Genomic DNA, 72,089 nt, shown 5'->3' on the forward strand with positions numbered 1-72,089 from the left:
AACCTGGTGATAACCCCTGACTAAATCAATTTTCGAAAAAAAAACCTTCCCAGCTAATCGAGCCGAGAAATCCTGTATGTATGGTATAGGGTAGCGGTCAGGGGTCGTGGCGTCATTCAGTCGTCGATAGTCCCCGCAAGGTCGCCACCCCCCCCCGTTTTCGGAACCAAGTGGAGGGGTGAGGCCCAAGGACTGCTGGACCTACGCACAATCCCCAAGCGTTCCATGGAGTCAAACTCCGCTTTAGCCACAGCCTGCTTCTGCTGGTCCAACCGCCTTGTCCGGGCGTGGACCGGCAGACCCGTAGTGGCGGTATAATGTTCCACCCCATGCTTGACGGCTGCCGAAGAGAACGTGGGCGTGGTGAGGTCCGGGAATTCTACCAGGAGGCGCTGAAACACATCCGCAGATGACAGGGCGCTAGACAACTTGGACGTCCCGGTGCTGCTGGGAGAACCCGGAAGCGTTGCGAATGTCTCCGCATTCACCAGCCGTCTGTTCCTGACATCGACCAGCAGGCTGTTAGCACACAGAAAATCTGCGCCCAACAACGGAGTAGACACAGACGCTAGCACAAACACCCACTGGAAATGTTGTCCGTCAAAACACAGGTCCACTGCTCGTCTGCCAAAAGTGGGGATAGTGCTGCCGTTGGCTGCCTCCAGAGGTAGTCCACGACCCCCAGTCTGTACGTCCAAAGCAGACGCAGGGAGAACGCTAACCTGCGCGCCTGTGTCGCATAGAAATCGTCGATCAGAAACAGAGTCCATAACAAAAAGCAAACTGCTAGCCTGGCCGACACTCAACGCAGCTAATGAGCGTCGGCTCTGCCGTTTCCTGACACGAAAGAGCAAGGTGGACGGCACTTCTTAGCGCGTGGGCCAAACCTGGCATGATAGTAGCAGAGGCCCGCTGTAAGTCGTTGCCGTTGGGCAGCGGCGATGACATCCTCCCGGATAGCCTGCACATCAGCAGCGCCAACCACCCTTACTGCAGGACCGGGCAGCCGGCTGGAGTTTAAAACTTTATCAGCTTCCCTGGCCAGAGCCCTGTGGTTTTTCAACGGGGAACCTGCCAGAGCTGCACGCACTTGACTGAGCATCTGCTGCATAAATAATTCCCGGAATATGAAGCAAGGTTGGTGGTTACCCAAAAGTGTCAGCATATGGTCCATTAATTCCGAAGGTTTAGAATCACCCAAACCAGGCAGTGTAAGGAGCTTGCGAGCACGCTCAGGTTCTGACAGCTCGAAAGTCTCCAAAAAAAGCTGTTTGAGAGACAAGTACTTATCCTCTTCCGGAGGATCCTGGAGTAGGCTTAATACCCGCGATGCTGTCGAACTATTCAAAGCAGCAACCACGTAGTAGTATTTCGTGTCCTCCTGCGTTATGCCTCTCAACGCGAACTGAGCCTCCGCTTGAGCGAACCACACGGCGGCATGTTCCTGCCAGAACTCCGGGAGCTTGAGAGCGACGGCGTGCATCTTTCACAGAGAAAAGAACAACTTTGGAATCGTCCGAAGAAGCGTCAGGGTCACCAATGTGGAGTTTGCAGAGAAAAACGACTGGCTTGGTTTTCAAGTATGCAAAAACAACTTTATTCGAGCAGATCGCTCAGGAAAACATACAATCAGACTGCCACATCAGGAAGCTCTCCCTCCCAGCTGACACGTCACCTGTCAGGTGAGTCTGAGAACGTGGGCGTGTTGCCACAGGGGATTCTGCCTCTCTCCCCCCAGTGCTCACTACAACTATATCATTCTACAGTCAAGTATCTGGGATTAAATAATGAATAAATATACAAACTTACCATTGGTTTTACACATAGAGATGTCCCTTTTGAGACTGAGTGGTCATATATTGTCTAGGACAATCCGTTTGGGAAATATACTCACGTGTGAATACTGGGTACCTTCCAAAATAGCTGTGTGTAATACCACACCTGTTGTTTACGGCGTCGTTGCCCCTTTTTAGTACAGTCTGGCTTGATTGACAATTCATTTATTCAGTAGGTGAGAGTATAAGCTTTCTAACGATGTATAACATGTCTAATTTTGCTTTTGGAATGGCGTTTTATAGGTCAGCATAACCGGAAATTATCTTATCATTGCATTCAATTACGCATTCACGTGGTAGCAGTAAAACAAAGACGCTGCTAACGAAACGTCAAATTCTTGTCAACGATTTTTCTTGGAAAATACTATTATTATTGAGGACTTCTGAGCATAGCTAAGCCATATGTTTGCTGATAGACCTAGCTGACATAGTTTTCTGGTGTAAGACAGGAGCGGATAGAACTATATCATTGATTTCCTGTCTCTGTCTCCATCTACTGAAAACAGATACGATTTCATCATTGCTATGTAAGTATTACTGCTCAAAATACTTCGGTTATATGCGTTATTTTTGAAATTGAGTGTCTTTTAATAGGTTAGTGGTATTATATAATGTGGATATTTCACACTGTAATGTAAGCGTTAGTTTACAGGCTAGTGTAATACTTTTTATGAAGCATGCAGCAGTGATGAGGTGAGAGTTGGAGCATTGCCAAAAAAATGGTGGACGGTTGAAAATAGTTTGCATGTCGTCGTCCCATCCCCATACAAGAAAACATACGAGAGTACAAAGTATAGAAATACATACAAGAGTTAATTACACATTTAGGTACTGTACTGCATTGTGTGACAATATTTTGCATTATTTTTTAACCTGATAGCAATGTTCCATCTTAAAACTTCATAAGGGGTCATTTATATGCTTTATAATGGACAAAAAGCATTTAATTTAATTTAGGAGAGATTTTGGATGTTTCTGGACCCCTAGATATTTTAGACCACTGTACTGACTGAAAGCTTGTAATTCCGACTTGAAAATGATGCAACAGTGATTTTCTTGAGTCAAAACAGTTGATTTGTAGCGAAATACGTGAATATGTTGTGATTCACAGCAATGCATAATTTAGGCATTTTGGATAAATTTGGAGACGCTGGGTACACTGCTTAGTTTTTGCTTCATACATCTATACTAGTTCTACATATCCACCCTTAGATTTTATGAACTTGTGGTCAAGAAGTTTTTGATCCAGCACATGTATAGTTTAACCTGCTGTATATATGCAATCTCTCAGTATTTCATTGCAAATTAATTTTTGATTTTTTGTCTAGACAATTGAATTTGTGGCACTTTATTTCTTCCAAAATTATGAATATAAACGAATCTGCGTTAGTATTGTAAATTGTACAAATGTCTTGCTTCATTTAAACCATTTTTCAAGTCTCTGTGATGTTCACATCTGGAGTTATAAAGCTTTAAATAGGGTACCCCCTAAATGGGCAAGGATTGGCAAGATTTGGCATGTGCGCTAAGGGGTTAAGGACGACATGGATGACAGATTTAATCTCCCTCTCCCACACCCCACCGAAATGGGGGGCCAGAGGGGGATTGAACTTGAAAGCAATGCATTGCTCTGCCAGCTGTTCCTGGAGGGTTGGTTCGAGGGCCTCAAAGGCTTCCTGGAGTTTTCTTTCACCTCAGCATAAGTTTGTGCCTCTGTCACACAGGATATCATAGGGCTTGCCTCTTCTTGCTTTGAAGCGACGAAGGGCTAACAGGAAGGAGTCGGTATCCATGCTAGGGGGCAGGTCGAGGTGGACGCACCTGGTGGTAAGGCATTTGAACACTATGCCCCATTGCTTCTCATGCCGCCTTCCTAGCTTAACTGTGTACGGGCCAAAGCAGTCTACCCCGGTAGACCAGAAGGGTGGTCGGTTGAGTCTGAACCATGCGGAAGGTAGGTCAGCCATCTTCGGGACCACAGGCTTGCTGCGCCACTTCTGACATTCCAGACACTGTCGCTGATACTTCTTGACTGCTTGTCGATCACAGAGAATCCAGTAGGTCCTCCCGAACTCTGAAGACTCAGTCAAGACCCGAGTGCAGTAGGCGATCATCATAATCCTGCACTATGAGCTGCGTGATTGGATGATCTGGTGCCAGGGCAGTGGGATGAATTGTGTCTTCACTCAGATCTTCAGCCCTCCGAAGTCGACCTCTGACCGTCATAATACCCAATGTCTGGTCATATTCAGGGGAATGTGGACTCAGACGGCTGCCAGGGCATACAGGGTTGCCATTTTGTAATGTTTTGATTTCATCGGGGACACTCACAGATGGAGCTCTTCTCAGGAGGGCGACCTCTGTGTCTAGATGTCTGGAGGCAGACATAGGTGGCGCTGCCACCCCATGAAGGGACTGATATGTGGCTGACAGTAGCTCAGACTATATGGTGTACTGACTAGGATCAGGAGAGGTGACAGTGACTACAAGCTGGCCACAGAATGTAGCCTTCTGTAGCTCGTCGAAATCTTCTGTTCTCAGCGAAGGGTTGACTGGTCAGTGATCAGGAGGCTGGTGCTGGTAAACCGGTCCTTGGCTCCAGCGGTTCGGCTGAGACAGATCAAGCAGGGTCTTCCCCCGAGTAATATCATCAGCAGCGTTCTGATGAGTGTCGATGTACCTCCAGTTTACAGCACCCATTAGCTCTTGTATCTCGGCGATTCTTGTCCCTACAAATACCTTGTACTGGTAGGACTCTGACTTGATCCATCCCAGCACAGTAGTGGAGTCTGACCACATGGTAGTTTGCCTGATCTTAATAGTTAGCTCAGTGTGAAGCACCTTTGCCAGTTGTGCCCCGGTCAGCCCAGTGCAGAGCTCTAAGCCCCCTCCTTTATCTTCAAGTGTCGGAATCGGCGCAGGCTGGTGTGTAACACCTGGGCATAGCAATGTTGTGTAGGTGAGGGAGCTCACTCTCCCATGCCTGCCATACTGGGAGAAGTTAATCTGCGGTGGGCTCATCCCATCCTCTTTCCTTTCTCCGAAGTGCTTGGACCAGGACTTTAGCTCGCGTTGTGTAAGGATTAATGCACCCGAGCGGGTCGTTTTGACTTGCGAGCACTCGGTACACGTTCCTCATTGTGGCCTCAGTGGATGTCACTGGACGGAGCTTATAGCCTTGTGTGTCAGTGGGGCAGTGCCACTGTAGGCCCAGTGTTGACTCCGGGTGTGCCTTGTCTGCTGTAAGCAACAGCTCGCATCACTCTGACCTTGCTTCTGTGGGGAGATGGGAGATCACCTCTGATGCGTTGCTTATCCTGTCATATCTCAAAGCCCCCAGTAGCGAGGAGTGCCCTCATCTTGTCTATGAGCTGCTTCACTTGTTGCTGGGACAGGAGAGATTTGTCAACATAAAAGGTGGTGAGGACAGACTGCAGTACATCCACATTGCTGGTGCTATTCTCTCTGACGTGATGTTTGAGGGCGTTTACAGCACAGCATGGGCTGAAGACTGTGCTGAAAGGCAGCACACGCCAGTTGTAGATGTCCGGGCTACGATCTCGGATCATGTCTCGCCAAAAGAAGTGGAGGAGAGGCTAGTCATCTGGGAGGAGCCTGATCTGGTGGAACATAACACGTATGTCTCAGCTCATGGCGATGGCGTGTTCTCTGAATCTGAGGAGAACACCTAGCAGTGGTGGACCACCTAGCAGCATAGGCCCAGGAAGCAGGTTATCATTCAGGGAATGCTGCTGATGGCTATACGAGAAGTTGAACACTACTCTGGCCTTATCATTGTGGTGCACGACCTGGTGTGGGATATACCCTGACTCACTTGATTGGCTGGCCTCTTCGCTGGTTATCTTCACCGCATAGCCAGCTTCCTCTAGCTTGTGTCTCCCGGTTGCACACACTGGATAGCTCGGGGTTGTTAGCTAGGCGGCGCTCCGTGGGTCTCAGAAGGGGCATAACCACTGTGGGTGCAGCCTGAAGGCTTGGAGCCAGCTTATTGTGAAGCAGTGGAGTGGCATAACGGGAAATTCCATCCACTGTGAGGCAAACTGTCCCTTTCTCCAGCATGTCTATGGCTTCCTGATCCAGCTCGGAACGTGTCGCCTCCTCCTCATGTCTGTATGGCAGTGTGTCGAGTTTCCACAATCTCTCGATGTGCTAGTACAAACCAAGACTGGATGAGACCAATGATGTGTTCAGACAGGAGTTCTCGCTTGTCAGATGATGGAGGAAGTTTGTGGGTCCCTGTATAGCCCAACCCAGCCATGTGCACACTGCTACGGGGCCGCCTGAGGGTCCCACATGTATAGGGTAAATGGGAGTTATCAGGTGGGCATGGTCGGATCCTATGAGGAGCATAGGCTGCACTTGGTTGAATGTTTGCAACGGGGCCTCTCTGAGATGACCATACCTCTTCTTCAGCTACTCCATTGGACATGACTGCTCAGCCAGGTTTAACCTGTCGGTTGTGAAGGCGCGCCGAATGTGGTGTTTCACCTGTGGGCTTAGAAGAGCAGAGACTTCAAATGACACAGCTGCACCTCTGAGCTTTACCACATCCTGTCTGATGGTCCTCAGTATCAAGAGTTCTTCATCTCTCTTTAGGCCAAGGTGCTAGGTAGCTGCTGGGAGCAGTATGGTTCGTTCGGAACTGTCGTCCAGCACTGCGTGTGTCTTCAGGGTCCGTCTTGCATTACGAAGTTGAACTGGGATGACCTTGAGCATAACCCGGCCTGTGTGGATGGCCTGGTCCATATACACCATGTTTGAGGTGCTTACGGTAAGGACATTGGCTGTGAGTGCCACATCATGCAGCACAACAAGGTGCAGCCCATTACAGGTCGAACAGGGCTTCTTGAGTGTACAACTCTCTTGCTGGTGGCTATATCTCCAGCACTTTTTCTTCTCCTTTATACATGCTGCCCTCTCAGTACTGCTGAGCTTGGAAAATTTGACACAGGCACTGAGGTAATGTTCCTGATTGGAAGAGTAAGGACAGAAGGGCTTGAAACGCTCTCGCTTTGTGGATGAGGGGTGACCTGTGCTGGAGTCAGTGGGGGGCAGTCAGAGGCCCAGGGTGGTTTCCTGACCTCTTGATCTCTGCTGGAGGGCTTGCATGGCACTAGTGTATGGAGTTGGATCGTTCACATACTTCTTGGCCACCTGGTAGGCGCTGGGCAGCTTTAGGTGGTCTAAGAGTACCTGGTACTTATGTCCTCTGTGAGGTGTCTGTGGAGGCCTAGTAGGCTGTCAAGTCCCTTCTTCAGCATAATGAAGTCACTCTCCTTTCCCATGCTAAATGAGGTGAGCTTGGGTTTAGTTATGCCAAAGGATGTGACGATGGCCATTTCCATGAGGTTGGGTACTGTTGGGTCTACTGGAGGCCAGTTGGGCTCAGGAGGGAACCTGGGTAGGAGGGTACTGACCATAGGGAGGCACTGGGTAGGCTGTGGCCTGCCGTGTGAGAAGTTTCTGTAGCAGCGGCTGAGGCAGGGGGACAGGAATTCTTTGCAGCTCTGGTGGAGCTGGGACGTGCTGGGCATGTGAACCTGGGTCTGAACCCTGCTGTGGTACATACACGTGTGTACTGGGTAGGTGGTGCTGGAAACTGACTGGGCTGTGGCTCAGAGGCAGAAGCTGGTGCACGTTGGGCAGGCGGAGCTCAGTCTGGAATAGGGTGTGGCTCAGACGCTGGAGTTTGTGAGCGCTGGGCAGGCGGAGCTGAATCCAGACTGGGCTGTGGCCCAGACGTGAGGGCTTGCTCTGACAAGGTAGACTGACCTGGGTCTGAAACCTGCTCTGACACTGGCTCACTTGGAATGTGCTGAACTATCCTGTTAAGTTGCTCTTGCGATGCTACGATGGTTCTTCCCATTGGGCTGTGCATTGGGGTATGTGACTCTAACTGAGGGAGACTTGAGTATTGTGGAGGATCCTGGGGAAAGTAGGAGTTGTTAAAGTATGGGTAACCTGCATGACTGTGTGGGTAGGGCACCCGTCTGGCACTCTCCATGGTGTTCTGCAGCTCCTTCATCTGCCTGTTCATGTCTCTGAGGCATAACTGCATCTGTTGCCATTGCTCATACTCAAGTTCCCTATACTTGGGCAGGGGTAGAATACTCTTTGCTAGCTTCCTCGTCTGGCAGTAGTTCAGTTTCGTGAATGCTGCACTCTGCCGGAAGTGTAGTTGGCACAGACTATTTAACTGGGTAGTTGAAGTCCTCAAGATATCCCGGGGGCTGCCGAAGCCGACTAGGGTGGGGAGTCTGTGGTGGCTGTCCGTCATAGAAGTTATTGGAGGTTGCCATAGCGCAGCGTGGGTACATCCGGCTCTAAGGACCACTTGTGGTAGATGATGTGCGTGCGTGATGACTGGTGGTACCCTAACTGGCCTAATTTGTCGCTCAGAACAAATGCAGCCAACTCCAGACTTCCTTTCAGATGTTTAATAATAAAATTGTGATAAGGCGTGATATCTGTAAATACACAGATGAAGGCAATATAGTAAGAATGACAATTGCATTGATATAATAAAAATAGAATATTACATCACTCGCAAATGTGCATTAGGGTTCATAAAAACATAGGACTGTAAAATAAATATACAGGAAGATAGATACACACGGCGCTATCGGTAAACTCAACAAGTATCTCCACTTATGATGAGGAATGTAACCTACCATGGAACCTAAGTATAATACACCAGAACACAAATATCAACGGTTATAACACGAGGCACACTCGGAAGTGAATAGCATCACGCATTCGACACGTGGCTGCAAGATACTAGCACAAAGAAACGTTTATCTAGTTGCAACAAAAACTGCAATTATACTACTATTGACGGTAATATAATTTCCCGGAACACTTACAATTTCATCGACGCACACCATAACACAATGAATTGTGCAGGCTAAACTTGCAAGGAGGAACATCTGCTCTCACAAGTTTGCTAGCTACGAAATGAACAAATTGGTGCATGTGCAGTGAGACAGTAGGTTAGTGGAGATACGTCACGCAGTGTGTGCACAGCAGGGGATTATACACACATTGCTTTACAATTTAAACAGCTCGGTAGAGCACGCCTTGACTATGGCTAGTCTTCCTGGGGTCCTCAGACATTTTATCTCTCTTGGGCTTAACTTGGTTAGAGTGAGCCTTTTACTTTGTAGTTGGAGAGCACCTATGGTGGTAGGTTAAATAGCTGCTAAAGCCATTTGACACCAGCTGGGTCACAGAGGATTAGTGTGGGGCCAGTGTGTAAGGTCTAGTCTAGTCAAGGGTAGTGAGTGGGAGGAGGGGCAGGTGACGTGGGGCCAGGTGCGGGAAGTGACTGATGTCAGTGAAGATGGTGTAAAGGGAACATATGGGCAGCACTCTGCTCAGAAAGGGACTTAAGGAGGAGATTAGTGTTTGTCCGCTCACTCATAAAAATGAATGGGACCCACACTAACGTGTGGGTCTATTTGCTGGAGGTGACTCAGACATTAGCAGGACCCCTGCAGTGCCTTAAGGAGGTTAAATCTGTTCACCTGTATGGCAATGAACATTTATTTATAAATAATTCTGGAACAGCAATACTGCTCTTGTTTGTGGTGGTCTTGTAGAACTTCTGTGTCAGGAGAGATTTAATGTTAATGTAATGGACACCCTTTTCCAGAGTGACCTACACACTATTCAGTTATATTGAAGTGTATATTACCAAAGCAATTCAGATTAACTAGCCTGGTCACGGGCCCAATGACAGCACACAACCTGGGATTTGAACAAGCAACCTCTTAGTAACAAGTCTGTGACCTTAATACATTACACTGTACAGTTGAGATTTGTTTGTATTCTCTCATGATTTCTGTACCTCTATTGGGGATTCATCCATTTTTCATAAAGCCATGACTGAATCTGCTTCCTGTTTACTTGCTTTGTTTGCATGTCATAAATTATATGATGTATGCATGCAAATACCTTGTGCATAATAGACATTCTGAGCTCTGACAGTCAGACTAGACTTTTACTAAACATTGGATACTTACGTCAAAATGCCAGGTCTGTTTGCTTGTAGTTACCTGCATAGAACTTTTGTCGTCCCTGTAGTTGACTACCTTTAGAATGTTCGTGATAATGCTACTTGGGCGTAACTAAAAATGATAGTCTTCTCTTTTTCAATTATGCTTTGTTAATGTTACATATAAGTTACTTGCTGTTCCCTGTATGACTACTTCCTAGGTTCAACTTGTTATGGTTCCTGTGTATGTGCAATTTATTAGCAAATGAAAGTTTACAAAATGATGCTCTCAATCTGAAGTATAATATATCCTCTACTTGAATTCTGTGTTCAGAATTCATTTCATATTCATGAGTTAAAATGGATTGCTGGAATTTTCTGTTATTCTGTGTGCCTTGTTTGCCTGGAATATTGTGAGTGATGTAAACAAATGACATTTAGATTGAATGTCTTCTCATAGGATTTGATGGTTCTGGGAGAGATGTCCGTAACCTGTGTTGACTTGAGGAGCTAAGTCTATTTTCCATGTCTTGCTCCAGTTTCTTTACAGCATATTAAAATAGCTCAGCTAATCAGACCAGGAAACTGGACTGTGCAATTCAACTGATTTGCTGCTTTTGAGCAAGATAACATCTGACTCCTCTTCTCCTCTCCTTCCATCCTTTCCATCCCCACCAAGAACTCAAGAATGTGGGCATAGTGTTGTTTTCCCAGACCCTGCATGCTGGTAGGGGGGGTCCTGAAACAGGAATGGTGCAAATGATGGGCCTGACAGGGAAATGTAATGGTTCAAATTTATATACACAGTGAGCACAATATTAGATTTGTAATCGAACAATTCACATGTGGTTAAAGTGCATATTCTTAGCTTTTATTTAAGGGTATAAAAAGTACTGTAGAAATTCCAGTACTTTTTATAAATAGTCCCACCCCCCCATTTCAGGGCATCATAATATTTGGGACAAATGGTGTCACTGGTGTTTTTGTTTTTGATATATATATATATATATATATATATATATATATATATGTATCCATCCATCCATTATCTATACCCGCTTATCCTGGGTTGTGGGGATATATATACACAGAACATTATAGGATGTTAATTGCTTAATTGTATTATGACGTATACCTGTATGGAAGCATCTGCATTTTGTTATGTTTCTCCATCCATTTATCAAAAAAGTCACAATTGCTCCAATTGAGCCGATTTAAGAAAACTGGAAATAATTTCCACACCTCTTGAAAGGAAATTGTTCAGTTCCTAAAAAATGGTGGGAAAATGTTACTTATGAAAGCCATAAGTTGCTTCAAGTATTAGTATTTGATACCCATCATATGGAGCATGTATAAGTCATTAATTACCAAACTATGTTCACTCATTCTGAAACAGCCATGGACTCAATCCACAGATCCTTAATGCTAATTTATAGGTCAAAAAAGTTATTTTAACTTCATAATTTCCTTCATAAATGCATATACTGTACATCTATTTTTGTCATTAGGTTACTTTCTTTTGTTTACAAAACGTGTATATGTACTGTTTATGAAAATTCATCCTGATCTAGGGGTCATCTGTGTTCACAAGGGGGGTTTGGTGATGCTGTAACTCTTCCTGGGCTTTGTGGAGGCCTGAAGCCATCAATAGTTCAGATAAGACAGAGAGATGCATGGGAGAAGCAGGGGAACTCAGGAAAAAGGGGATCTCAGAATTCCGCAAATCAGACTTGTGGTTTATACCTCCAGAAAGATAGCACTGCTTCTCTTTATGTGCACACGCCTTAGTAAACCATGGATTACCGATTGAATCCTGTGTTTGGCTGGGTCTCTTCTCTTCTCATTCACTGAAGCTCCTAGGGTGGGTGGAAATCTCAATATTACTAATATTTGGATACATTGGTATTAATGACCATTGTAAGAGGCTTTTACATTAACCCAGGTTCTGCGGTAAATGGCTCCCTTGGAGATGAACAACTGACTGTGCAGGGTACTGCTGTTCTGGGACAATATGGGCAAAGCTCAGTCGTGTTATTCAATCAGAGGCTCAGACCAGATTGAGGCATTCAGCCTTTTGCTTATCACACCATTCATAAGTCATCTCTGAAATAGTTGATTAGTGGTAAGGATTATGCTGGCCAAGTGGTGTCTAAATGCAGATTCCTGGAAATGCGCATTTGTGACTTTGTAGGCTTTTAAGTGCTTTCCCTCTTTTGCTTACGGTCTGTTTAAATTGCTTTGGCTGTTCCACGGTCTCCAGTTGCTATATTTCATCTCCCTGGCACATGTCTCTCTTCTCCTTGTGGAATTATTTGTAAAATATCTGTGGTGATTCCAGGAAATCGGGTTATTCATGAACAGGGTTTTGATTGTATATTTGTTTGGCAGGCATACAGGGCACCTAGAAACTGATGGAGGCAGTAGCCAAATCTCACTACATTGACCTGCCGAAAAAGTCATTGGGTACATGGATATCATTAGATGCATTAATTCTCTTTACAAAATTCTCTTCCACTTTATTGTAATTGCATCAGTTATCATAATCAGATCAACATGTAACCAGTATGTGTGCCATTTATCGTTTTAAATGTTTTTTCTTGTTTTATTACATAGATAAGTGGGTTCAGTGGGTTGACTTTATCCCTGAACATTACTGTAATCAGAGGGGATGCAAGATAGACAAACAGACAGAGAAGTTACTAACTGGGTGAACAACAGGCTAAAGCAGTAAAATGTTCAGTGGCTAAAACAACAATAAAAATAGTAAATTAAGTTAACATAAATGTTTTAAAAATCTCATAAATAAAGTGTATTAAGCCTTTAGTCTTAAGACTCATGCCATAACTTGCAATGTTCATCTTCTTTTCATCTCGGAGAGTATTGTGGAAGGGGCCTGTGAATGATTTGTATTAATATTTAATATTTACTCATAAAGTCAGGCAATAGTTCTTGTGCATGATAGATATCATTATTAGTAAAGTTGTTCCATATTCATATAGATTGAAAGATTTCCATATGTTAATTTCAGCACCTGTGCACCCTCTTATCTAGCTGCCTAAAAGGCTTAGCAAATAGGATTAGAGAGTAAGGGGGAAAAAATCTGGCGAAATGCCATCTGTCTATCTTCATCAGAAGCTAGTGCACCATGTCAACTATGCTCTCTTTAGCAACATTGCATCCTACCTAAGATGCATAAGAAATATTTTTTTTAAGTGTTTGCTAAATGCAAAGCAATGCAAACACCTGTAGGGAGAGATAATAAAGAACTGAACGCTTCCAGGAATTCATTTTCAAGTCATCTGCTCTAGAAACTGGGATTTAAAATGCTGGACATCACGTGGAAACATTGTTTGTTCATTTTTACCTTCGTTTTCATGATGGTAAATTCTGACATAAGAACAGGTACGTAACTATACATAGGCCTATGTGTCTTTGGTCATATCTATTTGTGTATTGATATGCAAGAGTACATTTTATTTTTTTCAGTTGCAACACCTGGGATATTACCAGATGGTTTATCTTCCCAAATTGGACTGGATGATACTCAAGAGACAGTTAGGTTTTTGTTGAGTCAGTCAGTTTTGCAAAAAGGCATTCAGATGGCACACTACCAGTCACAGAATGAAGAGAAAGGCGGGATTTCCCGGAGAAAACGCAATGTGTTGTTTCCCAGTGGAGTTAAACTTTGTGCGCAAGAAACTGTGGAGCAAGCTATTGCAAATCACCTGGATTACTTTCACCTGCGAGGTGAGTGATTGTTCAAGCGCATGCTGATATTTTCCTACTGATATCCATATATTGAGTTTGTTTGTTGACAAAGTGCTCCTTACCCTCATGGACCAAAGAATGTTTATTTATCAAAATTACAGAAATGTCCATGAACAGCTTTTCAACTTTTTGAGAAAATGTGTGAGGCCAGGCTCAGTTTGTGAATTCTTAAACTTCTTGGTTTCTGAGCCCACATTTAAGCAGCTAGCACTTGAAATATTATATATTGTTAGACATTTTAGTCAGTGTGTGTGATTAGTGACTGGTAAGTATGTTTTACTGTTCGTTATGAGATGGCTATCTTTTTCAAATGTTTTGCTGCCATTTTTGGAAACGAAATCACTGAGATCACAGTGTAGATATTATGTACAGTACCCCCATGTGAGAAAGGACAAATAGGCTTACTTGAACCATGCTCTCTACCTTTTTGGACTATTCATACTACTGAAGCTGCTGCAGCTGCCAACAACTCAATACAATCAGGGATGTCAGACTCCAGCCCAGGAATTCTGCAGTATTTACTGGTTTTGAGGGTGTTCCAGCACTTGTGTGTTTAATTTACGTTACTGATTGGCTTAGGAGTCCATACAACCTATTTCCAAGGTCTATATTGGCTACGGATTTAAAGGAAACCATAAAATCCTGTAGACACTGAGGCTCTCCAGGCTATAATCAAAATGTTTTAAAAATTATTTTAAATAATGTGTTTTTTCAACTGTTGCTTTTTCATTTCCATCTTCGTGGTCATTGGAGAAATATTCCTGAGCCATGGTTGTTTAGCCCTGTATATTTCACATAAATGTGTATTAAACCTGCTGGAGAAATGTGACAACAACTTACAAATATCAATCACAAAGACACAAAGCCCTTTAACCCTCTGGGGATGTGTGCTTTCGCAAAAGACAACTGAATTAAGAAGCTGCTATGTCACAGTCAGTCTCCAATGCCAGTGGGGCCTTTTTTCTCTAAATGGGTGGGGTAGGGAGAAGAGAATCGGCCATTTAAAAAAAAAAAAAAAAAAGGCGCATTAATGGACTTAACAGAATGCTGGCAGCTCAGAGTTAGGTCCCGCAAGCAGAGGTGAGGCAGGAATGAAGCATCTCCTGTCAGGCAGAAGGAGCAGGTATTTCAGAAGCACATGTGCTTCTGCCTAGAAAGTGCTTGGACTCAAATAGTAGAGCGCTGTCATCAATGTGAACTCCACTCACTGGCCTGGAACTGGCATCTCCTCCACACTGGTCAGATGTGCAGAGCTGTCAGGCTAGATGAAATAGTGCTTCCTGACACCTGATATTCTTTCACTGTTGGACCTGGGATGCTTTTCAATTCACAGAGATATTTTCTATTGTGTCCTTTTTTATGGTATTGCCAAAAATACTTTTTGAAACTTATTACAAGCCATTAAAATACTTAATTATTGTCCAAAACAATGATTTAATGAGGAAACAAGGACACATATTTTACATAAGAAATAGGAGCCAGAGAAGCCTGTTAATTGCTAATCACAGATCTCCACTTTCTTATTCAATGAAATGGGCTGCTGTTATGTCCTTGTTGAATTATCAGCATTATTAGATTCTTAGGGCATGGAAATTTAGTGCTGACAGCAATGCGTCTATATTTAAAGCAGAAAAGGTTACATTTTTGTATTATTACCCAACAAATTTGTATATATACTGTAAGTCAACCAAGAACCCAGCATCTTATTTCTGGATCCCTATTTCTAATTTGTGGAAAGTAATCAACAATATAGCAGTACCACTTTTACTTCTATTACTTCGGGTCCTAGTGGTGCTACTACTTCTTCTGCTGCTACTACTACTGCTACTATTATTACTATTATAACTACTACTACTAGTACTACTACTAAAACTACTTGTACTACAACTAGCAGTATTACTCCTACTACTACTACTACTACTACTGCTATTACTACTGTCTTATTATTTTTAATGTGCAACTTTTGAATCAAAACTTTTTGGCTTGAAAGTGCAAGCTTCAGTTACACATGGAAAACATTTTCATGCTTTAGCATTCAATCCTGAAATACACAAAGGCTGTGAGTGATGAAGAAAATCCTGACTACAATCTGCCTCTCTGGGGGGGACATCATCTCTACTGACTGTGTTCCAGTGTACTGTGTGGGCCTGACTCAGTTTAAAAACTGTTTTATGGCAGGTTTCCTGTCCTATAGTTGTAAAAAGGTTTGTGCAGGAACCGTCTGTGAAGGGTAAAGTAAGAAAGCAGACAGTGTGCCAGAGTGTTTCAAGTGATTGGATGGGGTGTTAAGGGTGCAGCACTGCCCTTCTTTGACTGTGCTCTGTGTGTGACTGTGCTCAAGTGTGCCAGGAGACAGTGTGGGAGGCCTTCAAGATCTTCTGGGACCGTCTGCCAGAGCGTAACGAGTACCAGGACTGGATGACCATGTGCCGAGAGGGCAGAGCCAGCACCCTCGATATAGGCACCAATTTTAGCCAGTCCTCAGAACACATGGCCCTGGTGCACAGGGTAAGTGGATGCATGGTACAGATGGAAAGTTGAACTGAAAGTATAAAACAGTTGAAAGGAAGAATTAATGCGGACCAAACACAAATGAAGCCGTTGAATATAGAGACTATAGTGTCTCAATGTGGCATATCATTGCCCAAATCTCTATTGATGCTAAATGTCAACCCTTGTGCATCCTCAAAAACATGTATCATGTATATTAGAATTTTCTTGTCATGATTGCCCATGACATGGCTTGACATGACCATTTGCAGTATGGTTCTAGCAGTTTAGATTGACATAAATGATGAAATGATCATGGGGCAATGCGTTTGACAGTTCTTTTAATGCAGATCAATTCTATGTTTTGATTGATCCATAGTGGTGACCCATACAGGCTAATAAGGGGATAGATCACCACAGGAATGAGCAAGGAAACTATAACTTGTGGTGCATGGCCTCCTAATAAAAGGACACGGTCTGCATGGAGTATACTACAGATGCACCTATTCTGTGATTTTATAACACAATTCAAATGTAGCTGTTTGTAAATATTCATGTGTGTGTGTGTGCGTGCCAGTATTCTTGGCCAGATGTTATTCAAAATCACCTCTTTCCCTGTTTTTAGAGGATGCCACTGTCTGGGTCAAATAGGTAAGACTGTCCGTTTCCAGGTCTTTTTAATAGAAGACACAGAAGAAAATTGAAACTTAAATTCAACTGAAAACAAGTTATTTACATACTTCGAGATCAAAATCAATTATGCAAACTGAATAAAGCTGGACATGGACTAAATAATGAATTACAGAGAACATGTGAAGCAGCCTGGATAAAGATAGCAAACCATAATTTATCAAGAGTGTAACATGTTTGTATTTTGTCTGCAAATAGATTTGTGTGATATTTATTTGTACATGTACATTGATCGAGCACTACAGAGACAATCATGAATGCTAATGTTGTTGTTGATGTGAATGTTAATGTTGGCAATTCAGCAAATTTATGTGTCACTCATAAATCATGTGCCTATGCCATGTGCCTATTTACAGTTATTGACATTACCTGTTTATTTAGTCATTATGAAGAATGAAGACGCTACAGTATGTACTACTTATGTATTACTACTTCATTTCTGTCAGTGAGGCTTCAACTAGCAGTTGCATAGCTTCCACAAGGCAAGCTTGATTGTCTCTGTGCCCTCATTATAGACACTCCTGGAACTTGTCCTGAGGTTCGTTCACCCCCGCATGTGAAAGGGCTTGGCAACACCTAACCCCCACCGCTATGTGCGGATAGAGGCTGTTTACGCTACAAGGCGCTTATAAACAGTCCATTTACCATCCATTTACCATTAAATGGTAAATGGACTGCATTTTATATAGCGCTTTTATCCGAAGCGCTTTACAATTGATGCCTCTCATTCACCCATTCACCCACACACACTCACACACCAACGGTGAAAGGCCATGATGCAAGGTACCAATCAGCTCGTTGGGAGCAATTAGGGGTTAGGTGTCTTGCTTAGGGACACTTCGACATGGCCAAGGCGGGGGATCGAACTGGCAGCCCTCCGATTGCCAGACAATCACTCTTACCTCCTGAGCTATGTCGCCCCATGAAATTAAATGCTTTTTTTTTTTTTTTGTTTATACATTTGTGTCCTTAATGGCTGCTATAAAATCATTTCAGTGTTGCCGGTTGAATCTGCCATGTGTTTAAAATGTTCTGTATTAAATCAGCTCAGCTTGATAGAGCAGATTTGATTATAATAGAGTAGGGGAGAGCTGGGCCAAGTCTAGCATGGGGTAAAATGTGACACAGACTTTATAGGTAGATGAATCGAGCTTGAATGACATATTTCAGGTTAAACGCGCAGAATTACCACCTCTTTGTCTCCAATGAACAGCGGGAGAGTTAAGTAAATATTTTGGGAGATATTGCCAAAAGTTAATGTATGTCCCCGAAATTTCATTGTGGTTTGTAATCATAGCCAAGGGATGAGATAGATTAATCATTTTTTGTACAAACAATCTCTAGTTGTATTTTCAGAATTGAGCCAAATACGAAAAAACCGTTTTTTCCCTGCTCTCCCCTACATTTGATCCTTCTTGGACACATTTGTTAAATTAACACTGGAAACCTTTACTGTGTATTAAAACGAAATTCATTAATTGCTGCTAAAAGATTGCTGCAACTTCTGATGCCAGGAAGATGCTCTATTCGGAATTATAGCAGTGTGCCAGTGAAATAATGTCATTTCATCAATCCCTCAAAGAACCCTGAAATAGAGTGCTTGTTTTATTCAGTCTCCAGACAACAGCTGCTCCTTCAGAGCCTGATGCTGCCACCACCCAGAAAGGTCTGTGTTTGTTATTCACCAGTGGTCGTTTACACATATCTCCCTCTTCTGTGACGCAGTAGCGTTCTTTTGTGGCAGCTCTCTTACTTCATGATTGTGTATGTATGATGCTGTATGATGCTTTGGCCACAGTAGCAGTTACCTGTGTGATATGTTACCTGTACACCACAGCAGCAGTTTTTGTGTATACCTGTGTGTACCTGTACTTTTGTGATCCTGAATGCTTGTGTGTATGTTGCATTGTGAAACCTGGTGAGAGATTTCTCTCACATGCCTATTCTACTCTCCTCCTGGTGTTTCTCGGTTTTCTTTGCGCCACGTGAGATTTGCTCTGCCTCGCCACATGTGACGCTCAGAATAGCCCATAATCCCCATTAGTGACACCACTACGCTTAGGGCTGCTTCAGCACCCACAGGAGCAGTCGTAAATCTGACCCAATGGACTGGTTTCTACTTTGGGGTCTAAAGTCTGGACAACTGGGCCTGATGCTACTACAGGTGGCCCAGAAAGCAGAAATTATGTGTATATATGCACAGACAATATATTGTTAAGTGTTGGAGCATGTTGATCATATGTTTTATTTCTCTGGAGTCCTCAGTCCTCTCTCATCACCTAATTTCATTAACAATTACTTTCCAGCAAAGAGAATAAAAAAACAAACACATGAACATAGTAACATTTGTTTTCCATCTTAATTACTGAACTCATCCCATTCCTGTGACATTCACAATGATATTTAAGCTAAATAAAAGCAGACAATTAAAGTAAATCAATCTGGTTAACAAGCAATCAAACAAGCAAACAAACAAAAAAAAGACAACGCAGGTCCAGCGTATGTGTTCCTCATTCCCAAAATTCTGCCCCTCTATCTTGGTTGGCTTTTGTAGAAAAGATTCTGTGGCCTGAAACATTCACTGTGGGGCTCACCCCAGAGGCCACCCAGGAAGTCAGCATTGGGGAGGAAGCCACTACGCCAGTCATTCAGGAAGTCACCTTGGGAGAGGTGCATGAAGTCACTTTGGCGGTTGCTCCGCAAACCATGGCTGCGAGGACAGTGGCTGGTCAGGACACTGCAGGCAAGGTGGAGGAAGACACTGTCAGCAAGACAGAAAGGGCATTCTCTAAGGTGAGAGGCTATACTGTGTAAGGATATAGGCGTTATGATCCAAAACCATGATCCCTGTGGCTCTCTAGGTTTAAGTTTTCACCTTAAAATCAGCAGCCAGTTCAGAGCTAAGAAACCAGGTGTGGTTAACTGTAATCAATTGTTTAAATGAGTCAATTAAGCATGGTGTAACAATGAAAACCAGCACACTCTCCAGGACCAGGGCTGTAGACCCAGGTTTTGGTCAAAACACCAAGGTTATTGGTTCAGTTCCTAGGTAAGGTACTGTTGTTGTGTCCATGAACAAGACACTTAACGTGAATCGCTTCCATAACTATCCAGCTTTATAGATGCGCAATGTGATTAAAGTGTCAAGATGTGTAAAAATAGAAGCTATGCAATTCAACCTGAATGAAGGTGTGTGCTGGGAAAGTAAACACCCCTGTCGTTAGAAAGCATCAGCCAATGCCAATGTCCCAGTGCAGTGATGGGAACACTGTGCTTAAGAAGATGCTGCCTTCAGATTAAATATTAAATGCAAATCCTTTCAAATTCTGCTCATGAACAGTCCAATGTCACTCCTTGCAAAGATGGGCCTGGTGTCCTGGCCCATTGCTTGGTGTAATTTAATTAGCTTTACAGCTCATGCTCTCTCCATTTCACCTGATGTGTGGTATGCATTATGACACAAAATGGCTGGTACAAATGGTGATTTGTGCCCCTGGAAAATCCTTCTGTATTTGAAGTCATTTTCTCGCATATTGTGGTTTGAAAATTATACTGGCTATTTATTATACACAGCAAAAAATGAGTGATGTGAGATAAGGCTGATATGACAATTAATGCTGTACTTAGCAGAGTGTAGATCCATTTGCATATGCGTAATACATGATGATTCTGACATGGAGTCTGTTCATACTGATACATGCTTTGACTGTGCTTTCAGATTACTAATGAAATCGAATTGGACATCTTGACAAGGCCAACCTGGTCACTGAGGGAACAGATGGTGGAGCTGAGCATTCAGTTAAAGGGTGAAGTTTACAGTGATGCCTTGAAAGACCCATTCAGTTTCTACTACCAGCGTCTGGCACAGCAGTTCATTGAGAAGGTGTGGGACACATTTTCTCTTTTATGTTACTTTTTAATCTCCTACCCATCCTCCTCCTCTTTCTCCAACTTGTGTTCCTCTCTGACTCCCCAGGAATACACTGCAATATAGTGTAGACTTTATACAGTAGTGCATTTCAGAGCAACAAAAAATTTGTTTTACAATATCTGAAAGTGGAAAGAATGTGTATGTTTTCCCATACATTATGACGAGCTGCAATATCTTGACTCTGAAGAGTCTGCCCTCCTTTTTTAGTTTTTGATTTTTATTCAGATGGGTAGAAAGCAGAGAAGGCAACAGATTGACAAGGAGGGGACTTGGATATGGCTCAAGAGTTGGCCACCCTTTGGACTGCACCAGTCGATATTGATGTTGCCTGTTCATATATTGCAGTATATTCCATTTCCAGAAGTATCTCTTCCTCCTCCTTCTCTTTCTCCTGTTCCCCTTCCTATATCCCTCTTCCTGTTCTTCATGTTTTCAGAACTGGACTTGACTGGCCCAAACTGGAATTATGCAACATGTTCATATCTCGGAGGACGTTGGACAGTGAGGAGGGAAACTTGCTGTTTTTGGCAGGACTTCAGAAAACACTGATGTTTTATCTACTTTTTGAGGAGATCATTGTCTTGCGCCAACGCAGTTTTCTGGTCTGTAGGAGGCTCTGTGCTATGTGCTGTGGAGCACACAAAGAAAAGATCGGACTGGAAAACCCAAAGGGCACAAAGAGAGAGCAATGAGTCACTCACACTGGCCCTGGTGAAATCTGGGGGAACAATCACACTGGAAAACTTTTTTTTTTGCTTCGGGGGAACAAAATGTACCTCCCCCACTGCTGGCAATGGGCGCTGCACATCTTGTGCTCTGCTCTGGCAAGCGTCTGTATTCAGGTTTATGTCAGAGTGGAGCACATCTGGAGGACTCATGAGATGGGGGTGTGGGGAAGGGGCACACAGCAAAAGGATCAGCTGCATCCCAGCAGGAAGAACAGGATTAGGGAGGGGCAGACTCCACCCTCTCTGTTTGGGACCTGACGAGGGAGACCGTGGTGTAAAAATGTATTTCTGCACTAATTTCTGACCCACCTCAAGGTGCCATCCCTCATTTTGCAGTAAAAGGGTTGTATGGCCATTGTGATGTAGACTCCAGATGAATAATGCTGTTCATGCTCTCTTTGGGTCCAATGGGGGACATGGGAAGGCTTCAGATCTGCAGGCTGTGCCTCTGATCTCCAGTTCTGAGGCAGGGAATTCTTATTCTTATTTACTGATAACTAGCTCTCTGTCCAATATGTCCACGTCCTATAGCTAATAGGGCCGTTGTGCTGTTATGTACACTTCATTGAAAGAATATCATTGATGAAAAGTAAAATGGATGAGGAATGCTGTTTAAATCTCAAACCCTGTCTGTTCTATTTCCCCACTAATGCAGATTGAAGACGCTTTTGAAAGACTGCCAGGCTTCAAGAATGTTGCTGTACTTGAATTCAGGTGAGCTGCGACCAAGCACCTTCGCTGTATTGGAATAAAATTAATGTAAAATACATGATATACATATATTCTTGATAAAAATCATTCTTATTCTTGTTTTATTTTTTAATTCTTGCAGACCCCAGAGGGATGCTAAAGGGTGAGTATTTTACTGCACTTCCCTTAGGATAAGATGTATCCTTATCTTTCTCTCTAAGTTTAAATAAAATAAAATAGGCACAACAGAGGGAATCACTGTTTGCAGAAATATAAACTTTATGTGATGATAATCTGGTAAGAAGTAGAATCAAGTATCAGTAATTACACTTCAGCCTGAAAAATTAATCTAAAAAGATAGCGTTCATCTAAGAAGATTTATCTAAAAATTCATCTGTAATGTATTTGTACATCATTAATTCATGATAACAACTACACTAGTTAATGCCAGTTCGTATTGGGATTTAAAAAATGTGTTCATGTATTTGTTAATGGTTAACTAATTATCAGTTTGTCCTTTGTTTTGATGATGTATAAATAATCATATAACTAATACTTTAGTTAATGTATTTTTTAACTACTAACTAGATTTCATGCTTAATGCATTTGTACATCATTAATTCATGTTAACAACTACATTAGTTAATGCAAATTCATATTGTAAAGTGTTACCATATCAACTGACAGTGCACCACTGAACATACAGTTTTCATTTGCCAGCCATAATCACAGCACTTCTGTCTCAGAGGCTGTTCCTCCTCCACACTTGTCCACAGTGCTTTTGCAGTCTCTTTTCACGGTTATCATGTTCTGAGGGAAGCGTGATCTCAAGTGCCCCTGCTGTACACTCACCCACGGGGGGCAGGGCCATGGCCTCCCCTGGTCCTCCCCTGTTAATGGTTTTACAGTGGTCAGTCACCCCTGCAAATGGGATGAATGCCCTGCTAGCCGAGTGGCCAGCAGCTGCCCTGAGGCAGGATTATCAGCAGGGATTTATGACTAGATCAACCATCCATACCTGCCATGCAGTGTTCTGTCTTACCTCATGTCCCTGTTTCCTAGCCATATATTTGTTGCCATATATGTCCTCAGACATTGAATATTGCATTTTAATGTACAGTAATTGTAATAAATTTAATGTTATAATGTTTTTATTAAAAAATATGAATTACGTTATGATGTAAATTTCAACTAACAGTTTCTAATTTCCCAAATAATTCAGTGTTATGTCTTGATGTCGTTGATAAATGCTGGAAATGTTGCCAGAGCAGTGTTCCATTGTCACAAAACATGGACAAGTCAAGGATGTTAACATATTGACTTTCCATATATGGAAAATATGTTTTTGTTAAGGGAGGCAAACCTTTACCATGGCTCAGTTGACATTCGCTGGCTGAGGGCGGCCCCTGAAACCACCTGCAGCATTGACGGTCGGAGCCATAATTCAGCTGAAGCTTCTTAATGCGTACTTGACCACTGCGGTTTTGCCAGGAGAATTAGGGCTAAACCTGAGGGAGAGAACTGTGCTGACAGATGGGTCGAGAAAATTGATTTACTCATATACTCACCAGATTATCCTGCAACTCACTGACACTGTTTTTTTTTTTTTGGGAAATGAAAAGTATCCAGGTCAATCACCGCCTGGGTGACACATTCTCATCAATTACTTAAGGTTTATTAGGGCCATTATTTGGTTAGGAGGTTAAATCACATTTATTGCCACCAGCTGTCATAGGTCTTTGACAGTTAGTGTGACGGTTTCCAATTGTGTCAGCTGAATTACCAGTGGACACCTAAATCCCAGATCAGTATACTCTAAGCTCTACAAACACACCCCCCCCCCCCCCCCCTTCCCACCCCCTTGCCTGTATGGTCTCACAGAGACAGTGCTGTGGTGGTCCACTATGTTGTGACCCTTGAAGTGGATGGGGGAATCAGCAAAGAGACCCTGGACTACATCAACCTGCAGTCCAACCTGGTGGGGAATTCATACCATGAGGTGGACGAACGGCCCACTGTGGTCTACACCATCACTGACTTCCGTAACTACATCACTGAAGCTCTGCACAAGGAGAACTTTATTGGCAACACCACACTGGCCGTGGACCCGAACACTCTACAGCTGGAGAATGGTACGGTATAGCATGGCCAACAGCCATTGTTTTGCTGGCTCCATGGAGCATACATCTCAGGTTTTCCAAACTCAAATGCATGAGAAGGATGTTTGTTTAACTTGGAGCTGGTGCTGCCCCCAATCTGTTGGCTGAGGAATAAGAGGTTTGTGTGGCACATTTTTATTTAATACCTAACTAGCTTTACTGTCTAAGCCACTGAATAGCCAGAGTGGTTCCTTTCATTGACATGTGTGTGCTTTGGAGCTGGATGTAAGAGTGTGACATTGGTTCTCAGTGAATGATACCCGAGGTCTGTAGGGGAGCAGGACTGCTGGAAATTGGTGGTTAACCCAGGTCCTGAAGAGCTGCAGGGTCTGCTGCTTTTTGTTTGTTTTTACCTTAAAAATCAGTTAAGACCCTAGACACCAGGTGTGCTGTGAGATGAGGTATACTAACTCTATAATCAACTGCAGTTAGATTAAACATCCCTTAAGAGTAATAACAGAACACAACTGATCTGTGGCTCTCCAGGACCAGGGCTGAGGTGCAGGACTAGGGTTGGGGAACACAGTATCCCCTGTGGCTCTCCAGGGCAAGGGTTGGAGAGCCCTGGTCCAGGACATGGTTATTGTGAGAGGTGGAAAATATGGAGTCATGATCCTAACAGATGCTAATATGCTGGTGAAGACAAAAGTGTGGATCTGTGGTCAAGTGTTTAGAAGCCAGGGCAACAGTATGGAGCAGTAACCAGGGCAACTTTGTTGATACCTGTTTGGCCCTGTAGAGCAGACTGGGGATTTGAGAATGGGATACTGCTGAAACCATTGGAAGGATATATGCTTGAGTTAGCCTTTTACACCTGAATTAACCCAGGAAAATCTGCTTCCAGAACATGCTTTAACTCTTTGAATATAAAGTTTGCTTTCCAATGTGTGTTATATTGAGCACCCTAAGTACATTCATTTGCTCTGGCAGAGTTTAATGGGGGGGACAAAGTCAGTATAATTACTGTAACCTGCTACACTTCAGAAGAAGGATGCTTATTATACCTTGAAATATGTGATAATGTATAATTTAATTGCTCTGCTTCTGTTGCTTTTCTGTGTTAGAGAAACCAGTAGCTTTTAACAAACTGTATATGTGTCCAAATGTAAGTAATGTTATAAAGTTGTGTGGTAATCAATATTTTTCCAGTCAGATCATCTTAAATCTAGTCCTTACCAAAATAATTTAATCACATAAATTAACCCTGGAGTGCTCTTCTCAGTTGAGAATGAATGAGAAGTTCATGGATACAATCACAAAAATGTTTTCTTTTTTATGTAAGTGTAATTGGTTAGATTGTAATATAGTTGAAATACAGCTGATGGCCATGCTTACAGTAAAGCTGATGAGTATCTTTATTTGGACTTGACTGATGTCAAACCCATATAGCATTAATCCTGTGACAGATTTAGTCTGAGTCTGTGTTCTGTAGTCTGGGGTTTAAATTAGTTTCACTGCACATGACAGAAAATTAGTTCTATAATGTCAATATACACTGGAAAATAAAGAGTGGAGTATGAGAGTACAGAGGGAAAACTACTCTCCTTAGTTGTTGAGAAGAATAATGGCTAATGGAACAAACCTGTAGATGAAGTGGGACTTTTCCGTGAAAGCGAGAGTGATATTTCCACGTGGCAAATTTTAGAACACTCAGATGCATGTGGTGTTCTGTATCCATAGCAACCAGATATGCAGAATCCCAGGAACACTGCTCTTTATGAATCTCTCTTTTTAAATGCAAGCACAATTTTTTGTTTTCTGCATCAATGGGATGGACATGAAAATTAATTATTAAAATTATTTCAATGTGAGAGGTTAATGCCACTTGCTCACCTGTGGGGGAGATCATGTTAAAGGCAGAACAGGTATTCTCATACTGTCACAAATTGTAATGCAGATATGACAGTAGTTCATTAAAAATCATTATAAATGTCCCCACTGCAGTATCAGAGTAGTTTATTGAAATTTTAAACCATTTTAATATAGTCATAGTGCTAGTTTTATGATTTAAAATATTTAAAAGTTAACATTTCTAAAACTATTTCAGAGTGCATCCTACATCCAACTTGACAGTAGTTCTGCCAAATCATTAGGTTTTGTATATTTTGTTTACACTCATGTGGTTATAAATGTGGTTCTGTGTTCAAAATTGGCAGTACAGTAGTCCCTAAGGAGCAAGACCATTCAGCAGCTGTTTTGTATCTTTTTAACAGCTTTCTTATTGCTTTACACCAGGGCATTGCATTTTTATGCAAAAGCGTTATTATACTTTACACAATGATCGTCAAACTGAGTGGGTGCAATTGCTCTGACCTTTCTTATCTGAATAGGCTGCTAATTCCATTATGTTATTTTTATGGGATTGTGGCAGTTACCAACCACAAACTGCCTACAGTGGATCACAAAGCACTGGGCATTACTTTGTCAAAGAGTGCTGTCCTCTCGCCTTGTCCCTATGGCAAGATTAGGGATATATTTTTTAGAAATCATGGTTGCCAAGGTGGCAGCAAGTAATGGTTTAGATGGTTGGATACCAGGCAGTTATATGCACACATGCAATGCACCTGTTAAGGTTAGTACGTCCTAGAATGGAAAGGTATTGGCCTCTGTGAAACTGTCTCTAGTATTCAGGGTATTTGTTTGGTTCATTGCTCTATTTTTAATTTCTCTCCCTCTCGCGCCTCACTCCCCACTTTCTCTATTGTTTCCATCTCTTTCTCATATCTCTCTCTAACTCTCTGCAGTGGAGTCTTTGGTACCTCCTGAATCCTCCATTCCCAGCAAATCAGCTGATGATATGGTGAGTGAGTCACTAAACCATGCCTCCTTCATCTCATCCTACTGGACACGTAGCTCCCTGAGTGTGTTTCAATGTGCTGTCAAGCTGACTAAATTCGACATATGACTCAGATCAGAATATCTAAGCAACAGATAGGCATGAGCAACAAATTTTGATGCCACATCTTAAATGAAAATGGAATATAAAATGCCCTCCCAAATTATTAATATAATATAGACACAGTTGATGAGAGGAAACCATTTTTTTCCAAAAATATATGTCACAATTATTTACATATATAATTATCACAATAAATTATTTTAAATAATCCAACAAGAATAAATATGCATTGCCATCCTGCTTTTTTATGTGTATCTTAATCCTGGGGCACTATATTGTGACCTACCATGGGTAAAAAAAATGAGGTAACTCATATGTCACCCATCTCTATGAGAAAAGGAAAAGTAGTCCCTGAGGAAGCATGGTTGTTGACCATCAGAAGTCAGGGGATTGTTACAAAGATAAAATACCTAAAGATAAAAATTAGAGATATTACTTTTCACTATTAGATCAATAACAAAGATGTTTAAACCCACTTACAATGGTAGACCTACCTGTTAATCTGTTAATGCCCCTACACACAGTGTAGGTGGTTAGGGAGGTGAAAGAAAATTTAAGGGCCACAGTTTAAGATACACAAATCTTGGTTGTAACCTGGGAATACAAAGTCTCCAGATCTACCATCAGACAAGGTTTTGAACTCCCGCTTCCAGCTTCTGTCTCATCTGAACCAGGTGGCCATATGAGACAAACTTCAGCATTTTTTTTGCCATGCACACCAGCTGTGTGTTTTGGCATCAGAAGAAGTATGCTTATGTTGAAAAGAATGTCTTACATAAAATCTAGTAGATGTTTGATGTTATGGGGTTATTTTTCATCTACTGGCTCTTGTTAAGGTTAGCACAGTCTGATGGATCTGAAAGATCTTGAAAGATTCTGTATTTAGGAATAGTCAAAAATCCCCTCCAATATGTTCACCAATCTCATAAAGCACTATAACCTTGGAAATGGAGAGTGCACAAAGCACTGAAAACAAGGGTGTATGTTCCATTGAATTGTTTCCACTTGTTTAAGGATTAAAATATAGTTCCATAATTGTATTATTTATTTTATATAGTCTTTTTATTACAAGGGTATGAATAAGAGAGACAGGGCACTTTATATGGGCATTTTTGCTGTGCACATGATCAGTTGTCGCCATTGAGGTTCACAGCTGTGGTAGAATACCATTAGTCTAGAAACAATTCTCAAAACCAGTTTGAGTGTGCCACATTAATCTAAAATTTGTTTTTGTGAAATCTCTGCAAAAAATATTAAATGGAATCAGCTTCTATATTTCATATAAACTAAATTTACTGCAGAGGATGATTCACTTTCCTCTCTGAAGAAGCTGTAATTGGAAAGACATACATGAATTTGAATACTGCAAACTGGAGGAGAACTAATTACACACTCTCTTCAACATCACTGGCTTTTATCAGTCCCTTATTAAAAAGATTTACAGTCTTGTTTTGGCCAGCTTTCTCTGTCCAGGTTTTTATGAATGCCTTTCTCACTTTCAGGTGAATGGCCCATTTCGCTGCAAATGCACTTTGCAGTTATGTACATGTGAATTCAACATTTATGCCCATGGCAGTATCACAAAAATAATACTGGTATTTATTCACGAGTAAATACTAAGCTTATAAAGCTGCTAATGGATGGAAATACTTTCCTTTTCCCTTTACCATATATTGCTCTTGGGAAAGGTGAGGTACATAGGTACAAATGTAGCCAATTTGCTCTGAGTGGTTTCAATAGCAGCCTGTATGGTCTGTAGATAACATTACATTACGTGCTGAAAAGGTACTAACATGATAAGGGCATATGCCACCTCATGTTCCTGTGTTGGAATATGTTTGCTGTAAACATTTTCAGTTAGGGAAGCAGGGTATTTGGAAATGGCAGAGACAGAAGTCACTGGGAAATGGAAAATGCTTAATGGATGAAGCAATAACAAGCTGTGGGTGCTCTCAATTCTGTGCTGTGGAAAATCGTATTCATGTAATTTCATTTCTAATTGTTACATGGCTCGGTCTTATAGAGTCAAACAACTTTCTGACCTCATTTATTGTCTAGGATAAAAGTTTTAAATTATTTATGAAAGACTGTTGTCGCCATTTAATTTATAGTCATACTGTACTTCAAATTGTTGTGTGTGTCTATGTGTGTTTCTGTGAGAGAGAGAGAGAGCAAGACAGAAAGAGAGAGATGAAAAGCACTGGATCAAGACTATTTTTGTGTGTTTCTTTGGGAAGTGAGCAGGGCGTGACCTGGTCGCTGTATTTTTCAACATGAACGTAGAAGCTTAGGGGATTAAGTTTGTTTAACAATCCATGTCTATTCTTGGCCATGTCACTTCCAATGTCTGGAACAAAGTCTAAATATTGACAACAGTGGACTTTACCTGTCTCAAAAGGTTCAAAGCAGCTTACTTGTATGGACAAGCTACACAAAAACAATGACCATGTTTACTCGTGCTCCACATTCCGAATAATGATCCTTACTCTGGTTAGGGTCATAGTCTGATTATACCATTTACATGCTTCATGGAAGGAATAACACAAGTGTTATTTTTGTATACAGGGTTAGCTGAATATTCTGTTTATGTCCTTCGGTCAGTGCTAAAGGACAGTGTCCTAATAATTCTTCCACGTGCATGAGGTGTTTAAAATTTCATTGCAAAAAAGTTTCATTGCCTTAAAATGAGGTCTGTCAATGCTAACGTGTTAACTTCCACCATTCATTTTTAATGATTAACACATCAAACTTTTTAATTAATAACTTTTTCTTATTAATTCGCACAAGTTAATGCGTTAATGCTGACAGTTCTACTTAAAATACCACTTGTGTCTAATTTGTTCTATGGTTCAAGTGAACTCAACAACTTTAATTTTGTCCAATACAACCTTAAACAAATCAGTATTCTGTTTTTGCCAGCCATGTAGTACATAATGTTCAATCATTTTAATAAATTAAGTCTCATTGGTTCAGAAGTGAGGGCTTTGTGCTTGCCATGACCTTTTTACAGTAAAGTAGCTGGCTGACAACAGATCTTACGAATCTTACGTACATTTAAGAGTAGTAAAAGGTATTTACATGCTGAAATGCTTTTCATTTGCAGATCATTAGACACATATGCAACCTATCTTATATCTTATTTGAATTTTGCATATTTAGAATAAGGGCTTAACCAGTTTTTGGTTTTTGAAATAAAGTTTTTACATTGGCTATTTTATAACTAGAATACTAGAGTATTCTGAATAAGATTGGAATAATGGTATGTATGTAAACAGGGTCAATATTTTCATGACAAAACAGACAGTATTTTAGACATAAGTACAGTGTTTAGCAGCAATATGTTAATTATTGTGAAAAAATATGCATAATGGACCAATAGATTTAGAAAAATTTAAACCATCAAATTTACTAAATTTTGTGTTCAGCTTAAATGAGTCCTTTATCTTTTTAACTTAATGGCTCCTCTCTGTTGTCCTAGGACAATATTCTAACTGCAGAGAACCAGCTGAATCTGCCAGGACAGGACCTGAACAACAATGACATCTTCAACAGTGGCTTCAACAAGGACGACTTCCTGATTGACCCCATCCACTCCTCTGACCCATGGATGGGGTCTCAAGAGGTGGAGGCCAGTGAGAATGATGTCATCATCCTGGATGAAAGTCCAGCTGTGCCCCCTCCAGTGTTTCCTGATGGGACATTTGGTGTGAATCTGGAATCCACCCCAATATCTGAAAATACCCCTTCTATGCCCATCGATGATAGTGAGTGGCAGTGGATCATTCGCACACACACAGAAACCACGTGCACTCGTGTAATCATGCACACAGTAGCTCAGGCACACAAATGCACACACACACATACACACACACGTACATACTGTATATGTTGCATACAGACATACACACTGACATGCACACCCACTCACATGCACAATGCTGAGTAACGTAAAAACATGGCCAAGAGTAAACATTTTAGCATACCAAGAGAGGTTATTCTATGACAGGTAAAAAAAGATTTCAAATGCATTTTGGAAAACATGACAGGACGTTCTGCATTTTGTTTTTCTGCATTAGATAATAGAGACCTTGAAGAAGAGGGACTTCTATATGGCAACAAAGTGGTTACCACAATCAAAGCCACAGACAGCCTAGAGGGGGGTAAAATTGCCATAGAAATTACCCCTGGAGCTGGGATCACTGATATTGCAGGTCCAACTCCAGAGCCACCTGGTGACCAGGGTGAGAAGTCTGCACTGCATTTGTTTGACACTGGGTCCGGATCAGGTTTGGCTGGTGAGGAATTGGGACCCCTGTTGCCCGTGGCGGCAACTGTAGAAGATGGTCCAGTATCAGATGGGGATGTAGAGCAGATAGAGGAAGAGAAGGAGGAAGAGGATGGGGTCAGGACTGAAACTTCCTCCAAATATCCAGTGAACTCCAGTGATGGACCACATTTGCAGGGCAATTTTGAGTCTGTTAATGAACCCCTCGATGAGTCACTTGCACCCAGCCAGGTGGATCTGAACGTTGGCTCTGACCTGGACACAAACACACCCGTGTCTTTGGAGCCCCCTTCCAATGGAGACGACGAGGGTGTCCAGATCTTGGAAATGGAGGAAGGTGTGGTTACCTTGGTAACAGAGGGCCCCTCTGTGGAGATTTCAGAGGAGGAAAGGGCTAAAGATGAAATCCTAGTGGTCAGCCCAACAATGACAGGACCTCCAGTCCCAGAGACCCAAAGCACTGCCTCCCCAACGCTTCTTTCTCCAGAGGAGTCACCTTTTACACTAGTCACTGATTTTGTGCCTGAGATCACCCCTCAAGCTTCTTCTTCCATACCACACTCACCTGCAGTTGAACTCAGACTCACCACTCAGTCTCCATTTTACCAGCCCACCTTGAGACCTACAGAAGACTTGTTTGGTGCCAAAGTGCCATCCAGTGAGGAGGGAGAGCTCATTAGAATAACCCTTAAGCCTGCCTTCATTGACCCCACCATGCCCAATGATCAGGGGAACCAAGACGGCAAGACTCAAGCCCCAGGAGACCCTTCTGTGATAGACTTGGATCACTCTTTTGACGTGCCCTACTATGGCGGGCCGGGCTCCACAGGGGGGGAAGGCAGCAGTGGCACTGACATGGCCAGTGTGGCCAAGGCCAATAATGGGAGCTCCTTAGGCCGTGCCCTGATGGTGTTCTTCAGCCTTAGAGTCACCAACATGATGTTCTCAGAGGACCTCTTTAACAAGAGCTCACCTGAGTACAAAGCACTGGAACAGAGGTTTCTGGAGCTGGTAAATATTCACATTATTTTATTTGTATATAAGATTGAGTATGATTGATTTAGAGGGGGTTTATACCTGGCTAGTATTCATCAGACTACCATTGCATTACTTCCTCCCTATAACGCACAAGGTCACCATGGCAACAGTGAACAGTGCATGTGTAAAGTGTTTGGATAATTAAAAGACATAAAAAAGACAAAAAAAAAATTCCAGATAAATTAATGATAGCATGAGCTCAACCAACAGGACTAAGACTCCATGTGCAACCATTTTAACTGTCAAAAAGGATGAAAGTTTGCCACAATTTGGAGAGCTTTTTGGGATGTAATTCTCATTGCATCATTTTGCTGTTGCAGCTTGTACCTTACCTGTGTTAACTCTGACATCTCTGCTTGGAGTACATTTCCTTCAGGGTCTTCCACTTGTGTCTAATTGAATCTGTGGTTCGACAGAACTCAGTAACTTTCATTTTACCCAATACCACCTTAAACAAATTGCTATTTAGATGGTTTCTACCATCCGTGTTTTACTCAGTGTTTAATCATTTAAATAAATTAATAAATTAAAGAAATTAAGACTACTCGTTAGTCCAGAAGTGAGGGCTTTGTGCTTGCCATGACCTTTAAAGTAAAGTAGCTGGCTGACAACAGATCTTATGAATTTGAACATTTAAGAGTTGTAAATGTAATAAGGTATTTATTTGCTGAAATGCTTTTCATTAGAAGCATATACAACATCTTATTTCTTATTTGGATTTTGCATATTCAGAAAAAGGGCTTAACTGGGTTTTGACTTTTGAAATAAGGTGGGCTGTATTGTATTCACATCTAACTGTCAAAAACTATAAAAATTTGTCACTTTTGGAGAGCTTTTTGGGAGGGAATTTTCATTGCATCTTTTTGATGCTGCAGCTCGTGCCTTACCTGCAATCCAACCTCAGCAACTTCCAGAACCTGGAGATCCTCAACTTCAGGAATGGGAGCATTGTGGTGAACAGCAGGATGAAGTTTGGCAAGCCCGTGCCACATGGTGTCACCAATTCTGTCTACCTCATCCTGGAAGACTTCTGTAATACAGCTTACCAGACCATGAACCTCGCCATTGATAAGTACTCGTTGGATGTTGAGTCAGGTAAAATTCCCAATGCAAATCTAAAGCACATTAAAGGACAAAGTTAATCACTGTTCGTTCAATTCAAATAAAGTATTTATTTTTAGTTATTTGTTGTTAGTGTGATAATAATCTAACCAAATTTTATTTCTTAAATTGTTTTGCTTTACCAAGCTGATCTTCTGCTTCAGCATTGTAATGCAGTTCACATCAATTGATATCTTGATATCTTATAGACATTGTTGAAAAAGGCTTTACAATTGACTATAGGAGATTGAGGCAACACAAAGACATGACTGTGTATCTTTGCTTTTGAGATAAAATTGAAAGAAATATTGTAATATATTACAGCAAATTGCTTGAATGACTGAGGTACAAGTACCCAGTGAAAGCTAATTTTATAAATCATAAATATAATTACATGTAGCCACGATAATTACAAGTATGATTTTTGTACAGGAGTGTGGTGTTTTCCAACTATCTCATATGGAGTAATTTGTCTTGGTCTTAGGAACACCCTTTTGTACATAAAGCAGGCTATTATATCCAAAATGCTCTGCAATTAAATAATCCCATTAATCATTATTTATTGAAATGGATGAATATGCATGAAAACATTTTATATTAAAAATTCCAAACAGATTGATTCATATATTTACTAATGAATGTATTGTTGAAACATTTTGAATGTTGGAGAAGGCAAACTTGATTTACAATCTTAATCATTTCTAAACAAAGTTAATTATTTCAGAAGAATTATTCCTAGTGGTGGTCAGAATTTGCCCTGCCTATCAGCAGAAAACATTTCATAGTGTTGATAAATGGTGTGAACTGAAACTTGAGGACAAGTCAAATTCATTTAGTAGAAACTGTGGTATGGTGACCATAGTAATCTGTGAATAACAAATGTGAGTCAGATCTGTTTTACACTTGGTACTTTAAAGGAGCTGAAGTGTGTAACCTGTGAATTGTGTTCACAAATATGATGAGACTCCTTTATTCAGCATTTGCTTATGTTTACATTGAGATAAACTAGTATGACACAGTATGCCTGGGATTATCACAAACAACAGTATGATGGCTCATTTAAAAATGAACACACAGCATGTGTAACACCTAAAGTGGAAGATTTGAAAAAAAAAAAGACAGGTATGAGGAACTATTTGACAATGATAAAGTTTTGAATGGGCAGAGGATAACAAGCTGTGGTTCACATCGATGTGACTGGGGCATGCACTGAGAATGTACTGCTAGCAGTTCCCAGCTAGCAAGAATCCTAGTTAACAAGTGGGCCATTATCTGGTAAACCACCACTTTGCAAACTGCCAGTACAACGGTTCATTAGTAGACGGTTTGAGAGTACTGGATCAGATGAGGATCAGCCATTTCAAGAATGCTAAATCATTGTGAATTGTCCTGCCATTGATCACTGTAGTCTTGATTTGTGGTATGCTTTGGACTGGCACCAATTATGGTTCAATAGGTGCTCTCTTGCTGTGTAGTGTTGATTATTAATCAAGGTCAGTGTTGGGTAGTAACAAATTACATGCAATCTGTATTATGTAATCAGACTGAAAAAATGAAGCGTTTGTAATCAGGCCAGGATATACAGGTACACACATGCACACCTATACAGGAGGAAGAGCAGAAACGGAATGTGTATGCTGTAGCTACACATTCAAAGACGAAAATTAAACTGCAGTCTTTGCTGGCACATTTATTCTAGAATATACTTGGCTAATGAAACGGGTAAATCATCCAAAATTAATCAGATTAGATTTCTCCTTTGGAATGATCCAGATTGTATTGCTAATTACATTTTTAGTTCAATAATTTGTAATCAGAATCAGACTACATTTTCTGAACCATCATGCAACACTAATCAAGGCCCACTGAAGTACCCCACCACACAACAAACAGATTCAGAATTTAAGAAACCCTTAAATGATAAAGCACGCAGATTTCATAAATTCAGTTCCTGAGTGTGACTATCAGTAAAAAACTAGCTGGATACAGAAAGCAGACCAAAACAGAAACCTGACTCCGGTCTGTTCTAGTTTTATGGCCCTCTCTTTATTTTTTATGTTTCACATACTAAAACACCCATCTCGGAGAAACAGGATTTCATTACTCTTCATTTAGACACTTTCTATTGTTCTTAAGATCGAGGACAAGAATGCCAGAAACTGAATGACTTGAACTGTACTAATAAAGATACTGGAGACAATAAACAATAACAGTTTGAATTAGCCCAACCATTAAAAAAAGCTTATGTTAATACCAGCAAATACACATGCAGTTATGTGTTATGTTATACCCGGTTAAAAATGACACTACCTTGATCCGATGGAATGTTTGTTTACACCTGTTTGCGGTCGTATCTGTGCATTTTTTAACAATTATATTGCGCTAATTATGGACTCATAGCACTTATGAAGGACTATTCATAGAAAAAGTCACCCTACTTTTTAATTCTTCTAAGCCAAAGGTTTCCCATTGTCTGTGCTCTCTTGGCAGGTGAACAGGCTGACCCATGTAAATTCCAGGCCTGTAATGAGTTCTCTGAATGCACAGTCAACCGCTGGTCAGGCGAAGCGGAGTGCGTGTGCAATGCAGGGTACTTCAGCGTGGACGGCCTGCCCTGCCAGAGCGTGTGTGACCTGAGGCTGGACTTCTGCATGAACGACGGGAAGTGTGACATCATCCCTGGCCAGGGTGCCATCTGCAGGTGGGCAGAGTTTTTCACATTTTTTTCCCACAAGTTCAAAGTTTATTGTTATTATTCTAGTTAAATAGTGATCTTTACCAAAATATCATAATCTTTAATAACTAAGATGTGTTTTTCAGTACAGTGTGTGAGTTGTATTTGTGCCGATGGATGCATTTGCTGTTTTTGAGTTGTGTTTATTTCCGATATGTGAATGTGGTACCCGAGTTGTTTTTGCATTGATTCTTGGCACTATTGCACTATGCTATTATGATTGTATGTATGTGAGATTATGCTCGATGGTAAATAAGACAGATGCAGGTATCACTGTGGTCAGATGATGTGTAAGTAAGAACTATTGTATACTGTCAGTGAGCCAGATATAGATGGTGATTTGAACTATGAGAGAGGGCGGTTGTACATGCTAATCATTTGCCAGGTGCAGGTGTTGCTGTACTTCAGTTGTGTTGTGTGTGTTTGACTTGTCATATATGCTGACAGTTACACAGGTACAGGTGTTGTCATGTACTAATGGAAGTGTCCCCTGTAGGTGTCGGGTGGGGGAAAATTGGTGGTACCGGGGAGAGCACTGTGAGGAATATGTGTCAGAGCCGTTAGTGGTGGGCATCGCCATTGCCTCGGTTGCTGGGTTCCTGCTTGTTGCTTCTGGGGTTATCTTCTTCTTGGCCAGGACTCTACGAGACCAGTATGACAAGGATGAGACAGAGGATCCTATTCGGTAAGAGATCTGACATAGTCCAGGGACGCAGGGCCTTTCAGGTGGAGAACTCACCTGAACAACAGGCCAGGTGACTAATACACACCGATGTTTTTCTCACAGTAATGTTCCCTTTGACACCTGAAAATCTTACAAAAATTCCAACACAGTGTGGCTAACAGTGAAGGAAACTAGCCAATGGAAACTTTCATGAGAATTTACTGTGTGAGAATAAAGTCTCTTACTTGTCTACTGGTAAAGACTCAGCTCTTAGATGGATGGTACGTTCCTACAGTACGTTTTCTACAACCTGCAAAAGCCTAGGCAAAGCTATAAAAAATATTGTGAAATATTTATTTTAAGGGCATTTGAGTGCAACATTAATAGTACGACCCTCATTTCAACACATGCTCCCCATCTCCGAGCTAACATGAATCTGAGACGAGATTCTAAAAACAGTCTGACAACATTCATTTCACATCTGATTAATAACTCTGGTCTATGTTTATCAGAAAATTTCAAAACAACGCTGATTGTGTCCCACTATTTAATTTCCTTTTGGAGCCAGTCTGTCAGTAATAATTATGTGGGAGAGGGACTTCAACTGGCAGCAAATAATGTGTAAACAGAAAGGATGTAATGTGTCACTCTCTGTCCCTGATGACAAGTAATCACTGCCAGTACTCTCTTGGTTAAACAGTTATCCAGCTTTCTGAGGGTGATGAGTAAAATGTGAGTTTCTCTGATTGGGACTGTCTGTTTAAATAACAAGCACAAAACCGTCCAGACCCACGGCGCAACTTGCCGAACTATATAGCTAGCTAGCTATGGCACGTCCTCACCTTTGTAACATTATTTGTTGTCCTCCGTGTGTCCATACATCTGTATCGGTGGTTGTAGCTGTGTGTCCTTAGCTCTTACTCATGCATGCAGGATAGCATCCATACGCGCAAACTTGGTTAACCTAGTTAGCGCGACGCCTTTATCTGTCTGCATCTCCCAAAATCACCACTTCGAACGGCACGACATTTGTAAGCACAGGTTTTTCGCCTAAAGTTACTTTAGCTAACCCTAACATGTTCGCGTTTCGCCTACTCCTACTAAACGAAGCACCACCTGTGCATGCGTCCGACTAAACGTTCCTCTCAGATCGTCCTTGAGTGAGTGAGTGAGTGACCACAATTTGCCATGCATAACCCACGGCGCCAGTTCCTGCATGCCGTGCGAAAAAAAGGCTGCAAACACTGATGTATGCACTCATTGACATGTTGCAGTAGGAGAAAGAGGAAGCCAAATGTGAGTGAGTGACATTAGACTGACTAAATTGGAGTACAGTACATGCTTTAGTGACTTAGTAGGGTGTTTTAACTTCTCATGTGTATATCTAACAATGCTAAGCTTTCACGGACATAACATAGCATCATAGCATTTTCTGCTATGCTAGGATATTCTTGGTTTTCACATTCATACTGTCATCTGTCATCATTACTTGTCTTGTTCTGTCTGATGTTAATTGTTTCTCTTTGTCCATAGTGCTGACTTTGTGTAGTCTTAAGTGTAGAGGCACACAGGAGCTCTGATGCTAATGATGCAAAGAAGTTATGGTAAACCAGGCGATTTCATTAGCAGAGCTGCTTGTTATTTATCTATGCGAATGCGACCCTGAGCTACAGAGGTTTTCTGGCAGACTGGCACCTGCCCATTTCCCTGCCCTTAATAATCTTAGTGGACCATTTGTTTTGACACACTGTCCTTTCTCTATTCTGCTCCCTCCACCTCCCTCTCTCACCCCCTCTCCCTTTACCTTCCTCAGGCGTGGGGAGAGTATGCTGTCCTTGGAGAGAGCAACTAAGTACAACCCCATGTACGAGAGTGACATCACCACAGGTTACAGTCATTACTACCGCCGTTACCCAGAGATGCCGTGCTACAGCAGCGCTAGTGCTGAAGCCTCCACTGACTTCAGCAGTGAGGAGATCCGGCACATCTATGAGAACAGCGAGCTCACCAGAGAGGTGCGTCGTGGCGTGGCATGTTGTGACATGTCATGGAACGGAAGTCACTGTGATACAGTATAGTACCCTGCAGCATTAGGGCACATTTCATTTCAGTCAATTCAGGAAACTAACTGAATTTTCTTAATTAATAACTGAAATTCACTCATGGAGCACATTCTTTCAATTCATAAATTGTATTTCATGAAATTCATTTCCTGAATTTACTGAATTCAAATGGAACTGGCCACTAATCCAGACAGAATGGCAGTGTATTATGCAAGGGTTGACAATGAGGAATTTCCCCTGGAGTCTAGTCTATGTTTGTTAGAGAATGGTTATTAATTTTATTAATTGTTTTTTATTAATTATTTGGTTGTGTTGTGGATACAGTAAACTGACTGTGACACAGCCAGTGAATAGGGAAAGTTAATGTTGAACCTCGCAAGAAAGTCCAATGTAAATGGAAAGTCTGACCTCACCCTTTCTCTGTTGGCTGACCCTGTGGCCTGAGGCCTGCATTTTCAATTCTGCTCTGATGTGCTGTAGGTCCAAGGGAAATTTGTGAATGCTGTGTTAGTCAATCTTTTTCAGGGCATACCATCTGTTGCAAAACTACTCAAAACTGTCAATTCCTTAACTTACATAACTCTTCCTCCGTACCTCTCTCCTTCCCTTCTGTTCTCCAGGAAATTCAGGATCGGATACGAATAATTGAGCTGTACGCCAAGGACCGGCAATTTGCAGATTTTGTTAGACAGCACCAAGTGTGAGTGCAACCATTATTGCTGCTTACAAATGACTCCAGGAACAGCATAGGTCATTACTCACCTGGCTCTCTAAAGTCTAAAGCTCCCACCCAGAGATTACACACTCACTGAAGACAATATCCAAATCTCCTCTCACTCTGGCTAATAGGATTTTACATAAAATCTGGTAGCACTTTCTATGAATGGTTTTTCACAAGAGCTGTATTACTATACATAAGCACTGCATAGACATTCATAAATGCTTATCTCAATAACTGAAAATATTGTTTGTGCTAATTGCTATGTAACATTAATGATACTTGCTATATCAACGATAGCATAACACACCATATACCTATTTATGGATATTGACATAAGCAGTATGGATGTTTATGTAGTGTTTATGAAGGTGCTAAATAATGCGTATTAAGGCGATATGTCGCTCTCATGAAGGACCATTCATTGAAAGTGTTATTGAAAATTCACTTTGGAGAGCTTGGAACAATGGGTTTTACACCCACCAAGACAGGTGTTTTCAAATAGCTTTTTGTTGGGAAAATTGAATTTGATTTTTAAAACATGAAATCACAATATTTTAGCAAGCCTATGTGTTGTAGTCAGCTTATGACGTTCACGCGTGTACATGCAGGTATGTTTTAGGCTAACTACATCCGTTTCAATTTTTTATAGCTGGCTAATTTTCATCTTTAATGCACTCAATGCTTGTTTTCAAGCCAGAGGCATAAATTTCAAAATTTGTCGAATTCATGCACAGTAAAACGTGTTAATCCAACTCTAACAGCATTAATTAAATTATAACTGATAAAATTTGCCCCCCACTGGGACCAAAAGTTATCTGTTAACAGTTGAATTGACAGTGTTAGAGTTGAATTAAAACTGGACATTTTACTGTGTGCATGGACTGATGCATAGGTACTGCGTGATTCGCTCTTTTTATTGTGAGCAGGAGTAACACGTCTCTCTTAATTGTGTACTGGGATAACAAGCATATCTGTTCTTTTTGGACAGGGAAATTTAGAAGTTGTCATAAATGTTTTCATATTTGCAGTTACCAATAATGGTTTAGATAGTTATAATTTGAATTTTGTGGTGGTTGGGGTATACTTCATTGTGAGTTTAAAGAGGTCATGTGAAATTCTAACCCTGTTTCAACTTCCAGTACATTTCATGTGGTATTCCTTGGAAGTCGTGTTCTCATTCCTACTAAAAACTCATCTGTGATTGCTCAATAAAACTGGGCAAAGAGACCCAGACAGAAATCACAGACAGCTGCACTTGTCTTGTCCAAGTGCAGGTGGATTGTTTTGTGAGTTTAATTTCCCCACCAGCTGTCAAATTCTGAAGAGAGATTTCTGAGAGTTCCTAAGCGATAGGGTGGAGACATTTAAGTCTGTGGTGGATTCTTCAAAACTTCATAGCAGATAAAATAAAGTTCTATCTGAATGCATGCCTCCCCCACCATGGGAAAAGAGGGGCCTCGATCCCAGAGAGAGGAGAAAAAAGGGAAGGCTAAGGAAACAGTGAGAGGCTAGGATATGACAGATTAGGCTAGGATAAGAGGTTCTGGAATCACTTCAGGAAACTGTGTCAATGCAGACCTTTTGCTTCCAACTGCCTCGCTAACAGTTTTAGCCATTTATAAGCCTAATTCTTCAGTGTGCATGTCATTTTCTGTATGTAAATCATTGAAAATTATTACTAGACCTAATCAGTTGTTCTTGGGAAAACAGGAGCTTGGATATTCAACGTGAGAGTTCCTCAACATAGAACTTCTGGAATTGGAGCCTGTAGATTTGGATGACAAGGTACAGTCTCCCTACCGAACCCAAGTGAACTGGTCTCCATTTTAGTAATTGTGTAGTAGCCTACTGAATTCTCTTTTTGGGAGCTTTAATATCTCACCAACGCTTTCACTTTTCAGAAATGCGCCTTCATCTTTGAAGAGAAGATAAGAGAGAAAATCTCCTTTGTGTGTCACCACCATCTATGGCCATGACAGTTAGAACAGGCATTGGGGGGCATTATAATTTAGAGTGTTGGGGTATGGCTGATTTACATTATTGTAACAACCATTCTCTTTTTATTGTTTACTTCAAGTCATTCATTGTTCATTCACAAAGTGACAGAAACAGGCCATTCAGCCCATCCAGGCTCACCATTTACCTACAAACGCACACACATATACAAACGTACACTTACCTCAGCTGTGTCACGTGTGATGCCCCGCCTCTCCCAGCCTGTCTTCCTTTCTTTGTCAGTGCCTTCACTTGGTACAGAACATTCTGTTGATGAAGATGCTGTGGAATGGTCAGCCTCTCACAGGACATTCCAAGAATTTGTCAGGACCCCCAGGATTGTCTACCCTTTTTGAGAAAGCCCTCTTCTCCCAAGGGGATACATTTCATGGCACAGGACTGGTTGCACCTGGAATCTTAATGACTGCTGTATTTTACTTTATCTTATTTTATATTTTACTAGTTAGGTGAAATTCATTCAGCTCTTTTTGCCGGTACAAAGGAATGAACACAATTATCAATCAGAAGTGATATACGGATATTCTCATTCATTATAGAGTGGTTGAGATGTGAATTTGGCTTACCAGAGGCACATTTTCCATGGGAAATATTCTACATAAACAAATCTAAATGACAAGGGAGGTCCAAGGTTATTGTTTGGAAAGCCAACCACTGACATTGGACTGCACAGAACATATGCTCCAATTGGTTAATAATAATTTTAACACAACTTTGACGCTTCACAAGAATGTAGAAACGCACAGAATCACATACAAAAACCATATTCGAAATCTTTCTATTATATTAAAGCCCTGACCAAAGTATATGTAAGAAATTGTACTGCATCGAAACAATGGAAAATCTATGTAACAGTTAGACTTCGCCAAATAATGCCGATCTAGGGAGCACACAGCGGCCACAATAGGCCCACCATTGATCCAACAATCAGCCCACCAACATATAGCAAAGTAATCAAGAAGAAGATGATCATCTCTTAGTTATTGGAAGAGAGTTGGTGAATGGTCATGCTGGTAGAGGACCACCGTAGAGCTGATTTGCGAAGCACTGGAGGATTGATAGCTGGCACTAACGGTGGCCCAACAGATGCTTGCTTCTTTGCTGAAATCTGTTTAGCAATTGGTTTTAAAACTTGCTAGGCTGCAATTTTTGTTTTGGGAAGGGACAAAAACGAGATAAGAAAATCATGTATGAAATTAAGTAAAGCTCCTGCTGCTTACATCAAAACCTTAAATAAGATTTTCTCCAAATTGACATTCCAAAGAGGATCTGTAAGTATTTTTTGGTTTCTTATAAATGACTATCACAAAGCTTGTGGTTCTGCTTGAGAACTTTGAATTGAATTTAAAAAAATTACAAATAAAAAAAAACAATTAAAAATTGTCGGTCGATGGAAAAATCTCAAAAAGGCCCAAACACACAAGTTTGGAGTATGGCTACAAGAATAATTTATGATCTGAATGGAACTTATAATTTGTAGAAAGGAGCAGGTTAAATGTTTTATTTAGTCCTCAAATAATATAATTCATAGAAGCAAGAATAATAAGAATAGCATGTTCTCTTAACAAATGAAAAGGAATTTTACAAACAGTATTTCACATTCAGATGGCTCTGTTATGCACTGAAAAATGTGTCCAAAGTGTTTCTGCGTTAGTCTATATTGCAATGACATTAAATTGTCTAGTTCTTTTTAGACTATGCTGGGATACTAGATTTTAATTTTGTGTAGTTAGAAGCTGAATGTTTAATATTATTGAGTATTTTTATGAACTTGCATATGGAGACATTGGCCTCTTGGCTTTCAGGTCTGCTTCATTTCAGTTACAACCTCAAACTATGTATTTTCTATCTTTCTACTCATGTGTTTGAGGCCTGATACCAATGTAGATCACCAATTACATTCTACCTTAAAACTAGACTGACTTGATGACCATGCAGATTTGGTAGTGTAAAGTGAAAGCCAGCTCTGGGCCTAGAGGTGTGGTGGTCTCATTTGAAGATTTTCTTGAGATTCTGTTGAGGATTATGCAAAAGTAATGGTTCAAAGCATTTTTGTTTAAAATGTTTATTTACATATAAAGAGGTTTTGTCAATCTGTTTATTGTACTACTCCACAAGACCAATAATACATGATTTACATGTGTAATACATAAACAGCATCACAGGCCATTACAATAGTGTATATCCAAGTGTTTGTCTTTGGAACAAATGTGTTTTATTGTATATTTTATATATGCTCTTATTTCAGATTTTTAAGAACAAAGAGTAAAAATGCAACATGGCACATTGTTGTTATATTCTGGTTCCTTTTAAAATAAAATGTATTTCCCTGTACATAAATTGTCATTTTTAAAAAAAATAAAGTGATACTTCAATATCTTTACCGTACTGCATTGAATTGTTTTTGCAGATATCCCCTCAATTTATTTCACCTTGAATTATTTGTTGCTTCTGTTAATTGTACATTATATTCTCATTAGCCTTGCTTTTAATATTATGAGATTAACCTGGATATATTCTGAATTGTTAATTTTATTCAAGTAATTGACCAAACCCAATCAGGAAGGTAAATTCACTAGCATCTACAAACCCACCATTCAGACTACATCTCAATGCGTTTATTAAAAAAAAATAATAATAAAATGAAGCAAAACGTTTAACCCTCTCCCTTTTCCTGGCACGTCTTGAGTGATGGAGAGTGGCACATAATTGTAACTTGCAACTTCACATATCTCTAGCTCTACTGGTGTGGTTTAAAATGGCTGTCAAATGACGAAATTGTAAATTATAATTTTTGTAGTTTAGGTCATAATGGCAAGGGCAATGTCTAGAAAACAGGTATGTGCTGTTCTGAACTATCTGACCTGCAGTTTGCTGTCAAAATTGAAAGCTGCCCAGATTGCTGACAAACATAATACCTCCGCGCCTTCATTGAATTTTACATCTAGATCTGGCGTCTGTTTAAAAAAAACAAAAAATCAATGAATGTCCCCAATATGACCCTAGTGATCAAAGCTTGTATAGTTAAGATGCCATTGCAAGCCCAAACCTGTGTTATTGCTTTGGGTTTAATTCTGTGATTAAATGCTTTGCTGTCCTTATAGATCCCTCGCTGGGCCCGGAACTGGGCCAGAGTCCACTAAACTGGTACCTACATTTATATTGTTGGGTTTACTGATAGCTTCTATAGTATGATTACAGATATTGTGGCATTTGAAGCAGCTGTAGAGCTTTTGTTTACCCTGCATTTCTTTGAGTTCACTTGAAATTATGAGAGGATGTTCCTTGAAAAGAGCTGACTTTCTTGTGGCTCTCAACTGTATATGGCCCACTGAACTGGCTCTTAACCGTATATGGCCCACTAAACATTGCCTGGAAAGGAGAACCTACAATAGGCAACAAGGCCAAAACTTGATCACCCGGTTCAAACTGACAAGACTTAGCCTTACGATCAAAAAGATCCTTCATCTTCCCCTGAGCCACACTAAGCTTCCTTCGGGCAGTTGCACAAGCAGTATTCAGACAGCAACAAAAGTCACTCACATAATTCAGGATATTGTCAGGAGGATCAACACTTTTCCAGTGGTCGCTAAAAACTGCCAAAGGACCATGGACTGTGTGCCCAAAAACCAACTCATTAGGGCTAAACCCTGTACTCTCTTGACAAACCTCACACAGCAAGCAATAACCAGGGCAAACCTTCTTCCCAGTCTTGGGAAAGCTCAGTACAGTAGGAATGTAACATTGACTTCAAAGTCTGGTGAAACCGCTCCAGAGCTCCTTGTGACTCTGGATGATAAGCACTTGACACATTGTGTTTCACCTGAAGCTGCTTCAGCACTTGAGCAAAAGTGCGAGACATGAAGTTACTTCCCTGATCTGTTTGTGTCACTTTTGGAATGCTAAAAGTGGATATGAAGCACGTTAGAGCTTTTTGTACAGGCTTGACTTTGATCGAGCGTAAAGGAAATGCTGCTAGATACCTGGTGTTCTTACACATTACAGTCAACAAATACTTGCTATATAAAAATGCTACCACTTTTACTATTTGGAAGAGGACCAACACAATCAACCAGCAAGTACTCAAATGGGTTCTCCACCACTGCAATTGGGCACAAAGGAGATAGCTCAATCTTCTGATTGGGCTTGCCAGTCAGTTGACATGTGTGACACAGTTTACAATATGCTGAGACATCCCGTTTCAACAGAGGCCAGAAAAAATGTCGAAGCACACGGTTATAGGTTTCTTAACCCCTAAGTGGCCAGCAATGCCATCATGTGAAATGCTCAACACTAATTGCCTGAATTTGGAGGGCACCACAACCTGAGTTACCTGGTCCATCTCCACATTGTCAACAACACGTTTCCACTTCCTCTGCAACACACCTTCCTTTAGTTAGTAATCATTTTGCAATCCTTCTAGTTTGTTCCCAGGGCAAACCAACTCAAACAAAGGTGTCAATGTGGGATCTACTGCCTGTTCTGCAATCAGCTCCTCTCTACTGACAGACGGCAAAGGGCATGGACACAGTAGAACCTGATCCTGGACTTTCTCAGGAACCTCACCCTGGGAACACAGCAGTGGGGAATCAGATTGTGTGGACTCTCCACTCTTCCGAGCTAGCCCTGCTCATTGCCCGAGTCACAGCACAAACAGTGAAAACATTTGGGTGTTGTTTTACACACTCATCCAGTTTTTCAGAGCACTGAGGTGATGCCGTCACTAGCAGTGGCGGCAGAACATCCTTCCACACTCTTGCCCCAGCCAAGTCATTACTAAGGATCATGTCCACCCCATCCATCGGCAACGAGTTACGCACCCCCATGACCACTTCACCATTAACTAGGTCTGAGAATAAGTTGAAGCGGTGCAATTGTCAGGAGGTAGCCTGACAGCTGTGCCGGATTCACTGGGGGATTGATTATTGGAGTCTGGGTGCACATGCAGATCGGGGCGTAAGCCGATTCGCTGGTCGCGGGAGTTGGGGGCGTGGCGCAGCTGTTTTGTGTGTTTCCTAACAAGCTTGCAGGGATAAGTAGGCAGGTGAGAGGGAGAACACGAGAGACGCCGGGGTGGGTGTTTGGTTCCTCAGAAGAGGATTTTTCCTTTTTTTTTTTTTGCTTTAAGTTAGTTTAGTTTAGTTTTTGTTGGGCGGGTTTCCGTTTCTTTTGTTATTATTATTTCTGTTTCTCTTTGTTTGTTTGAGCTGTCTCCCATCCTGGTGGTGGGCTGGTGGTCCCGGACGCTGCACTGGTGCCACGAGGAGCGAGCTGCGCCCAGACCAAGCGGAAAACGTGTTGGGATCCGGGGAGGAGCGGCGCTGTGCAGAGCTGGACTGGTCCTGTGGCAAGGAACACTGCGCTACGTTGGCAAGGACCAACGCTGTGAGGGGAGACTCTGGACAAGCCCTGACAAGGGCGGAGGAACAGCGAGTCTCCCACTCAGGCTGTAAAGCGCGGACCAGGACCGGAGCCGGCGCCGACTCGCTCTCCAGCTGGGGGCGCAGCAGGGACTCTGCGTGGTAACCAGCGGAACTTCAAGAACGTGCAGCGGACGGCAGAGTGGTCCGAGGCGCCGCCCAGCAACCTAGAGACTGACGTGGACAGTGGGAGACAGTAGACCTTTGGGGGTTTTTATTTATTTTTCTTTTTTATTTTTTTTTGGATGTAGAGTGGCCCAGCATTGAGGTGTGGGCCAACTACATCCTTTCTTTGATTTTGATGATTGTTTGTGGTGTGTGTGTGTGGGAGTGAGAGGTGTGAGTGTGTGTGAGACCCCGCCTGTGTTAGTGGCTCCCCCCGTAAGACGGCAGGGTGAGGTCTCCCCCCTCCGGCAGCGGGGCTGAGGCGCAGGGGGGCCAGAGTGGGTACACTGTTTTTTTTGCTGAGTGTGGGCACGTGTGAGGGGAACCCCTGCGGCTTAAAAGTGTGTGGCGTGTGAGGGGTGTTGCTCTTATCTGCGTCGGGGCTCCGTGGAAGGGAAGGGGAGGGCCAGAGTGGGAGAGTGCTAGAGGAAGCCGGGGGGAAGAAGGAAGGGCGGGGTTGGTGCAAGATTGTGGCGTGCTCTGTTTTTTTGAATTAAGTGTTAAATAAAAGTTTCCCTTTTACCTGCCTTGTCCTGATCTCCTGGTGGTGGGTGGGTTCCTGAAAAAAAAAAACATTGTTAGGTGGCGGGAGGCAGCGCGGGGCTGCTCCTGACTCCTGACACAATGGCACAGACAATGGAATCAAACTAATGCCAAGAACTGGAGTTGCATCACCAGTGTCTGTATCAGGTGAAAAAAGCAATAACCCCTCCAAGATGAAACTCTGTCCTGCCCCTGTATCTCGCAAAATTTTAACAGGTTTCCTCTCTACATTCCCCAGAGACACAAACCCCTCTGCCATGAAAGGCGCATAAGCTTCATCAATTTCCTGTCGTGACACTACAGGAGATGTTTCAGACATTACTTGATTCAGCATTAGTGACACCGAGGCAACCAGACCAGCAGATTTCACATATACACTAGCCTCAGGTGACCTTTGTTCTGCCTTAGAAATTGGACACTCCCCCTTCCAATGGCCTTTGTTTTTACATGAATGGCACACTCTACCTGGATCAAACTTCCCATCTGCGCCTGGAACACTTCTAACACTGGCCTGAGAAAACTGCTGAGCCCCAGCAAATTTGCCTAGAGTAGACTTCACATTGTCTTTTTGCATGCCATTTCCATTATACCAGATTGCCAGCAACATCAAAACCAGAACAACCCCTAGCCGCTTGCCCCGACATAACAGTGCCCAAGAGAGATTGACTAGCTTTCCCCTCTCTTACCAACTCCAGTTTCAACAGTTTAAGCTATAGCCTCTCCCTTTCCAGAGCCAACTGTACCTCTGCCTCTCTTGCTTTCTGTGCCTGCTCCGCCTGCAACCTTTCAAGCTCTAATTGAAATTGTATCCTCTCCTGCTCCATTTTAACCTTTTTTCTTTCCAACTGCATATACTGCTCAAAGGACAGGTTCTCCACTACCCTTGGAAGCTTTGCTTAGGAAACCTTACTTTGCTCAGGTTCCAAAAAACCCACTGACACTGCCAGTCCCTCAACAATGACCCTCAGTTCAGCCTTTCTAGGTATTTCGTCAGGTTTTTTCCAGTCCAAATGTATAGCCAAGTCAACTACATCTGCCTTTGCAAATTGAACCAATGTGCTATGCACAGGCCACTGCAAAAACTCAGTAACCAAAGGATTTCTATGTTCAGTTGACATACTGCAAACAAACACTAGCACACCTCCCAGCCAAAAACTCTAGAGCACAACATGAGACCCAAAAACAGTGCAACTCACAGTGCACAACCATAAAGAGGACTGACTAAGAAAGGAGCCTCCTCCCCCAATCTGCCTAGCCCAAATTTAACTAGCTCAACCCTAGTCTTCGTATGCATACTGGTGGTGGGTACTTATGCACCTAGAACCCGCTTGCATTGGGGAAGGCTAACTGCCCCAGCCAATGCTAGGGATGGTGCCCCTGAGACAACTGCTGCTAACCACACGGACAACATACAAAAACAACAAAGCAGCCTGAAAAAAAAAAAAAAAAAAAAAAAAAAAAAAAACTCAACAATCCCTCCTGATGAGGAATTGCTGCTGTAGCCTAACTGGAGGAACAAACGAATACTCCAGCAAGAATGAGGACTATCTAGTCACAACCCTCTCCTACAGCCACACACTGTATGAGCACATGTAACCGGTGGTGGCTAGCTTGTCTGCGTTGTGTTTCGAATAAAATGAAGGCCAGACCGGAATATCTTCGGATCTTCATTTATTCTGTTACAAATATAAAATAACTAATTCCTCCCATCAATCATGCACATTAGTTTGAGCTCCTCTCCCATGTAGTACAGTAACTGAAAGGGAAGCGGGAGGAGCGAAAGAAAGAAAAAGCGTGCAAGCCATATAACAAAGAGCCATAGAAAACATAAATGTACCCGTTACAAATATAAAATAAGGAATTCCTCCGGTCAATCATGCACATTAGTTCGAGCTCCTACACAAATTAGATAACACAGAAAACATATTAGCATATTACACAGTGCGTTTAGCTAGCACGTAACCTTATACATATCATTTAACAAAGAGACCATTATGTTGCTTAGCTCTCCCATGTAGTACAATAATTGAAAAGGAAGAGGTAGAGGCGGAAGACCTCATTTATAGGGGGAATCCCCGGAGGTGCACGTAGGAACACAGAAACAATGGTTCCACATGTTGACTCTGGAGGCTTAACATCAGGTAACTATTTACAAATTCTGAGTAATTATAAATGATGTACATTTGACATTACTGCTGTACAATTGACCCTGTTACACACATACCACCATCCTGAAATTACATGCAGTTCAACTCAGGAAACAGAACTCTGATGGCACACAAAGAAACCCAGGGTCTACATGCCCCGCTCCTGAACGGGTAGGAAACAAGGCAAACCGGCATCAACTCAAAACAAAACCACCAGCTACCATGGGCCACCCAAACCTTTTTTCTTTTTGCACCAACAAACACACCATCACACTACCAAAATTACCTTAATTTCAAAAACCCAGATGCTAAATTGGACGAGCCCCCATTTGTTATGACCAGCTCATTCACAACAATTCAACAATTAACGGAGGTCCATATGGTAAGCCTCAGTTAAATCAACATTTTAATTCAGTAAATTATAAGAATGGTGCAAGAACAAAGGAAAAACAAAACAAACAAGCCAGAGGTTGCCAAGGATCCAGCTGTCCAGGTAGAGAGAGCCACAGCTCACTGAGGAAGCCTGGCTTTTATGCCCTTCCTCCCAGGTGCAGACAATCACTAATCAAGGGCAGGCAGAGCAACCAGGAAGCCAGGCAAACAAATGGGCGGGCCCAGCACCTACCACAGAACAGAGGCACAAACAGCCTGGGAAGAACAGACGGCCGGGGCCGTCACAGTGGTCACAGAAATGGAATACACTGCAAGAATGTAATTATGCTGCGATTTGATACAAAGATAAGTGTTTTTGTTTTCTGCATTGAAAGGGGAAATACATTGAGAAGTATTAATGTTAATATATTTTATTTCAATATGTTGCACAATATTTCATTTTCCATATGGGTCCATCAAACCTGCTAATCCTGTACTGAAACAGCACAATGAGATTTGTCAGCATTTTACAAGATGGTGACAGGCTGAGAGTAGACAGGGATTGAGATACAGTAGTTTAAAAATAAGTGAACATGTGAATCTGTTTCTCTTCAAGACATATAGAAAAATCCGCTATGAGCTTAATTAAAAAATAACTGCCTGATGAAGTTTCAGGTGCTGGTCATGTCATGTTGGTCATACAGCAGTGCAAAGCCAGTAGCTCATGTATTTATCTTAATTTCATAGGGTATTTATTTATTTGTTATATTAAACAGGAAAAAAGTTTCCAAGTTTAGTGATGAGGTTATATAAGATACTGTACACACAAGTTTAAAAACTGCATCTGCTTAAAACTGCTTTGCTTTGTCCAAAAGATACAGTGAGTTGGAAAAGAATATATATGAGAACGGATAATGGTAGAAAACAGTGAAGCATTTAGGGAAACACCCTTCAGGCCAGTTTCTTGTTTAGTGAACACTGAATGTTGATATTGTACATTCTAATTACAAAACCCCATCTTTTCAGATATCCCCAAACCTCCATGTTTATTTTGCAATCACAGTGATTCCTATTCACTTCTGCAATGCGCCAGATTTAAAGAAATGCTTTGAACATTCGTTTTTTCTTCACGCAGCTATATATTATTTTGTGGTCAAGTCTTTTCTTTTTTTTCTTACTTCTGCTTTCCTCATTGGGATAGCAAGTATGGTATGCCATCCACCAAATTATGGGTTGGCGATTCATACCACAATATTTAAATATACAAAAATACCTTCAGTGCACGCAGGGGGAACTGAAACCTCTCAGCTCTTTGTTTTTTTTTTGGAGATTATGCAACATTCATTCACTTGGTGTTTAAAGTGATATGTTATTGATGACTGCTGTTGTTGACAGCATGGTTTCTCTTACTGACAGGAAGCAGGGGGGTTAAATAAACTTTGTTGGCATCTCATGCTTTGCATACTCTCAGGTGAGACACACTTCCGTACAGCCTTCAGGTGATTCCAGTCAACTCAAGAAGAATCTTCCTTTTTTCTTTTTCGCAAATGAATGCACAAAAGTGTGAATTATATATATATATATATATAGTGGTACACAAAGGGGAGAAGTTTAAAAAACTCACAGAGAAACGGTGGCAGACATGGATCAAAAACCTTCGTCTTAAGTCTGGACGAGCGGACTCCGACAATGCTCGTGTATGCAGTGAAAGGTAAGGCTAAAGTAATTTTGCTACCTACAGACCTAGCTAAAACTGACAAAAAATACAAACCAGGGTGCGATATTATCACCCTGTGGTGTTTGTTCTGCAGCTAGTGTTTCACAGTTTTAGTTAGCTAGCTAGTTAGCTACCGGGAGATAGCTAGCTGGCTAAAACTGCGAAACACTAGCTGCAGAACAAACACCACAGGGTGATAATATCACAGATGTAGCTAGCTATGTTTCCTGCAATATCACCACCCTGGTCTGTATTTTTTGTCAGTGTTTTTGTCTTTAGCTAGCAAGCTACCGGGAGATTTGTTTTTAGCGATGCTAGAGCTATCACCAAACACTACTAAACAACGCGAAGCTACTGTTAACCCTCATTGCTGTCACCGTGGGGTGTTTGTTCTGTAGTTTGATAGTATCAATTAACAAGGTATCACTTTGCTATTTATTTTATTTATGCTGCCCGAGTGCTGTCAAAGATGTAGACTCTACAGACTGGGCTCCTATGGTTCATCCTGGTTATCAGCCAGGTAAACCAATGACCGAGGCATTGCGTCTACGAGAGGAAAGGTTGAAGTCCAGAGAAGCAGATCAGACCTGCACCGACATTGCTGGACCTCAGTAAGTTAGCTGAGAGCCCAGAATCAGAATACTTCAAAGGTAAATGAAACATAATGCTTCCATGTAGCCAATGTTAGATTAAGTATTTTGACACTTATATTTGTTTACCTCAGAAGTTGTATTCAATTTAACTTAAATAATTACCACCACCTTGAGTTAAAATAAAAAAAAATGTAAATTATAGAACTAACCTATCTCTCTCCCCCTTATCCCCTTTGCCAAATATATTCTATGTAGATGCAGGATGCCATCTTGAGAAGATGGAAGATGTTCTGAATCAATCATCAGTGGAGTTGAGTGAGCTCAGGACTAAAGCATTGGACACACAATTTAGCCAAGTGGCTTTTCAGAACAATGAAGACAAGACTAAGTTTTACACAGTATTTCCCAATTTCTTAGTTTTGATGCGAGTGTTTCAACTATGTGAGCCACACATCACCTCTAGCTCTTTGTCTGCGCTCTCCAAATTAGAATCGTTCATTTTGGTTTTACTTCGGTTGAGACTAAATCTTTCACTCCAAGATTTGGCTTTCAGGTTCAATGTTTCCTGTTCCACCGTTTCTTGAATTTGGCACAAGTTAATTGGCATACTTCATGAAAGACTGGAGTTTATAACTGGAGTGGCCAGAGCGAGAGGTATTTGCACTTGTTTTTGAAGTTTCATCGTCTGTAGTCATCGATCTTTTCTTTGTTTGTTCGGCCATAGTAACTGTTTACTCGCAGTGGCAACACTAGCAGAGACCGGGAAAAAACTGTACACTACTCACACACAAGTGAGTTGAAGAGTGTTAACTTGAAGTTGTGTTAACTCCGCCTACCCTCTCTGGCGGACCAACTACTGATGGGTGATGGAAAACGAGTCACTAACTGTGCGCCGCTTGTGATTTTTTCCTGGGAATGTCGCCACAGACACCCATTTCTTTAATCATAAATTATTATAATAATATAAATTAATATAATAATAGGCTCAATCACCATTGTGTTACCTAATTCGGTTATTACTTTAAACAAACGAGACTGAAAACATCTCATTTTAAAATGATTTGTAATATTTAATTAAATAGAAATGCAATTTTCTTGTGGAAAAATTTAGCACACCCCTGTCTTTATGACTACCTCATAATGCCTTAAGTTGGTATTGGATGCATCAAATCAAGTCTAAATAAATACAATATATTAAGATATTTTGCCATATTTAAAATATCATTTGGTTTTCACTTTGTAAGTTGCTGTCCCAACACTTCAGGAAGAACACAGTGTGTGAAGAAATCCTGAACTCTGGGAACGACGTATCAGGCAAAATTCTCTCTACAAAGATGTCATTTTTGTTCCACACTACAAAGTCGCAATGGTCAGCTTCCACAATGTGGAGCTGAGTCTTTTCTTAGTAGTAGTAGGCATGGCTCCTGTCCAGTTTCACATCGTCCCCATCATTGATGAGACAGAAGCCCTGGTCTTCAGCACATAGGCATAGATTGACCTCATCTTCGCATCAAATTTAAAACATTGGTCCTAGCATACCAGGCAGTCAAGGGATCAGCCCCAGCATACCTCCACAAGATATTCAAACCCTACATGCCAGCCAGATCCCTCCGTTCTGCTACCTCAGGACGCCTAGCACCTCCCCCTCTTCACACCTGCACTTCCAGAACACGTCTCCTGTCTGTTCTGGCCCCACGATGGTGGAATGACCTCCCCGTGGAGGTCAGAACAGCTGAGACACTGACCCATTTCAAACGACGATTGAAGACTCACCTCTTCAGGCTGCACCTCTCCCCATCCCTCCCTACCCCCCCTGTAAATGACTGTAAGCTTAGGGTTGTAACTAGGCAGCTGTTTCGTAGGTGACTTAGGTGCATTAACTGTCTTAACTACTGCTTGTATTTTTTCCATAGACTGCGTTGTTGCCGTTCTCGTTGTGTTAGTGTTAATCAGTTTAACCTTCAGGGTCCAAGTTGAACTATGCGGTTGTTCCCTGCACTTGGACTGGTACTTCTCTCTAGGGGTTTCGTCATACTTGTTCCTGGTTATGGTTATACACTTTGTTGTATGTCGCTCTGGATAAGAGCGTCTGCCAAACGCCTGTAATATAATGTAATGCAATGTAATGTAATCTTGTTTGCGGTGTGGGCACTAAAAGTTCACAATGAAAAGAAAGTCACCTCTTCTGCATGCCATCTCCTGTTCAAATTTTCAGCTCCAAGATCTGTTCATCCATATTTTATTTACATGCTGTTTCTATGTCTTTACAACATGAATGGGAACATGTTTGCATTGAACCTATATAATTACTAAGTTACTTTTCTCACAATCCCAGTTCCATTAGTCCATGTGACTAATGGAACTGGGATTTGTGAGAAAAGTAACTCACAATGCCTATATACCTGCTCTAATGTGTCATTTATGAGTTGTCACAACATGAATGGTAAATGGGTAGCACATGTCCATACTGAACAAATAACTGTTACCTTTATCTCACAAATCCCAGTTCCATGACAGGCGCACATGACAACTCCATCTGGTGAGGCTCCCATGTATGGCTACTTCGGATTCAGCCAAAGTCCACTGTCCATACAGGAGAAACCCTCGTTGTCCACACTTTACAGTTGTTCATACTGTTTTCTGGCAGTTGCCTCATATTAGCATCCATACCTGTAATGCATAAAAGTAGCAATAGAAAAAGAGAACATTGTACTGCACAATTAGTAACTGATTTACAAAATGTGATGTGGGTCAGCATTTATAGGGATAATTCTAGTGCACTCGTTTACATCATCCTGACCTCAAAGCTTAAACATACTCCTAGCCAGCCCTAACCTGTGTGTCATAATAGGTCAATTGCAGATGTTCACACTTGTGTTGTCCTTACCTAGCCCTTACTTTTCCCTAATAAATACCTTGTCGCAGCTGTAGAGAGCTTGTGTGGCTCTGGGTAGCATATGGACTTGATCAAGGACTTTGACGGCTGTGAAAGACTAGTCTGTAGAACCTGCTTCAGTTTAGAGGCTGTTATCCTTCCCTGCTCATATTGTGGATGAGCTCTGGTTTCTGGTCTCCTCTTCTACTGCCTGGACTTGTGACTGTGTTAGTTCTTCCTGTCTGAAATCCTTGCATGCTTTCTGTAACTCTGTTGGAGGTAGCTGCAGTGTCTCTGGTGTCCTATACACAGTTAGTGGTTTAGGTAGCTTGCACACAGACTTTGGGACAAATTCTCTTGAATATGGCGCCCTGGACATCAGTGCAGCACTTCTTGGGGAATTTCTGTGTAAAGCCTCGAAAAACTGAGTATATGTCTTTGATCCTCCCTTCACTCTTGGACATTGGACTGTGGGACTCTCAAGTGCGTGTTGCTCACCTGTCCTCCCTGCAATAGCATCATCTAGTTTTTGCTTTTTAGATTTTGCAGATGAAAAGTCTATCATTGCACCTGGAGTGGCAGGAATCTGAAAGTGTGAGAGGCACAGAGAACAGCAGCACTTTAAATGTAGGCCTACATACAGCTCATACTGAAACAGAAGTAAATGGCATGCATTTGAATACCTTTTTGACATGCAATGGCATTAACCACTTGCACTTTTCCATAGTGCAGAGTGCAGTCTCTCTCATTTTAACACCACCTTCAATGGCAAACACTGCTCCAACATGTGAGCAAGATTCTGACAATTAGTATATGTTGGTGGAAAGGAGGGATTTTTGTTTTTCAACTAGTTAATCTGACAATGTTGACAAGCACAATAATGCAACTATTACAAGTAAACAACACAAACATCTGACAGACTGCTTTGTTTAAGAGCTTCAGAACCTAATTTTCCGTTTTAATTTTGTGACAATATTGACATTAAATTAAAGCAGAGACTTGACCTTGTGAATTACAACTCAAAACTGAAATTTGAGTTTGATACACAAATAGAGTAGTTTGTTAAATAAGACTAATACATTTCTCAATAGCCAAATAACATTATTCCTTTCAGTTAAACTCTTAACCTTAGACAGACTCTGGGCTCATGCAGTGGTTAAGCTTTCATAATGCCTTTTGTATTACTGTACTCTATATTCTCTTCTATAAAATAAATACAAATGTGATCTTAGTTATGAGGAAGTACTGGATGTGTCATTTCTGCAAAGTATGACAAACCTTTATTATTAAAATGAATCTTGCCATTTAAAACTTAATCCCCTACCTTTTTCCTTTGTTGTCTGAAAAAAATGGAACCACATCCTAAATTAGCCAATGCTTTTAACATCTTAAATTATGTTACACTGATATCCTGATGTCCACTGTCCTGAAAGTCATATGATGCTGTGTTGTTTTTTTTTCTTGTGTAAAGAGACAACATTACAATAAAGAACTGAAAATATTTCCCACCATCTTTGCTCTCAAGTGATTCAGGCATCCTGTAAAATCCTGAAAGTAAATACTGTAAATCTTGGCAAAACACTCAATAGTCCAGGTGATCATGACATTTTTGTTCCAAAACCGAAGCCATCTATGTTTCACCCGATGAAAGCTTACAGCTGAAAAAAGAACTTTCCATTAAAATGAAAGATGTGTTTGGGGAAACGTTTGGGCTTTAACTGACAGGGGATTAGTGCGTGTAGACACTCACCTGACATCAACATGCTACCTGCCAAGGAGTGTTTTTACAAACATCAGAAATATGTCAACATTTAGATATACAATTCAGGGGAAGTGAAAAGGCAGCAATAACACTCATTGGATTTAATCCCGCAGCCTCTGAGTGACAAAGCCAGGTTACTAACTCCACTGCTGGTTTAAGGAGAGGTGGAGTATGGTCTGCTGTGTGACTCCATCATGGTGTCCTGGCCCAGCAAACAAGCACTTATCAGATTGGCACTGGCAATGGTTGCTGGCATGGCAGCATTTGGTAAATCAGCACCACAGCAGCCTGCTAGTGGCAGGACCATTCACTCACTATTCTGCCTCCTTCTAACAACAAATCCATACCACAACTGTCTTGCCCCAACTGCTGTTGACTGCTAGGGTGCAAAGTGATGGTGGACTAGCTTCTGTGTTGGCCACTTGTGGGCAGCTATGGGGCACTGCATTTTTTCTGGCTGAGGAAGTAACAGTCAAGGTTTGGCATTGGATAAGCTGCCATGCTTTGTTCACCTGTCTGCTGACAAACATACCTTTTTTTCTTTGGTGTTTACCTGTGTTTTATCATTATGTTTCCAGTTCACAAGCTGAGAATATTAATTTCCAGATCAGTGCATGATCCCATGTGCCCCTACCCCCTCCTCCTTACCTATTTCATTGTTCTGTTCATATTCTCAAGATCTTGGCAAAGAGCAGATAGTGCCAAGTAATCATGACAAAAAGTTGTAGTCAGCAAATAAGCCTACATAGCATTCAGTGCCATAGTAGGTACAACTTTGAGGAGTAGTAAACAAGTTAGATAGAGGATTAGACGTAGTACATTTTATGCTATTTGGATTTCTGCTATCTGATATTCCAGCTGAATTTTGATAAGCACATGAATGGCAGCTGAAGATTGTTATTGTGTCACTATATCAAACATTTTACTGTGATCTAATCTAAGAGTGAACCAGTGTTGGTGTATACAGACAAGTAGCTAATTTAGCCAGGGTAATTGGTAGAACCAAAAACCTGCATACCCACCAGGCCTCCAGGACCGGAATTGGCTAATAAAGCTATAATAAACGTTCAGGATCAGTTGAGCCAAGATGCAGTGCAGTATAGACTACCATTGGGGGCTCTGTATCTGTTACCTGCTCAGAGATGGCACTCTGCAGAAAAATGGTAGTACTTGGGGGTAAAGGGTGGTGTTCCAAGGGGTTGTAACTAGTTTTAATTGAGTAAAAGCTCATTACAGGTGTTAACCACTGGTTTTTAATTGTTAGCTGATGAATTCCATTGAAAGCCACATAGCTTAAGCAACAGAAGGCGGTGACCAGGCAACGCGTTGGGCCATAACATGCATGCTATAAATCAGACTGGGTCTTGGACTCACAGGTTTTCCCTGAATAACAATGTTCTCAATGTTGTCTCCTTCTGCCAGTATCACACATTTAAGGTCATCTTCTTGGTTCTTTTAAGGTGACCATTACCAGACCACACCAAACAGGAAAAAATACTACCTCATTTTAAAGCCTTGATAACAAATAATCAGTTAAAATGTTCCATGCATTGTGATTTCAAGTGAAAATTAAGATGAGTGCTGTGTTTCAATGTCAAAGTAAAAAAATCAAGCTTCAATTTAAATGGAAGGTACTGTGTACAGCTCAAAAGGGCATGGTTCCAAAGTCAGTGACAATAATCAGAGAGCTCCACAATGTGAGTGCACAGAGTTTGCCGGCCTCTCATTTGGAGCAACGCACTTCAAGATAAGTAATTGCCAACAAGGTCCAGAGAGAAAAGTGTTCGTGCTCCTTCGCCCCGTTGCTCTTTCACACAGTTATGCAACTGTCCCAATGTATATGATTAATTTTGATCACTCGGAAACACAGCATGCTCCAAATGGCGGGGCACAGATGACTAGGATTTCTCCCAGAAAGTCCCCTGTCGAGCTCTGGCTTTGAAGGACTGCAGATAAATCCACTGGTTTAAGAGCGGATGTATTGGTCCCTCTTCAGATCTCTGTCCATCCTGGCTGACTCAGTGCCAGACACAGTTCATAATCACAGTGATGTTTTTAGAGTGTGACTGGGTGCAGGTTTGTAGCCATTAAAGTTGTGTACATCTCTTGTGTAGCGCTCTTTCACTGATATCAGGCCACTCCCTCAAAGATCCTGAGCTTTGTATATTTTTCCCTGGTGTGTTCTTTTTGGGTAATGAATTGGGGTAGTATTTTACTGTTTTTTTCATATCCCCTGAAGAGTGGGCTTTACCATCCCCCCTCCACTCCCTGCTCTTGGCTGTACCCTTCCCCTCTCTTCCTGCACACCCTCTCAATTTCCCTTGCTTCCTCTATTCCCCATTTCATTAGATTTATTCATTCCTGAAAATGAGCATACTGAGGAGGTCCTACAATAATGTTTCCCGTATGTTTCTTTGGGTGCACGTGGCAGGGGTACTGCTTTCCCCTCTCCTCACATGCACAGACAACTCTGTGCTGATCCCAGGCTACAACCAGTTAATCTCCATCAACTGTCTTGCCTCAGCAAAGCGCCACACGGATGAGCCTATTGCCCCACTTGGCCAACAACACCCCCCATGATGACATGTGGGCTCTGTGATCTCCACTGATGAGGTTCCCTGGATGTTGCTTGACTAAAGCTTTGTGTTGCAATGAGGACCTCACAGACAGTCCATGATGCTCTTCCACTCTGTCTTTCTGTTGGGAGAAGTGCTGAAAGAAAACACTGTAGTCGGCATGTACTTCTTGACAAACCAAACCAAATTACGTCATGGAGAAATTGTTCTTGAAGGCAAAAATTATTTTAGAAAACTTTTAATGGAAAGGAAGCATTGATTATTTTTGTAGATTATTATGTTTTTGGCTCAATCCCTGGTCAGTAGCAGAGCAGAGAAAGAGAATTTAATATTTTGACTTGTCTAGCTCCCTGTCAAGCTTGAGTTTGCTGCTCTATACGTCAACATAGAAGACATCTGCTGTTTGTGTACCAGAACTACAGCTGCCAAAACTCAGATTTTATGGCCAGGGGCTTGAGAAGGCCAAAACATACAACATTTAGGAAAGAAGAGCAGTGACCTTCTGCTCCTTTGCAGAATTTTAATTAATGCTATGATACACACAACATGAAGAAAACAGCTGAAATCCCCTTGAATAAAACATGATGACTGAGAACTGCAATTCCATTATATATACTTTGAAGTTAAATATGAAACGACTTCACTTTTTTATAGATGGAAAATGATATTGGTACCGGTTTAATGTTAAGTTGCTTGGAGTCTGCGATAATGGAAACCTAATGTCCCTGTATAACAAATTGGCATCCCAGAGTGCAGTAACTGACTACAGATACATTTCCCCCTTGAAGTTGGTTTAATTGGAATACCACACAAGGTCTGAGTACTGATCATGCACTACCAAGTGTGTGGTAAAGCTGGGGGGGGGGGGGGATGCCCAGGCACAGAGAGCCAATGTGTGTTCCATGCTTGGTCCACTTTAGAGCACTCCTAGTTTTCCTAATCATGCCACTCATGACAACTGTACAAGGGGTTGGGGATATGTCAGCCCTCTGGGTAAAGCTATATCCTGTAGAAAAAGTCTTAGTTAAAAATTGATATTTTCACACATACTGTACATTTACATACATGTCAGGTGTTTTGTGGTAATGTGGTATTCACATTGGGCCCAATCCAAAAACATTAAGTGAGTTTCTCTTGAGCATAACACGCTGTTTTGGGTCAGTGTCGCACATTTTTTTCACATGCTTTGCCTTGATTGGAAATCTGACTGGGAATGACAGGAGTTCCCCTCCCATCCCCTGCTTTCAAAACTCTGAAAGTAAACATGGCATCTGTAAATGATCCGGCAGTGATGAAACCATACATGATCGAGCCAGAGTCAGATCCCATTTTTTCAACACCAGCCTTACTGCAAAGCCACCGTTTTACTGCACTTTGTTTAGGAAGCACTTCCTTGCAAAACGGGGGGTGTACACCAGCAAAGGGGGGGGGCTCACTTTTGCCAAAATATGTCCCCCAAATGTACGCCAACCACTTCCTACAACCTTCTCCTTTCGAAGGCTGTATTAGTGTGGATAGCTGGCCGAGAACCAGTAATAGCGCACCGAACGCGACTAACGATAACACTTGCCATTTCGTTTAATCTCTGCTTGTATGTAGCTTGGTAATAATTTGATGATACTGTGCTCAAGGTTGAGATGTTCGTGAGAGTGTTTATGCAAATAGTAGATCAAAGATGATTGGTTGCTTCGACTGAAATCCAGAATCCACATCAGATCTGAAGCCATTAGTAACTGGCTTGTTTTATCAGTTGATTTTTTCTGGGAGCGAATGTAGTGAAATGTCGTGTTTTACAGTTTTCATATGTGAACTGACATGAACTTGAAATATACTGTGAGCCTCATAACGTTTGGGACAAAGACATGTTTCTGATTAGGCTCTGTACACCCCAGTTTCAGATTTGCAATCTAATAATTCACATGTGGTTAAAGAACACATTCCCAGCATTTACTACTTACTATTTCCATAGATTTTGTTTTCACCTTGTAGAAATGACAGTACTTTTTATACATAGCCCCCCCCATTTCAAGGCACCACAATGTTTGTGACAAGTGGCTTCACAGGTGTTTCTGATCGGTCAGGTGTGTTGAATTGCTTCATTAGCGCAGGTATAAAAGAGCGTTCAGTATATAATCTTGATTCTAGGCTTTTGATTGCCTTTGGACTTCTCAACATAATGATGAAAAACCCCTAAACACCTGTCCGACAGATCAGAAACACTCTTCAGGAGACAACGTGTCTGTGCCTACTGTCCGCAGCAGACTTACAGAATTACAGTGGTTACATTGCAAGATTCAAACCACCAGTTACAGTAGCAGCAAATAACAGGATGGCCAGGTTACAGTTTGCTAAGAAATACCTAAAAGCTGAGTTCTAGAAAAGGTGTAGTGGATAGATGAGACCAACATTCCTTTACAGTGGGCTCCAGAATTATTGGCACCCTTGATAAATATGTACAAAAAATGCTTAAAAAAATGCTAAACTAAAAGATAATACAGTTATTGAAGCTTTATTTTCCAACATGTGTAAACTAGTGTGCTTGATTAATGATTCATTGGAATAAACCAAAGTCATAAATTTTTAAAATAAAATTTAAAAAACAATTTTTTTTCTTTTCTCCAGTTCATCATTCCTATTCCAGAATTGATTATTTCATTATTTAACAGTGAGTTGGTTTTGTTTTTAATCTCATGTAAATACCATAGCATTATTATTTCAGACCATTCTTCTGTTCAACTAAATCATTGCTTTCCTAACAATGTTGCCTCTCAATGCACATGGCGTTTAGATCCACTTCGGTTGGCTGCCAAAGAGTTTTTCTTTCAGCTCAAATGTACTTCTTTCTTGAGATTAACTTAACTACCGATGATTTTCATAACTCAATTTTGGAATTACTCACAGCATATTTACAGGGTCAGATAATTTAATTTATAGCATACAAAAACAACACTTGCTCTAAGCGGACCACAGAACTGATTCAACTCCTATTTGTCATTGATAGCCAATATGCTATTCAACCCACCCCTGATCTATACAAAGAAATACTCTTACTCCAATCTGATTTTGAAACTCTTACCACTACTAAATTTGAACAGGTCTTATTGAAATCAAGACAAAGATTCTTTGAGCATGGCAAAAGGGCTGGAAAGCTCATTTCACACCAAATATGTCAGTCTACCTCTAAAAGGTTAAACCCAAAAATTAAGGACTAACAGGACTAACCTCACACAACCCAAAGGACATTAATGACCAATTTTCACAGTTTTATTCTGCACTATACTGTATTATATTGTCTTTTCTCCCAGCTATTTGTCATGCTCAGAGGGAAACTCTGGAAAGCCCTCTTACAATACATGACATCAATAATGCAACCAGGGAAGCCCACTGGCCCAGACGGCTTTAAGATGGAACTTCATAAGACCTTTTCCTCTAAATTGTCCCCTTTGTTGTATACAGTTTATGCAGAATCCCTTAATAATCAATGTTTACCTAGGACTTTAACTTAAGCCACGATATCAGCGCTTCTCGAGAAGGATAAAAGCTCCCTAGAATGTAGCTCTTATCACCTACTCAGTTTGTCAGTAAAAATTAAAAAGTAAAAATTATTGCATAAGCCCTCTCACAATGTTTGGAGAAAGTCATGACCAGCATAATTAGTCCAGATCAGACTGGCTTTATTTAAGAAAGGGAATCTTTTTTCAACATATGTTGTCTATTTGATTTCTTATACTCATCCCATTCCACCATAACACCAGAGTTTCTCTTGTGATTTCTCTTGATGCTTTTGATTGTGTAGAATGGGAATACCGATTTACAGTCCTTGTTAGATCTGGATTTGGCCCTGTGTTTGTCTCCTGGATCAAGATCTTACATTTACCGCTGATGGCTTCAATATGCCCTAACAACATTATTTCTCAACATTTTCGCCCCTATATAGTTACAAGACAAGAATGTCCATTATCTCATCTGCTCTGTAATGTAGCAATTTAACCCCTTGTAATTACTTTAATCAGAGGGGATGGTGGGCTTTCTCAGATGGGGCAAAACTAATGAAGTATCCTTATACGCAGATGATCTTCTTATACATGTCTGTGACCCTCAACATTCTATACCTACTATCATATATGCGCTGCAGACAATCAGGGATTTTTCTGGCTATAAAATACATTTAAGTAAAAACTTTTCTCTTTCCTATAAATCAATTATCCAGAGACTTTGACAATACTCCCTTTAAAACAGAGTGAGTCTGTCTCACCTACCTTGGAAAACAGATTACACATTCTTTCAAAGCCCCTGTTAAGCGTAATTTTACACCACTTTTGGAAAAAAACCAAGGAGGAACTGTCACGCTGGTCAGTATTTTTTATGAAAATGACTGTCTTACAAAGATTCCTATACTTATTGAAAATATTTCCTACTTTTTTACCCAAGTCATTTTTTAAAAATCCCTAGATGAAAGTATTTCCACCTTTATTTGGAATAAATCTGCTCCTTGATTACGTAAGAGCTTTCTGGAGCAGTCAAAGCCTGGAGGGGGCCTAACCCTGCCAATTTATTTCATTATTATTGGTCTGCTAAAATTTAAGTTAAGCTATGGGATCTCCTGTTTTGTCAATAATGATGGTCCTATCTGGTCAGTTATGGAGCTGAAGTCGAATCTTCCTGTCTCTCCTCTCACTTTGTTTAGCACCCACATGACTTTGTGACTTTGAACAGACATGTCACAAATTCATAAGTTCAGAGCAAATATGGTTTCAATTCAGACACCATTTTGGACACAAACAGGCAATTAGCTTCTCTCCCTTACTTTTTATTCCCCAGTTCCTACCTTCTCAGATGGATCTCGCTTTCCAACTTAGGCATAGAAATGGCTTGAAATTGAAAAGACCTTGAAAAGACCTTTATATTGACAACTAATTTTTCTCCTGAACTATCTGACTAAGACTTTTAATATAGTAAAATTTCACTACTTCTTGATATCTTCAGGTTCGTAACTTCACCTCAAAAATGTTCTCTTCCTTCCCATCCCTCCTTTCAAAGGGACCAATAGAGTTGTGTTTGCATAGTGTTATGCCCGTGCATATTAGTTTCCCCTCTTGGTTATTTTCTTATTCTAGTGGTGCGGTTGCATGAAATGGAATTGGGAACATGCCCTTGCGTTTGATTGGGTAAGGACCACTGAGTGGAAAGATAAGATGCGCAGAAGATGGCGGTGTTGGCTAAAACGATTGAGGAGGTTCACACTACTGTGTTGCACCGCTCTTGGGATTATTAGATATGTATTGTTCCTTTTTTTTCTGAACTGCTGTTAACAGTGTAATTTTGGGGCGTGGCCCCTTGTGACTTTTCATTTTGACTTTTCACTTTTCAATGTTCCCCCAGTATGCTCATTGTGGGCTCTTAGTATTTAAGCACACATTTTTGGTCTTCTCTATTGATTGAATTTCAGTGCTTGTGTGGCGTGTATTTGTTGGGGCTTTAAGGAGAATCTTCTCCTTGGCTTTTTTGGATTTTCTCTCCTGCTTTCAACTTTACAGCCCCTCTTGGTCCTGATTTGTGTTCTCTCTCCACTGTGGGTGACCCTTTATTGAATTTAAGATGTCAGTTTCAGCAGACAGAGCTGGAGCGAAATGGTGGTAGAAATGGAGTTGCCCTCTCGGTGTGATTTCCGGCAGCTCATTAAAAACCAACCGCTGCAGTTGTCGGCTGAGCAATAGGTGGAGGTGCCGGAGGGTATCTTGTTTAAACTCCTTATTTCTACCCTTGAGTTGCAGGAGTTATGGGCCTCTGAGGAGACAGAAAAGCAGCGTGTAACTGAGCATGAGGAGAGGGAGAGGGTGCACCAGGCACGTGAATTAGAGTTTCAGGCAGAGAGGAAAGAGCGTGCAACTAGGGAGCGGTTGGCGAAGCTTGAGGTGGACCAAATTAGGGTCGAACAAGGTGTCAGCAAGGTGAGGATTAATTTAAATATGTTTAATTTTCCGAATCCAGCAGTTGTAACCGTTAACACCCTCGTTTGATGTCCGGCACTGAATACCGATCACAAGCGCATAACCCGTTAAAAACACCTCACTTACCCACTACGTAAAATATATTTAATGTGATTTAATTTAATAATTATTATTGAAAATGAGAATTATCAATTAAATCTCTGAATTCATTGATAGGTCAGTCTACAGAAAACTTGTGGAATCAACTAACAGGTCAAAACAAGCTGTATATCAGGTTTCAAGACTTAATAATTGAATTTAATACGAAGCAATCAATTAGATGAATTAATTGAAATAATACATTTTTTATCAAATGCAGGCACACTACTTCTAAATTACACAACAGAAGACATTATACTTAAATATCTTAAATACCTTACCTTGCATGGCTTGACGATATTTGCCCTGATTGGGTGATGCTGAGTTAAGGTTTAGGAGAGAAGGGAAGGGGGGGTCAGACTAATTTATGACTAAGACTGGCCTACCTAAAGATTGCATTCAAACTTAAAGTAATGGGAAATGTTAGGCATGTTGGCATGCAGGGTCTCCTACCCCCGATATGGTGTCCTGTGTCATATGGTTTGTCTCTTCAGAGGAGGTGAGACCCATAGATTGTCTGCCTAGATTAGGATATCAGTGAATTTTAAATGGCCCCAATCACATTTGCTTTGATGCTTGTGATGGGGAGGCCAGACCACATTCATATTCAGTCAGTGTGTTCACATGCACAGTTGAAATCGATCTATATTAATAGCTTGATTTGGCCAAAGATGAGATTTAATTAGATTATTGTCGTTGTCCCAATATACATGACTCGGAAAGAATCTATTTATTGACTGAAGTGTGTCTGATGAAGGCTTCTTATAAATCCTGCTTCCTCCAATTTTGTCGCAACTTTTTTGAATAGTTCACCATTCCGTGTTTTTCTTCCATCCATGTATTTTAGGATATTTAGTTGCGATAGCATGAAGTTGGTCTCCTCATCCGTGTTTTTTTCGCCATGATACTAGGGAGGGCAAAATGGAGGTTTAGAATGTCGCCAGCAGTGTATGCGCGTGAGCTCTACAATGCATTTCTCACAGAAAAGGTCGTTTGTCGCTTCTTTTAGTTCATTACGATGGTGATAGAAGTGACAATAATTAAGTGTTACTGTGCTGTTAGCCTTTATTGATCGCCGTACAAGGTTAATGTGAAGCAGCTAGCACAACTGGACAGCACTAACCCGTAAAAATGTACTTTGAATGGTACTTGCTCAATCGAACGGCAAATGTGAAAAACATTCGATTATAGTCTGCAGCACCGAAATTTTCTGTCAAACCCTCAATAAACGGCAAAAGTCCCAGTAGAAGATTGAATTAAATCTTTTAAAGTTATATATTTTCTGAAACGTTATCGATTCTGCTTGGCCACAGTAGTTGATATGTAAATTACAGAACATGCGCAGAACGCCAAGGCCAATTTTTGGCCTATTGAAGCGTATACATGCCGTAGTAAATTGACCCCCAACCGCATTATCTAGAAAAAATCTGAATCTTATCCCGACTCTGAAAAAATTGACTTTGTACGATTTCAGTCGGACTACAATGTTTACGAGAAGTCCAGTTTTAACCGGACTAAGACAATAAATCGACTTTTTTAAACATCATGTAAACCCACTGACTGTTTCCCTCTCTAAGACCAAAATCTAAACACTGCATAACCTATAAAAGGCTCACCCCTGCGTTGGGCACCCGTTTTGATGTGTGTTCTGCTTTGCCTCTCATGCCAAAGTTTTCTGAGGAAGATGCTGATACTTTTTTTGTTGGTTTTTAGATTGTAGCTCGGGAACGTGAGTGGCCTGAAACCAAATGACCTTTATTGGTGCAAAGTGTATTAAGTGGTAAGGCACAGGTTGCATTTGCAGCCTTGGACCCATGTATTGGCTTGGATTATGAATCCTTGAAAGCGGCTGTCCTGACTGCCTATGGTGGGGTTCCAGAAGCCTACCGGCAGCACTTTCAGACCATGAAGCGTAGAGACGGTGAGTCCTATTTGGACTTGTCTCAAAAATTAGCTGTGGCTTGTGATTACTGGCTAAAGGCAGGCGAGACATATGACTTAGCTCAGCTCAAAGAGCTGGTGCTGCTGGAACAATTTAAGAACAGTGGGCCCCATTCACTAACCGTTCTTAAGAAGAATGGGCCTCATTCACCAATATCTCCCTAAGTTTTTTCTTAAATTTGTTCTTGAGAAAATTCCTAAGAAAAGTCTACGTCAGATTCACGACGTGTTCTTAAACCGCAGAATTGTTCGCACGTGTGTTCTTAAAATGATGAATCCCATTGTCCTCGTAAGTGTAAAGCCAGTTGTTCCTAATTAGCATAGGTAAACGCCCCGCCAATCCCCATAAAAGGGCATGAGACTGCAGAGCCGTGTACGCACAGAAACCGAAAAGAAAAGTTTGAGAGCGAACGAAGTCAATAATGCCCAAACGAAAATCTTAAGATGGTGGAGCACCGGACTCCAAACGCAAGAAAAACTTCAGTAGTTCTGAAGTGGAGGTTTTGCTGCGGGAAGTGAACAGCAAAGGACCTGTCATATTTAGTAGTGTCAGTAGTGGATATAAAATAACACAAAAAAGATGCATGGGATGATATTACTCGTTCAGTGAACGCTGTATCCGAAGAAGGGCGCACAACTGATGAAGTAAAAAAATGGTTTGATGCCAAATCTGAGGCAAAAAAAAATAAAATACTGGTGGGAGTGGGCGCAAGGAATTGCGTGTTATGCATTCAAATGACAAAGCGCTTCTCGTCACATTTGTACCGCTAATTAAATCAACCGGCAGTAAACTGCATCGGAGTAAACCTGTCGCTGCACGAAACACTGCGCAAAAAATGTATTGCCAGTCATTTTGGTGTCACCCCCCTAGTGACGTTCTCTTCTTCAACATGTCCATGTGTTTAAAAAGTGTTACTTAAGTGCTTAGTTTGTATTCAAAATTTAAACATTTGCTTTTTCAGTATAGACCAAACATTGCATAATTGAAACCCCCAAAAATAAAAGGTCACTACAATGGTTTGATTTTTATCATTTACTCCCGCTGAGGCAACCACCCTCTGAGGCAGGACCTGGCACCTTAATGCTTTGTAAAATAATGAAAATAATTATTAAAAAATATTATAAATGAGAAAAATATTATTGTAATTTAAATCCTATAATATTATACAACTGTAGAATTGAAAAAAACGCAATAACCAATTATTTTGCACAAACATGTCAGCACTCAAATTGTGCGTAAGTGTGCTCTTGAGTGCGTAGATTTTGTTCTTACCTAAGAACAAATCCCAAATAAGAAAACATTGGTGAATATCAGAACATTTGTGAAAGCTGCGTAAGTGGGTTTTAAGAAGAACATTCTTCTTAAGAACAGTTGGTGAATGAGCCCCATATCTTCTTCTTAAAACCCACTTGAACCAAAAAAAATTTGGTTCACAAATGAAAACCCACAAAAAAGAATGGAGAATGCTGTGTAAACCTACTTGTTCACATAGCTTTCCTTCTGCCTATTAGCCTGACATTTCACCCCGTCTTTTGGCATAGCTTCTGATTTTCTTTCTTTTTAGTTGCTTTTACTTGTCTAAATTTATGTCAATCAGGATTCTGGGGTGAGCACTGAGATGGTACATTTCTCCCTGAGGGTGTGTCTTAGCAAGCGTGTCTTAGGTAACCCAACCCTATTCCTGGAGATCTACTGTCCTGAAGGTTTTCATTGTAGCCCTAACAAAGCACACCACATTCAACAGCTAGAGATCTTGTTGAGCTGCTTTAGTAGAATCAGGTGTGCCAAATTAGAGATAAAATGAAAACCTACAGGGTGGTAGATTGCCAGGAACAGGGTTGGGCAGCCATAGACACTTGTTTATCCTGCCATTTCCTTGCAAAGGCTTAGAAGGGAATTGGTCCCAGAAAGCCCAAACAAAAAACTAGTTATTTGCAACAGTGTTATAATATAAAATTCTCTAGTCTAGGATGCAGGTTTTATGCCGGTAAAAACAAATTTAGCTGATTCTAGTTTGTTAGCTAGCTCGAAAGATGTTGAACAGTCATGTGAAATAAATGTCATCTTTTAATGTCTGTGGAAAATAAAATCATTCACAGGTTTGTCTCACTTCTGTGGTTTAGACCTACCTCGCAGCAGTACACTTACCTCATCCATTTCATCCGTCATGAGATTAGCACTGGAACAAATTCTTTCATCCCTTTACTCATAACTCAGGAAGTCACTGTTTTCTTTCTGAGAATATCACGTCCCTGATCGAAAGCATGGTGAATTTCCAGAGCAGATTCGATCATTTGTGGGAACCCTTTAGCCATAACGGCCATTATTGGTGTCCTCACTGTAAACCACTGCTTCCTGGTGAAACTCCCCAAATTGTTTGTGAATAAATAAGGTTATTCAACTGTATTTAACTTTTAGATTGAAATGGGACAGATGTTGCCTGAATCAACTCAGAATACCACTGTACTTCTTTCCTCAATGGTTGACTGTTATTAAACAGATTCGTCTAATTCACTGAGGTCTCATATTCTGGGAATACATGTTTCATAAGGACTTGGCACCTATGAGTGATGATTGTGTTAATGACACATGGTTGACTGAAGTTATGACAAGTAAGAGGTCATTGAACTAAAAGCTATGCAAATTAGGGGACAGATAAGCAATGTGAAAGATCACAAATGCCCCATTTGCCTTCATACACAATGGTGTATGGAAAACGGTCTAGGAACCAGGCATTGAAAAGTCTGAATACATTACTATCACAGACACTGCGGCTAGTTGGCCAGCAACAAACAAGGGACCAATCAGGGTCATGCTTGAAACAAATTTAAGGAACAAAAACTTCTGACTGGGGTAGAGATTGCTGATTTGCAGTAGGAGTGGGTGATATTATAGGCCCATCATTCATCATAATACTGGAATAATAGCTGTCAAAGGCAACTATGCTTTTGACATATCACAATATAGGTAAAAACATAATTATGACTAGTTGCATAAAGCAAATATAGTCTATGTTTCAAACTTGTGTTTGTTGCTCATGGCAAATAGCCTATTTCCCTAAAGTGAGGGAGATCTTGTGGAGCTTCGCATAAAGCTTCTTAGATGGTAACAATCTTTGTACAGTTTCATTTGGCGCTGCCTCAAGAGATCTTCCCGGCAGAGGCAAATTTGCATATATTTTCTTTGTATTTCCACAGAAACTACTTATATTCACAAAAACACCACCAGGTGGCAAATGTGAGCACTCAAAACCATATCTGACAGTTAACACTTCAACCATGGGACTCACGAGCAAAGTAGAAAAGTGTTACCGCTGCTCTTATTTTAACAGGAAAGGAGAGGAAAATACATTTTAAAGACAAGCTGAAAATAGGGACATGCTTGTTACCCATAATATATTTGTGTGTATTCTAATGGTTATTCAACGAACTTCGGGGTCAGACTGTGAAACTTAACAATAGTCAGAATTTTGAGCAGTCTAACCTCATCCATGTTAGTTCCACTTAGGATATAGGGGAGAGTCTGTATAAATATAACGCATCATATATGTAACAAGGTAAATAACTTTTTGTTCACTGCTGCTAGAGTCGTCATTTGAGGATTGTATATGCGCAATTCAGTCCTATACCAAATTATTCATGGAAAAGAAACAGCATTTATCATATGCTTTTTTTATAAGCACATACCAGATTGGTCTGTATAGTAGGCTTTTGCTATTTGGTTTTGTGTTAGTTTTTAATGTGAAATGAATTGTTTTAAGTGAGAATTTATTCAAGGGAAATTGGCCGTAGTCGTGTCTCTCCTGTCAGCTTCTAGTTCCTCGTTTACTGAATGGGGGAATGGACAATTATTGAAATTACTGAATTATTGAAATAAACAATTATTGTTTAACATTTTGATGTGTGGAAAATTCTTTTTTTCGAGGCATCTTTGAGAGAGACCGGCAATGATGTGCGCAGAGAAGAGACGCCAGCAACAAGCGAGGGGAATGTGAAACCTGACACCATGATATGTTGAATTAAAAATGGTTATTAATTATTCAACGGTTTTTACTGGCAGAGGTCA

General features: G+C 41.2%; 2 protein-coding genes and 1 long non-coding RNA gene across 3 annotated transcripts; all 3 read left to right on the forward strand.

Moving 5' to 3' along the window:
* The first annotated feature begins 12,980 nt into the window (after nucleotides 1-12,980).
* Nucleotides 12,981-16,799, forward strand: LOC135250621 (interphotoreceptor matrix proteoglycan 2-like). The gene is made up of 4 exons (XM_064327131.1): nucleotides 12,981-13,251; nucleotides 13,336-13,596; nucleotides 15,959-16,125; nucleotides 16,733-16,799. Exons 1-4 carry the CDS (start codon nucleotides 13,173-13,175, stop codon nucleotides 16,760-16,762), a joined length of 537 nt encoding a protein of 178 aa, XP_064183201.1. The 5' UTR covers nucleotides 12,981-13,172; the 3' UTR covers nucleotides 16,763-16,799.
* A 1,614-nt stretch (nucleotides 16,800-18,413) lies between these two features.
* LOC135250620 (interphotoreceptor matrix proteoglycan 2-like) lies at nucleotides 18,414-44,526 on the forward strand. The gene is made up of 16 exons (XM_064327130.1): nucleotides 18,414-18,463; nucleotides 19,352-19,590; nucleotides 20,516-20,680; nucleotides 22,112-22,170; nucleotides 22,289-22,309; nucleotides 24,028-24,278; nucleotides 27,050-27,105; nucleotides 30,683-30,968; nucleotides 31,281-32,500; nucleotides 33,403-33,622; nucleotides 36,119-36,329; nucleotides 36,859-37,047; nucleotides 38,840-39,041; nucleotides 39,710-39,789; nucleotides 41,521-41,595; nucleotides 41,712-44,526. The coding sequence occupies exons 2-15, from the start codon at nucleotides 19,504-19,506 to the stop codon at nucleotides 41,555-41,557; spliced, it is 3,084 nt and encodes a 1,027-aa protein (XP_064183200.1). The 5' UTR covers nucleotides 18,414-18,463; nucleotides 19,352-19,503; the 3' UTR covers nucleotides 41,558-41,595; nucleotides 41,712-44,526.
* Nucleotides 44,527-50,575: 6,049 nt separating this feature from the next.
* Nucleotides 50,576-57,156, forward strand: LOC135250622 (uncharacterized). Its single transcript, XR_010328958.1, has 2 exons — nucleotides 50,576-52,837; nucleotides 53,036-57,156. It is a non-coding gene; the product is annotated as an uncharacterized LOC135250622 (long non-coding RNA).
* The last annotated feature ends 14,933 nt before the right edge of the window (nucleotides 57,157-72,089 follow it).

Source organism: Anguilla rostrata, chromosome 3, assembly GCF_018555375.3.
Source record: "Anguilla rostrata isolate EN2019 chromosome 3, ASM1855537v3, whole genome shotgun sequence".
Lineage (NCBI taxonomy): Eukaryota > Metazoa > Chordata > Actinopteri > Anguilliformes > Anguillidae > Anguilla > Anguilla rostrata.

What these genes read in the sequence shown, in the direction of transcription:
- LOC135250621 (XM_064327131.1), top strand. Translation starts at nt 13,173, where the DNA reads ATGCTGGACATCACGTGGAAACATTGTTTGTTCATTTTTACCTTCGTT. An exon ending in AAATTCTGACATAAGAACAG is followed by an intron (nt 13,252 to 13,335) that starts GTACGTAACTAT and finishes TATTTTTTTCAG; the next exon opens with TTGCAACACCTGGGATATTA. An exon ending in GGATTACTTTCACCTGCGAG is followed by an intron (nt 13,597 to 15,958) that starts GTGAGTGATTGT and finishes ACTGTGCTCAAG; the next exon opens with TGTGCCAGGAGACAGTGTGG.
- LOC135250620 (XM_064327130.1), top strand. Translation starts at nt 19,504, where the DNA reads ATGGCTGCGAGGACAGTGGCTGGTCAGGACACTGCAGGCAAGGTGGAG. An exon ending in GCAAATCAGCTGATGATATG is followed by an intron (nt 27,106 to 30,682) that starts GTGAGTGAGTCA and finishes CTGTTGTCCTAG; the next exon opens with GACAATATTCTAACTGCAGA. An exon ending in TTTGTTAGACAGCACCAAGT is followed by an intron (nt 39,790 to 41,520) that starts GTGAGTGCAACC and finishes TTGGGAAAACAG; the next exon opens with GAGCTTGGATATTCAACGTG.